This window comes from Ananas comosus, linkage group 12 (genome assembly GCF_001540865.1).
Source record: "Ananas comosus cultivar F153 linkage group 12, ASM154086v1, whole genome shotgun sequence".
NCBI lineage: Eukaryota > Viridiplantae > Streptophyta > Magnoliopsida > Poales > Bromeliaceae > Ananas > Ananas comosus.
This window is the reverse complement of record NC_033632.1, coordinates 8688647-8760735: the sequence shown is the minus strand read 5'-3', so window position 1 is coordinate 8760735 and position 72089 is coordinate 8688647. Positions and strand designations below refer to the sequence as shown.

The window sequence follows — 72089 nt, the reverse complement described above, 5'->3', positions numbered from 1 at the left end:
GATGGTTAAAAGCAAGAAAGTGCATTGCTCTGGCGAAAATTAGAATTTTCTGCATTGTGTACCGGTACAGCCATCATTGTGTACAGGTACACAATGGCAGAAACGTGGCAGCAAGATTAGTTTGGTAATTTCACATTCTAATCCCTATCTACTTGACCCAGCACGACTCCAGGAGCTCTGTAGAAGTTGCTGGAGCTCAGAGCAAGCTTCTTCCCCTTCTCCCTCTCTCTCTCTAGGGTTTCTCTCTCTACGAGTAAAAGTCGCCGTCTTGCGCCGATTTCACGTCTTGTTCGACGCTTCCTGGTTGGGTGGACTTGAGGTCAGCTTTTAAAAGGTAAAGTGAAGTGTTTTTAGCAGTGTTTTTCATGTCTATTGCTGGGAGTTGCTGAAAGAAAGCTTTAGAGAGGATTTTAGCTTAATCACCCTCTAGTTTGTGGTTTCTTATCGGGTTTTCACGTGTTTTTGTTTCCGTTGCTTTCAGCTGAGGTGACAGTGGTTCCAACAGCTAGAAAGGAGTTATCTAGCTGTGAATTATCTATTATAATCTAGGGATAAGCTGCCTTGAGGCTTGATAAAGGTAATTAGGCAACTAATAACGTGATTATGACACTATACGAAGTCTAATTGTGTAATTGATGCAGTTTGGAATGAATTCTTCGCATTAGGTTTTCGAGCCTCTTTGAGCTAAACCTATGCTCTTGGAAGCTGGTTTGGAGGATATTTTAACCAAGGGTAAATAGAAATTTCAGTTCTAAAACTGATTCTGCAGGATTTTGGCGATATTAACTTATGTTTGAATGTTTTAATGCCGTTTTGGAAATTGTTCACAGCAAGTTTCCGACGGACCTTCGGATTATCTCCGGCTGATACGTGAGGGATTTTGGAAGCTTAACATGAGGTATTAAATGGAGCCAAAACAGGGAATTAAGCTTCCACCTTATATTAATTGAGAATTTTGCCGCAATTGGATTCTTAAGTAATCGTCTCGACGCTGTTTTGATGCTTTGTTTTCAATAGGGCTAAGGCTTGATTGAGCTGAATTTCGGGACTCTTGTGGACTGATTTGAACCTAGTAATAGGTAGGTTTGACCTAACCAGAGCAAGTGAAGCTCCCCTATATTCTATATGATACTATAGGAATAGCATATGAATGCATTTTGCGTAACTTGGGAATTGGCATAGATTCAGGACATTATCACCATCATAGTTGCTATATGTATGTATAGTGAATTGAAATCTCTCTTAAGTAGAGAAATTCATGCATAGAAGTAAACATGTTTATGTTTGACTTAGTTGACTGATTCATGGACAATCTAGTATGTTCTTAAAGTAGAGAACAATAACAATCTTATGACTTTATTGATTATAAAGTAGACAGCAATGACATACTTTGTGACTATAACCATAGTGCTATGATAGTGGAAAGTTTCTAATGTTATATGTAAATTAGCATTACTCTTTCATGATTACTAATCTATATTGAAATTTCGATCAAAGGATCGAGAATGAGAACATTGCAAGATAAAATATGAAGATTGAGATGTATTGGATTATGGACTTTGCTTGCTTGCCATCGTGCTCATTTGCACGCGCTTGTGAGGGTAGCTCCCTACAAGCCAGCACTCCGGAGTTGGCCTACGCGACAGTTGCTCGCCCGTGAGGGATTGGGTGCCGAAGTGGATTGTCGTGGGGAGTGTATACTACCACGGGGCCATTAGGCGCGGCGCAAGCTGGACTACCTTGAGAAGGTCCTTATGAATGAAATGAAAGTACTAAATGGCAATGACAGTAATGAGTGATTATCGGTTATAGTGTACAGTATTTACTTACACATCTATGTTTATGTTCATGTTATAGTAGTTGCTATGCTTCTATTTGTCACGCCCCGGGACCCAGCGGAAGCCCGCCCGGCGCGTGCCCAGACCCGCCATATGTCTACAACATATAAGGCGTCTAAAAATAACAATAATAAAAGCAGTAATAAGAGACATCTAGGAGTATCAGAGCATAATAAATGTCTAAATGCTACAACAAGGAATAAGGATAAAACTGTAAATCCACTAAGTAAAACATAAAGTAAATACAATAGGAATCCCATAACAAGTGCTAAAGGTAGATACATAGGTGGTCTCTATACAGGAATACAAAAATCTCTCTCTCTCTCAACTACAAAGGAAAGAGTAAACCACCTAGGCAAAGTACCGCTCCTCGCTAGCTAGCTACGCGATCCCCTTGCCGCGATCCCGTGCCTCCGCCGGTGCCGAAGGCTCTGAAAAGGAAACATAGAAACAGGGGCATGAGAACTATTAAGAATAGTTCCCAGTGGGCAATTACTGACTTCAGTGAATGCACCACAAGGCCCAAAGCTACAATAGATGTCAGTGACTATAACTGTAGGAAAATGAAAGGCAAGTAAAAATGTAACTTACTACAACATGATATCTCTACTTAGCATAAATAGCATAAGTATGAAACAACTATGCATGAAGTAAAAGTCTCCAACTATCATAATGTTCACAATGCGAAATAGTAAAGTTCCGTTGTTTACTATTCTAGTCAATGTCCAAATAATACTCTAAGTCATCATCTGTCCACATGTCATGATGAATACTCAAGTCAAATCTGAAGAGACCCACCCGAAGGCTGTCTATGGCCCTGAGACCCACCCGTAGGCTGTCTGGCCGGTGCCGAGCCTAATGGCCCCGTGGTAGTCAACACCCCCACCCTAGGAGTGAGCCTGGCCCACGGCAATCCACTTCGGCGCCCAATCCCGCACGGCGAATATGTATCGCGATGGCCATCTCCGGAGTGCCGGCTTGTAGGGAGCGACCCTCACAAGCATGTGCGAATGAGCACAATGGCAAGTAATCAAACGATCAGTCGCAAGTACCAAATTCTCATGTTCAGTAACGTGGTATATAGCAAATGTCCTCGTGGCCAAGTCACTATTTCATCATATCTCAAATATGGAATATAGTTGATGTCAATGTGGCCTATTATCAAGTCTCTATGTTGCAGTTTAGTAATTCTCTAGTCCAAGTGCCTCTTTATGACACTATGGCTCATTCTGTCCCAACATGGATAATAAGTTCAAGAACTTATAATGTCTAGTCAAAATCGAAGCATGAAACTTTATTTCCTATCATCTCATAGAGTATTCGTCGCATGCATATTAACAAAGCACATTTGTCTCTCTACTATATAGAGTAACTTTCTTGATGCATAACATATGAGTTCTAAGCATTCAAAATTCCCATAAATGCTACTAAACATGAATATGCATGAATTTGAAGAGAATGAAAGCATTTAACCACTTAGGAAGAATTTCCTCCGATTTCAAGGAAGCCAAACCCACCGAAAGAATCGACTTTTTCGTTTCGCCGAACGAAGATATCCACAAGCTCCCTAGTACCCTAGAAACATCAAAAATAGGGTCACCCAAACAAAACGAAGAGCGAATAGCTCAATCATTAACCAACTCAAGCTAGGGTTGGGCAAAAACTCACCTCAAGTGGAAAACCCTCTCCCAATCCTTAAATGGAAGGTAGAGGTCTCCCAATCTAACCTATTTAAAGGTTCCAAACCATTCAAATGAGATCAAGAAGCCTCAAATCCAAAAACCCCCAAAATAAACCCTAAATCCCAAAATCTAGGGTTTCATCTAGTAAAACCTAGAAATACATGTATTAAATGGGGATTATAAGCTACCAACCTCAAGAAAAGCTCCAATCCAAGCTCAAAACCAAGTAGGGTTGAGGTTTGATCCTTCACAAAGCTCCAACCGCAAGTGCAAAGTCACCAAAGGTGAGAAATGAGGAAGAAGGTGATGCTCCAAGGCCTCTATGCAAGCTCTTCTCCTCTTCTTCTCCTTCTTCTCCTTCCCTTTCTCTCTCTAGAAGCAAAAGAAATGGTGAAGTGAGAAGAGGAGAAGGAGAAGTGGCCATATAAGCCTTCTCTTGTAACAAAATCCAGCTAGGCCCCCGAAAAAGTCAAATTTACATCAGCCCGGACTGGGTAGTTTTCGCCCAGAGGGACCGGTCTCTCCCCAGCAGGGACCGGTCTCTCGCTGCGAACCCGAAAACCAGCGTTCGGGAACCGGTCTCTCCCTGCACGGGACCGGTCTCTCTCTGCGAGAACGCGCTCGGGAACCGGTCTCGCCTGCGAGGGACCGGTTGCCTCAGAGCTGCCGCAGCACTGTTCACTGGGGGAACCGGTCTCTCCTTCCAGGGACCGGTCCCCGAGAGTAAAAACTCTCAGGACTTGTCCAAAACTCTCGAGATCGAACTTTTAGACCGGTATACCATTGACGGCCCTCCACCAAGTGTGGAAAAGTTCGGAATACATCCAAACACTCGAACCTCGCAATTTGCAAAGGTCCAGTGTGTTACACTATTACTCTGTTGATTCATTACTGCAGGAATTTCATGTTGATTACTTGCTCATTACCTGTTAGCATTGCATATATATACTATGCAATTACCGCTTTTACTTACATTTAGTACATCATGAGCCTAGTGGTGTAATTCGCCGAGGCTGGCGGCTTACCCACTGGGAACTATTGTTAATAGTTCTCACGCCCTTTTTATGGTTGTTTTTACAGAGCCATCTACAGGAGAGGCTAGGGATCGTGGCAAGGGAGTCGCGTCTAGCTAGACATTGCTAGGAGCTTGCTAGTCGATCACCTTGCTACTCGGGCTACGGCCGAGTGTGATGTCCAGTGTATAGAGAGACTATCATTGTACAGATATTTTGTGTACCCTGTGATGTGTATGAGTTTTGGAACCTGAGATTATAGTTTTTATATTTCTTCATGATGTAGAATTTTTGGATTTGTTACTCTTTGTTCCTCTGTTGATAGTATTTGGACTTATACTTTGCTCTGATATCAGGATAGAATTTTTCTATGTTTTTCTCCTATCGACTTGCTTTCTTGTAGACGCCTTATATACTGCAGGTGTATGGCGGGTCTGTGTACATACCGGATATGCTTTCGCTGGTACCCGGGCGTGACACTTTCCAAGTATTATGCGGTCATAGACTGTGAGAGTAAGGTGATCACTTTTCGTGAGCCTAGTCAAGAGGAGTTGGTGTATCAGGCTTGTAAAAGTAGACGCTTCACGGCAACCGTGTCGGCGGCGAGAGCGAGGAAAATGATTAAAGGTGGATGTAAAGCCTATTTGGCGACTATCGTGGATGCCCAGAAGGAACACCCCGAACTTAGAAATATCCGATTGCGTGTGAATATCCGGACGTGTTTCCGGTGGAGTTACCGGATTCCCACCGGACAGGGAAGTCGAGTTCGTCATTGATTTGATTCCCGGGGTGGTGCCAATTTCGAAGGCTCCGTATAGAATGGCACCGGTGGAGCTAAGGGAGCTAAAAGCCCAGTTGCAAGACTTGCTCGATAAAGGCTTTGTGAGGCTGAGCATGTCACCATGGGGAGCTCCGGTGCTATTTGTAAAGAAGAAAGATGGCACACTTCGGCTCTGCGTTGATTATCGTGAGATGAACAAAGTGACGGTCAAGAACAAATACTCGTTGCCGAGAATAGTGACCTGTTTGACCAGTTGCAGGGGTCGCAGATATACTCGAAGATAGACCTTCAGTCGGGGTATCACCAGTTGAAGATTCGACTGAAGGATGTGCATAAAACGGCGTACCGCACGCGATATGGCCACTATGAATTTACGGTAATGCCATTTGGGCTTACGAACGCCCCCGGCAGCATTTATGGACTTGATGAATCGAGTCTTTCGACCGTTATTGGACAAGTGCGTCGTGGTGTTTATCGACGACGTATTGGTGTATTTGCGGAGTGAAGAAGAGCACGAGGAATATTTGAGGACCGTGTTGCAAATACTCCGGAACGAGAAGCTTTATGCTAAGCTCAAGAAGTGCGAGTTTTGGCTTTCGGAGGTGACCTTCTGTAACACACTGGACCTGTGCAAATTGCGAGGTTCAAGTGTTTGATTTGAGTTTCGAGCTTTTCCACACCTTGTGGAAGGTCGTAGACGGTGTTCTGACACGTAGTTTGAAATTCTGGATTTTTGGCTAAGTCCTGAGAGTTTCACTATCGGGCGTGCACAACATCTTTCATGTATCGGTCCTTCGGAAGTACGTCTTCGACCCGACTCATGTGTTGTATGCTACACCTGTGGAGTTGCAGGATGATCTGAGCTTCGAGGAGCTACCAGCGAGGATCTTGGCACGCGAGGTGCGGAAGCTGCGGAATCGAAAAATTCCATATATGAAGGTTCTTTGGAACAACCACAAGGAGCGGGAGGCCACGTGGGAGCTGGAGAGTGCTTTGCAGGAGCGCTACCCCCATCTTTTTCTGATGGAGTCTTGAGGTATGTTGTTGCTTTTGAGTTTCGCGGACGAAACTCCTTTTTAGGATGGGTGAATATAACACACTGGACCTGTGCAAATTGCGAGGTTCGAGTGTTTGATTTGAGTTCCGAGCTTTTCCACACCTTGTGGAGGGTCGTAGATGGTGTTCCGACCCGCAGTTCGAAATTCTGGATTTTTTGCTAAGTCCTGAGAGTTTCACTCTCAGGGACGGGTCCTTGGTGGGAGAGAGACCGGTCTCCCTGATGCAACCGGTCCCCCGGGTCCGAGAGATCGGTTCCCGAACGCTTGGCTGCGGGAGAGTCCTGAGGGACCTGTCCCATGTGGGGAGAGACCGGTCCCTCCACCCGAAAACTGCCCAGTCAGGGCAGTGCACAGGTTGTATTGTTGAGGGGCTTTTATGGATTTTGTTACATTAGAGGGCTGTTAGGGCTTTTCCTCTCTCTCTCTTTCCCTCACTTCTCACTCCCTCACACTCTTTAGAAAGTGAATAAGAAGGAGAAGGAAGGAAGGGAAAAAGGAGGAGAAGAGGAAGGAGAGCTTGCTTGGTGAACTTTGGACTTCCCCCACACCCTCTCTTCTCACCATTGGTGGCTTGGAGCTTGGGCTAGGAGCTTGATTGAGGATCAACCTTCAACCCTAGGGCATTTTGAGCTTGGTTTGGAGCTACCAAGGAGGTTAGTATGCTTAATCTACTCCTTGGAGCATGTTTTGATAGGTTTTACCAAATGAAACCCTAGATTTGGATTTTAGGGTTAGAATTGGGGATTTTTGATTTGAGGGCTTTGGAACCTAATTGATTGGTTTAGAACCTTGGTATAGGTTGCTTTGGAAGGAATTTGGCTTCCATTTGGAATTTCTTAGAGGATTTCTACGCTATAGGTGAGTTTTCTCCACCTTAGCTAGAGTTGGTTAATATTTGAGCTTTGGGTTGTTCGTAAGGTTAGTTTAATTCTTGTTCCTACATCTTTAGGGTGCTAGGAGACTAGTGGCCACTTTCGTCGGAGCAAACGAAGGGTCGCAAGAGTTGTGGTGGGTTTGACTTCATGAAATCGGGGCAAAATGGCTCCTATGTATTTTATACTTGTCGTAACGTCAATTTGATTGCATATTCATACCAAATGGGATTTATGTAAATTTTCGAACACTTAAAATACATGTGTTATGTGTAAGATAAATTTCACTCTATATAGTAGAGCATTCTGGGTATTATACATGCATGTGAGAAGTGTTCATGGTGGCGAATTGGCATATTCATACCAAATGGGATTTACTTAAGACTCTCATTTAGTGTTTTGGCTTCTTTCACATTTTCTTGTTGTAGAAATCTAGATGTACTATGCTCTGATACTCCTAGATGTTCTTTTATTATTGCTTTATTTATCGCTTTGTTGTAGACGCCTTGTAAGTTTTAGACATATGGCGGGTCTGGGCATGCGCTATGCGGGCTTCAGCTGGGCCCCTGAGCGTGACACCTTCTTAGGCCATGTGATATCGGAGAGCGGAGTCTCGGTGGATCCGAGAAAGATTGAGGCGATTCGAGATTGGCCCGTCCGACGAGTGTGGCGGAAGTCCGCAGTTTCCTCGGGCTTGCGGGCTACTATCGGCGTTTTGTGGAGGGGTTTGCGAAGTTGACTACTCCTCTCACACGCCTTACACATAAGGGAGTAAGATTTGATTGGAGCGACGGTTGCAACCAAAGCTTCCAAGAGTTAAAAGAGAAGTTGACGACTACCCCGGTACTTGCGTTGCCAACGCCAGGAGAGAGCTTCGTGGTGTATAGTGATGCTTCCTACACTGGTCTTGGTTGTGTTCTTATGCAAAATGGGCGAGTCATTGCATATGCTTCGCGCCAACTGAAGAGCTATGAGAAGAACTACCCGATACATGATCTTGAGTTAGCGGCGGTCATTTTCGCGCTAAAGCTGTGGAGGCACTATCTCTACGGTGAGCATTGTGAGGTGTATACTGATCACAAGAGCCTCAAGTACTTGTTTACCGAGAAAGAGTTGAACATGCGGCAGCGGCGGTGGTTAGAGTTATTGAAGGATTACGACCTTACTATCCTATACCACCCCGGGAAGGCCAATGTCGTAGCCGATGCGCTAAGTAGGAAATCTGTTGAGAACTTGGCGACGGCGGTTACTAGTCAGCCGTTGTTGCACAGAGAAATGCAACGGTTTGGATTGGAAGTGGTGGCGCCAGAGGTTCCGACTATCTTGGCGGCGCTAGTGGTTCGACTGACCTTATTGGAGCGAATCAAAGAGCGGCAGGTTGATGATCCGTATCTCCAAAAGGTGCGGAATGACATTGATGGCGGGTGCGCCGGTGACTTCGGCGTGGGATCCGACGGTGCACTTCAGTTCAGAAACCGATTGTGTGTGCCCAAAGATGATGAAATTCATAAGATGGTGTTGCGAGAGGCGCATCATTCCCCGTATAGTATTCACCCGGGTGGCACTAAGATGTACATAGATCTAAAGTTACATTACTGGTGACCGGGTATGAAAAAGGACATTGGGGAATTTGTGGTGCAGTGTTTGACGTGCCAACAAGTAAAGGCAGAACGCCGATTTCCCGCGGGAAAGTTGTAGAGCTTACCAATCCCCGTGTGGAAATGTGAGGATATTGCGATGGACTTTGTGGTCGGACTACCCCGATCGCAAGCTGGACATGATGCCATTTGGGTGGTTGTGGACCGATTGACGAAGTCAGCTCATTTCTTGCTGATCCACACCATATGGTTAGGAGACAAGTTAGCACAAGTCTACTTTGATGAGGTAGTGAGATTGCATGGGGTCCCATTATTGATTGTATCAGATCGAGATCCCCGGTTCACTTCTCATATCTAGAAGAGCTTGCAGGATGCTCTAGGCACGCGGCTCGATTTCAATACGGCGTTTCATACTCAGAGTGATGGCCAGTCAGAGAGAACAATTCATATACTCGAGGATATGTTGCGAGCGTGTGTACTCGATTACGGTGGAGGGTGGCATGAGCATTTGCCGATGGCGGAGTTCGCTTACAATAACAGTTATCAGAAAAGTATAGCGATGGCGCCGTTTGATAGGATCTCATGTCACAAACCCTAATCCTCATGCATTCTAGATTTAAGTGTCAAGTCCATAATGCTACACAACTAGACATGCATGCAAGGAAATAGAAATGCAACTATACATACATCCTATAATGCATAAGAATAATATATATGATCAACCATTCTAACTCGGACATAGAAAGAAGCTCAGTTGCTTCGGGATGGACAACCCCTACCTTTTAATGCTACCAAGAGGCTAGGGTTCCGATTTCGTGATTTTTGGAAGTTTTCGCCGCAAGCTGCGGCAATTTGTATAGAAACAGGCCTTTTCTCCGATATCTTCGCGTAGCCTCGTCATTTCGCTGAACCGACTTCGCCAACGCGTCAGAATACCTATCAATTTGGTTTATATCCGATTTTGTGATTTTTGGAAGCTTTCGCCGCAAGCTGCGGTAATCCGTACCGAAACAGGCCTTTCCTTCGATATCTTCGCGTAGGCTCGTCGTATCGCCGAACCGACTTCGCCAACGTGTCAGAATACCTATCAATTTGGTTTGTATAGGTTCAATTTAGATCAAAACCCCTCACAAGCTAGCAAAACCCCTCTTTTAATGCCCTAAGATGTAACTATGAAAGAATTTATCAATTGATCTTTAAATTCGAGCATCAATCATCTATTTAGCATCTAGGAGTTTCACTAAATCTATTTCTAGGGCATACGAATCATTCCTTAGCAATTCACCATTAGAGGTTTATGAAGTTTACCTCAAACACAAGCTTCCACTTACATCAAGGAAGGAGAAGATGAAGATGGCTTCAACTCCAAGCTACTCTAATCTCCTCCAAGCTGGCTTCACCACCAAGCAACTCCAATTTTTCTCCTCCAATCCTCTCTTTGGTAGAGAGAAAGAGAGATCATAGAGACAAAGAGAGAAAGAAAGAAACTTACTCTCTCTCTCTCTCTCGGTTTGGGACAAAAAGGCAAAGGGTTCACATATATATATATGTCCCCAAAACACTATTCACTTCAATTTGTAGTTCAGGTACAGATATTTTTCGCCTACCCTTCTGAATGTCCGTTTGAGCTCAAATTTGGCAGTCATGCTCGGTTTTACTTAACTTAACGAAAGAATTTTTAATCTTTCAGTTTCGACCCCGTTTGGTCACCGAAAGCTCTACCGAACTGTAATCTCTAGCAGACAGCAGTTCGATTTTATTTTCCACCTTCCGGGTGTCAAAATAAGGTGAAACTTTAATTCTAGCCTCACAAAAATAATTCTGACATATCCTTTAGTTTTCATAATTTTCTGACACTGTGCATTTTCTGCTAATTTATCTGCCCCGTCTCTCACAGAAAATTCTAAATCTTCTGTTTTCGCTCCGATTTCAGCACAGATCATTTCCAACTTATACTTTACACCCTTAAGTCCAATAAAAATAGTATCTCACACTATTTTTATTTATATTTATTTTTATATTAAAAATCTAGCATACTACATCCGCCGTAACTTCATAATTTTAGAAGTTCGGTACCTTACATCCTCCCCTCCTTAAAAAGAGTTTCGTCCTCGAAACTAACCAAATTTCAACCCCAATCCACATTCCAACTCGATTTATCGAGCAATCGGGGATTCCAATGCACTTTTCCGTCTTGGAGTGGCCTTTCACTCATTGAAGCCCACTACGGAGGATGTGAGACCAAATTCACTCACATTTGCTAAGTGTAACTCCGAAAGTGCATTACCACCGTGGGAAGAACCACTCTTGTAATAACCTCACACGAACTCCCGTTCGTGAATCCAAGCCTAAACTCGTCGACAAGGCTACTCACCTACCGTTTATCTTAATCTCATAGACGAACACAGTTCACCAATCCTACGTAGGTCTACCGCCTAAACCCGTCTCAACACGTAGCGTCTCTCTCTCGCAAGCGCAGACCCAATCATAACCAGGCGAAATTCTCACTTGGAAATTCGCACACACTCCAACCAGGAGCAATCAAGACCCCAAACCACTCTAAATCCTCGGGTTGGGTCACCATTGCACTCTTAGTGCATCCATGATCACACAATCTAACACGTGGCATTCCACGCTTTCGAGTCTAAGCTCGGACTACCGTCTTGACCAAATCTCTGCCCTACCCTGGGCCGCTGCAACCTACAGCTGACTGCACCTGTTCATAGGGACCCAGGTTCCACAGTCCACGAATGGTCCAGGCACGGATCATCCTCAAGCTATACCCACAACCGTCGTCTCCCACGACATGCTCACCCGAGCAACACATATCACTATTGGCTCCTAAGCACCTAATGTGAGCCATCAGCCCCACGAGTGATCCCAGGCGCGCTTCACACTTAGTAATGCTACAGTGCTACTGCCTACACACTCTCCCGGCTGAGTCAACGCCGTACTTCACGACTACCTGTACTCGAGCGCTCTACGCGTCGTACACTAATTCCGACATTAGGCAACCCTGCCTATGCGCACCGGCCACACGAGCACGACTCACCCACCTCACTTCGAGGTACTACTAGGCCCACGTGCTCATGCTCGGACACTAACCGATCGCCCTACCACGAGTCTCACTTCTCGTCCAACAATCATCACCAGTATTTTGCTAGTGCTATCTAGCTCTCTACCTGCTCCAACAGGCACTACACTATCACCACATAAGCATGCCCGGGTATCTACACCAACCCGTCCACTTGGTCCCTACTATCCAATCCATAATAATAGCGAACAACCACAAGTAAATGCATGCAATTTCTTAAGTCTACATCATGCAGAAGCGTATGATTACTTTAATTAAATCATACCTGGCATGGTGTCACGCTCCTCGACCCCAGCAGGTCGCTCCGTTTGAGCGGCAAACACTCGACCACTCGGAGCCGACCGGGTCGCCTCAATCCGTTGCGGAGCCATCGCACGTCCCCCCGATACTGCAGCAGGCGGAACTCCACCCGACTGCCCCGGAGTCACTGGGGCGGATGCAATAAACGGTGTAGGCGATGATCCTTCTGGGCACTGATAGCTAATATGCCCCGCCTGACCACACCTGAAGCATCGTCCCGCTCTATGCTCATAGTTTCCTGCGCGATGCTCCCCACCACAAATCACACATCGCATAGGTCCCTGGCTCTCAAACTGTCCCCTCGGGTACTTCGAGGGCTTCTTGGAACTCGACTGTCCCCCCGAGCTACCGCCAGGCCGTTTCTTCGCCTTATCCTTCTCAGACGCCTCTCGTTCTCCTCGCACGTAGGCATCGCCATGCTCTGCCCACAATGCTTGATCAAAAACCTCAGCAAAGGTGGTGAGCTTGAATATTTGCATGGCCTTATAAATCCCCGGCTGAAGTCCTCGTAAGAACCAGTCGGCCCGGTCCCGATCATCTCTCACCACATTCGGGACATAGTCTATGATGTGGGAAAACTCCTGCTCATACTCTACCACTAAGCGATCCCCTTGCCTCAACTTGCGAAACTTCTCTTGGAGCTTCCGCTTCACTGTATTAGGGAAATAGTTGGCGAACATCGCCCTCTTAAACTTCCCCCACAACATCGGAGGAAGGCCGGAAGGCCTATCCCGTTTCACTCGCTTCCACCACACCTTCGCCGCTTTCTCTAGGCAGTGGGTAGCAAGATACACCTTGTCCTTCTCCGAAGTGCGCAAGTCTTCGAAGAGAGTTTCCATCGAGTCGATCCATGACTCGACCATCGCCGGCTCCACCTTCTCCCCCTCGAAGATGGGCGGACTGAACTTCTTGAACTTGATAAGAGCCACCAACGCGCGCTCCCCTTCCACATCTTCGGGCGTCACATCGGGTGTCGCCGATCCCGACGATACCGGAGGAACATCTGCCGGCGGGGGAAGTGCCGCCACCGAAACAACCGCTACACCCTCACCCTCAGCCACATCAGGCGCGTGCACCGGGGGTGTGGGCGGGTCACGACCTCCAGTCGCCATCGCAGCCACCGCTGCCATTGCCGCTCTAAGAGCTCCTGGAGCCACTCGAATCGGGTCTCCTGGCACTGCCATAGTTAGTAAATTCGCGAATTTTTGCCGAATTATTCGCGAATTTTTGAAAAAACGAATTCAACGGGCGTTTTCGTATTTTTCCAAAAAATTCGAAAAAAAACGCGAATTTTTGGAGAAAAATACTTATTCGTGAATTATTCGAAATTCGCGAATAATTGATTCAAAAAAACTGCCCGTCGGCCCGCGCTCGGGCCCGCGCTCGCGCACGCTAGCGCGTGCGCCTGCGCGGGCGTGAGCGCGCGCTCACTCCCGCTACCGCTTTGGAGTGTCGCGAGCCACGGGCCTCGCGGGCCTCGCGGGCCTTGTGGCTCGCTGAAAACAGAAAAAAAAAAAAAAAAAAAAAAAAAANTTAGCTTATTTTTTTTAGCTCTTTATTCTTATATTCTTAAGAAATATGAGTATTTATACTAATAATATAAATCTTGAGAGAAAAAAAAAATTTAATTTAATAGCCGAATTTTTGATTCCGAATTTTTAATTGAGGAACGTATAATATCCGTATAAATCACGTATCCGAATAATTGGCGAATTCGTTTTTTAGCCGTATTTTTCAACGAATTTAAAAATTAGAAGACGAATTTTATCCGAATTATATCCGTACCGAATTTTTGCCGAATCCGAATTAACTAACTATGGGCACTGCACCACATTGGTCAATGCGGTCACTTGCGCCCGTAACTCCTGCACCTCGCTAGGCCCAGCTAACTCTGGCGCCTCGGGAGGTCCAGCCTGCTCTGACACCTCCGAAGACGGTGCCGGAACAGATCTACGCATGTAGCGTCTTGGGGACATTAGTCCCTGCAACGCAACAATCGGAAAGTGTGAGATACTATTTTTATTGGACTTAAGGGTGTAAAGTATGAGTTGGAAATGACCTATGCTGAAATCGGAGCGAAAACAGAAGATTTAGAATTTTCTGTGAGAAACGGGGCAGATAAATTAGCAGAAAATGCACAGTGTCAGAAAATTATGAAAACTGGAGGATGTGTCAGAATTATTCTTATGAGGCTAGATTTAAAATTTCATGCCATTCTGACACCCGAAAAGTGGAAAATAAAATCCGACTGCCATCTGCGAGAGATTTCAGTTCGGTAGAGCTTTCGATGACCAAACAGGGTCGAAACTGAAAAATTAAAATTTCTTTCGTTAAGTTAAGTAAAACCGAGTATGACTGCCAAATTTGAGCTCAAACGGACATTTAGAAGGGCAGGCGAAAAATATCTGTACCGTGCTGCTAAAGTGAATGTAATAGTGTGAATAGTATTTTTGGAGGTTTATTATAAAAGAAGCTATTTGCTTCTTTTCTCCTTCAACTGAGCATCACCACCAGCACAAGCATCACGCGCATGCATGGATGGAGAGAGAGAAACCCTCCTTTCTCTCTCTAAATATGTAAGGAAGTGAATTCTCGAAATACGAGGATTGTACTTCATCCAGGATCGACTAATTGTCGAAAGTATACCCTTTGTGGGAGTTGAGAATGTCCCAAACACAAAAAGTGCTTTGGAGTTGAGTCCGCGAGAGCAAATGATGCAAACTGCCTCACTGGGCTAAGATTACTCTCGGGGACCGGTCTCTGGAGGTGAGAGACCGGTTCCCCTGGCTGGGTGTAGCGGGGTTGCGTGATGCAACCGGTCCCTGGCAGGGAGGGACCGGTTCCCGAACGTGGTCCCAGCGAGAATTGCCAAAAATTGGCTAAGTCCTAAAAATCGAGCTCTCGGGGACCGGTCTCTCAGGCGAAGACCGGTCTCCCGGGGAGAGACCGGTTCCCGAACGCGTGCGCCCGAGGGAAGCTCTCGGGGACCGGTCCCAAGTCGGGGAGACCGGTCCCTCCGCGCGAAAACTGCCCAGTGAGGGCAGTGCACAGGAGTGAAAGTTGAGGGGCTTTTATGCAAAATGGCTTTTATTTGAGTGGGCTGAGCCCTTTCTCTCCCTCACACTCTCTCATTTCACTCTCTCTCACTGTCTTTCTCTCTTGCTCTGTCTCTCTAGAGATAACAAAGAAGGAGAAGAAGAAAGAGAAGAAGAAGGAGGAGGAGAAGAAGAAGAAGGAAGCTAGGAGCATCTTCCTCTCCCTCTCCTCTTCCCATTGGTGTAGCTCAAGAGGTAAGCTACAAACCCTAGCTCCTAGAACTTAGGGTTTTTGGGGTTTTATGCCTTGGAATGGGTCAAGTGGACCCTAAGCAAACTTCTAAATAGATCAATCACAAGAATCTAGGGATTTATTGGGGTGGTTTGCTATAGGTGCAAACCTAGGGCTCCAAAATGGGGTTTTTGTAAAAGTATGAGATTGATCTCATTTGAAGCCTTGGAAACCCTATTGATAGGTCACAAAACGCGGGAGCGAAGTCGATTTCGGCATTTGGCGAACCGACGTGAAGTTCTCGGCAAAGTCGGGTCGGGATAGTTTGGATTTGGGCGAGAAAGGCTAAAGCCTCTTCGTAAAGCTCGCCGAGAGAGAGATTTCCGAAACCTCTACATTGATTAAAGGTGGGGGGTGTCATCCGGAACTTTCGAACTCCTTTCTATGTCTTAGATTGCATTTAATCTCATCTCTTCATGTTGCATTGTAGGATTGCATAGTAGCTCTATTCCTTATGCTTTCTAATTAATAACCTAGTGTACTTTGGAACGCTTGGTAATTTAGATAGGTGAGGATTGGGTCGATACGTGGATCCTATGGTGCGAAAGAAAAGAGATGAACCCGATGGGGGTGTTGATGACATAGGAAGTAGTGGATAGTGTTAAAGAACACGAGTGGCATCCGAACGATAAATGATGACGAGTGGCATTAATGTAGTGTAAATAACACTAGAGGTCGATGGACCTAGGGATAGGTGGATCCCTTAGAAAATGCCTTGTGAACAATGAATTTAGACAACCTAAATAGCGTTGCATGAATGTCGGGAACAACTGATCCCGCGAGAGATATTGACCCTAGTTGTAGGGTATCCTCACTTGGAGAGGATTGGATTGGGTTGTTGACCCTAGATGTAGGGTATCCTCACTTGGAGAGGATAGATCTAGCTCACAGTCTGCGTTTTGGATGGTATAGCCATCCAATCCCCACATGGAGGGGATTGTCGTCGAGTACTCCGGAGTGTCGCGCGACTAGGACCACTTGGAGGTCCGGACCACATGGAGGTCCGCAGACGGTCCCGGGCTTGGGTGCACTTGGAGCTCCCTCCCCACTTTGGGATTTGAAGGTGAGTCATGGGCGAGCCCTAGGGCCTCGCCACAGATTGGGTAAATGGAAAGGTTATTAATGTCATTGAACATTGCTATTCGAACATGGATCGAATTTGTTAGCATGATAGCAAACCTTTATTATATGATGCATGCATTCATATTCATGATTATGGGCATAGTAGCATAGTTTTCCTACTACTGCATTTACAGCTTTCAGATACATATCTATCTATCTATCTGTTGTTACTTGTGCCCACTTGGACCTAGTGGGGAGATCGGCAGAGTCGGCGGCCGAGCCCACTGGGAACTATGGAAGATAGTTCTCACCCCACTCTATTTCCAGTGGTAGGTTCAGGGCTGCAGAGAGAGGACCGCGGCAAGGGCGTCGCGCCCGACCAGTGAGACCGTGGTAGTATAGTAGCTTTCCTTTTTGCATTAGTCACCTATGTATAGAGAGAGATTTATTGTAGGTGAGGATTTGGAGAGCTATGTATTTTGGATGAAAAATGATGTAAAGAATGCAACTATTGTAATAGTTAGTAAAGTACTCTCTTTATTTCACTCGTATATCTTGTGGATTACTCTCTCTTCTTGTTGTTGGCACTGTTTGTGCCCTTGTTGAATGTGTATGTTTAGAATTTAAAGTCCTGGGTAAATTCTTGTACACATTCCTGTTGTTGAGCCTTGGTCTGGCAGGGGAGGTGCTGTCCGTTCGGCGGTCCGTCGCCGCGGCCGAATCGTGCCAAATTTGGTAGTGGTTTCGGGGCGGGGCATGACAAAATATCTCTCTCATCTCTATAGATCTCTCCCTCGAACTCGCAGAGTTGGCGGAGAGCGTGCTTGCGAACGCGTGCGGAGCGTCGGTTCGAGTTTTCGTGCACCCGGTTTGGCGGCGTACTTTCAACTCGGCGTTCACAATTTGGTATGCTTCTAGGATTTGGTTTAATCCTTGATGTTTAGTGTTCTAATGGTCTCTAAAGTGTTTCTAGCATGTCGCTCCATTTAATTTCGGATTATTTGGGGGTTGTTTTCATGCTATGGTTAGAAATGCTAGTTTTGTAAATGTAGGGGTTTGATCTAAATTGGACCCATGTAAACCTAATTGCTAGATATTCTAACGCGCTGGCGAAGATGGTTCGGCAATTCGTCGAGGCTACGCGAAGATATGGGGAAAAAGGACCGTTGAGCTTCGTTTCCGCCTGGAGGGCCGAGGCAACGTCCAAAAATTACAGGATCGAATCCGGGGCATCGTGGCATCAAGATAAAGACCTATAATTTTCGGATTTCGGATTGGTGGTCGTTTGGTGGCCGAGTCCGAGTTTGAGCCAAACCAAGCAGTGGGTGCCGCGGGAGGCCGATTGCAAGTGACTACGAGCAATCGGAACGCAATAACAGGTGGGTTGTGCTTACCGAAGCGACTAGGTCGCCTCCATGTCAAAGTGGACTATGAAATTCGTGTCGATGCATATGTATAGGCATGATGATGTTGTAGATGGGTTAGAGCATATAAATATTATGTATGCTAGTTGATAGTGCATGTGGATGCATTAGAAGTGCATGCTAGTTGATAATGGCTAATTGATATGTTGAAATATATGCTAGATGATATTTGCATATGGACTTGTTAGCATTATGTAAATGCATGCTAGTTGGTAATTGCATATTAATGCATCGGAACTATATGCTAGATGATGAATACATGATGACATAATATAGAGATGCTAAGTGAAATACTTGATTGCACGTTGATATTCATACATAGTGAAAGATATGCTAGGTGCATTTATCATTATGAGATCATGTTAGATAAGATGCATATTGGCATTGTAAATATGTGCTAGAAAAAAGGCTAAGTATAATATGCATGTTGATAATGTGGATGGTTATGGAAACTCGATGTGAACAATTAGGTGTCGGATAGATCGAGTGGCATCGAACCTAGTGCAATTAACATAGGTCGGATATGAACCTAGAGTCGAGAACCTAGGATGAATAAGAATGACATCTAACCTAGTGTCGTGGACCTAGGGTAGATCGAGTGGCATTAACCTAATGTCGTGAACATAGGTTGAACAGAATGAACCTAGAATCAAGATCTAGGTAGATTAATATCGAACCTAGTGTTGTTAAACATAGGTTGACATCGAACCTAGAGTTGTTGAACCTAGAGTTAATAAGATCTAGGTAGAGAAGCATTAAACCTAGTTTGATAAAGAAACATAGGTTGTGGATTGAACCTAGAATTGAATCAGCCTAGGTTATGTGATAAGGGCATTAAACCTAGAGTCATCTAGACCTAGGGTGGAAAGTGCATGGGACCTAGATAGGTCGATATTATAGGGTTGAGATTACCCTAGAGACTTGAAAAGTAGATTCCGGAATCCTAGATTTTGTGAACTCGATAGTTCTAGAGCAGTGGGTTGAGTGTGGCATGTTCCCCTCCCACTGGACGAACTTCGAGGATGAGCTGTTGATTGATTCGAGGCCGCGGGTTAAGTGTGGCAGGTTCCCCTCCCGCCGGCAGAATCGTGCTTCGCTAGGGTGTGTGGCATGTTCCCCTCCCTATCGGGGGTCTTGGACCGCGGGTCGAGTGTGGCATGTTCCCCCTCCCATCAGGAAGATCCCTGACCACTGGTGTACGCAGCTCTGGGCGATCGACGTGATTGTAGATTAAAGGCTGAGGTGTATGCGAGTGTTCCTTCACCTCGAGCCGGACAGAGCGCGGATTATCCACAGTTGATTGACTTGAGGCCGAGTCGGGTGGCTAGCTTGAATAAGGTAGATGGAACCTTAGGGCTAGTAGTAAGTGACATAGATCTAAGGCAATAGAACCTTAGAGGCTAGTTGGATGTGAGCTTGATAGCGAGGTACAAGTAGAATCAGCAGACCTACTTATGATAGTTGCATTCTTGCATGATTGCATATAGCATAGCATTATTGCATTCGTGAGGCAAAGTATGGTATTGTTAGTTGCATAATTAAGATATATATCTATCTGTTTATTGAACTAACCTATTGTTGCCTCCTTTGGACCTGTTGGTCGAGCTTTTCCCTTGGGTGGCCGTACCCACTGAGAACCATGGAGTTGGTTCTCACCCCACGTTGTTTTGGGGTGTTATAGGTTCGCACGGGAGCGGCGCGGCGGCGCGAGGCAAGGGCGTAGCTCCATAGATAGCGCCCTACTCCACAGACCAGAGATAGCAGTACCCCGAGTCGACATATCCTAGGGGTATAGAGATGAAGAGATCAAATGTATCAAACTGTAATAAGTAAATTGTAATAACTTAGATTGCATTTGGATGAAAAAGAATTTCAATTGGAATGTAAAAGCATGTATGTGAATGCTTGTAATAGCTTAGCTGTTATGTTTTGATACTTCCTTATGCAATCTGTTTGTTAAATATTGTTCTTGGTTGGAACCTCTTGTAATTGTATCGATTGCGACGCCTAGGACGTACAGGGAAAACTCTGTACGTTCGGCGGTCTGTTGGCGTGCCCGAACCCGACCAAATAGGCGGCGCTCGGGGCGTGACAGGCAAACTGGACCCTTTCGAAAGCCCGGTAGTGAACGATCGATCGGCGACGACCAAGTTGGCTTGGACACTTGTGTCGATTTGGACACCCAAATAGGTGTGTTTTGGGTTAGTGGGTGACTCCCAATGTGAGTTGCTGCATTTAGGGATGTTTTCGTGGGCCTTGGGGGTATCGCAGCGCGTTTTTTGGACTATCGACGAGTTCAGGGTTCGGTTTTAGGAAATCAATTCCGCGAGCGATTTTGGATTTGTGAGATATGTGTTTTGAGTCTAGTGGATTAAATCCTGACTTGGTGGACCTATCGTAGGTCCGGTCGGCGTCCCTAGCCTCGCAGGAGCTAGACGCTGCGACAGACATAGGTAGGTACTTCGATCCGAAGTTTGTTCAGTAGTGCACGCTAGCTCGATGATGTTCCCTTCATCCCTACCTTTTACTACTTATATACATATATATATATATATATATATATATATATATATCTTGGTAATTAGAGCTCTTCACTACATGACTTCAATCCTTGCTCTACTTAGTAAACTCTCCCGTTTGCCATGACATAGAAGTAGAGCGGTAGTGATACTTGCATTTATATTCCCGTTGACCTGAGTGGTCGGTTCCTATGTGCTTTTTGTGTCATTGATTTCACGCTTTCTAGTTGACCCGAGTGGTCGGTACTCATACACTTGAGAGGATGCTGAACTTGTCAATCCTAGTTGACCTAAATAGCCGGTCCTTTTGGAAGCGTTGTCGTTGACCTGAGTGATCGATTCTCGTGGATACATCATAGTTGACTAGAGTGGTCGGTTCTCTTATACTCTTGTGGTTGTTGATCTCGTACTTTTTTGTTGACCTGAGTGGTTAGTACTTGCATACACTTGAGAGGATGTTGAGTTGTTCATCCTAGTTGACCTTAGTGGTTGGTACTCGTGTTCCGTTACAGTTCGATGACCTATGGGTCGGTGTGCCCCGAGGGGTGGAGATTGTCGGCTATTTGCTGACGGTTAGCTATTGATCATATTTGCATTGATCGCCACAGCTCGATAGCATTTCACAAACACCAGCAGTCTGAACCACCACAGGAGGGTGTTTTTTTCAAAAAAAGTTGTTGGTTGCCAACCTGTGAGCCGAGCGGCCATTTGTTAAGGTTATATGCCAGATAGAGCGGTCGTGGTTTGCCTAAGGTTCTTATACCGACACGACAGTATAGATTGGGTATACTTACGCTTTCAGTTGCAGTTGACGCATAGTCATTTCTCTATCTCCCTTGCAGTAGCGGTTATTCATACCATTATTACGGTTGTTTCTAATTTAGTTATCATGCTATTGCACTAGTTTGACTATTGATTATAGTTTGTCGTTGCTTTATTATCTCAGTTTACAGTAGTAGCTTCTTTGGTGATTACCGGTGGATATTTTTTCATTGTTATCATACCCGATTACTTGTTACTACTGCTGTTTACCCCTCCTTCTGCCGGTGGGTACAGCTTGCCTTCGTCGGCTTGCAGTACCCACTGGGAGGGGGAGACATATTTACTTGTTCTCACCCCCCACATTTTTAGGTGACGCGGGTAGGATTGTCCAGGACGCAACTTGTAGGCGATCATGGAGGTCTCGACCTACAGTATACGCTCTTAATTACTTCATTCTTAACATAAGATAGATATTAGTGGATAGTATAGATCTTACCCTACACTGGTTATTAGATATCTACTTGTGGTTCAGTTGGTGGTTTACACTTGATGTTTTGTATGATGTATATATGGTTTTGGAACACTCGTGGTTTTAGACACATATGGCTTTGGATTCGAATTTCAAAATGTAATTTTCTACCCCTATGGTAGTGTTCTCAAAACAAAGGTTTTCGTATGAGAAACAATTTTCAAGACCTATTAGGGAATAACCGAAGGTTCGCTACGTGGTCAGAGAATACCATCACTCAAGCTTTCCCACAAGACAATATATAGAGATTGTCTTGTAAGAGAAAACACCGACCCAATCCAAAAGTCCCAAACGGAGAAAGGGTATTTCGTCCCAACTTTTGAAACTATGTTGTCTATAGCCAACGTACTTATCAAAAGAAAAGCGAAATATCCGAAGATCCACTACCAACAACAAGTTGGAAGCGCGACAAATCGAAGTATCAAGCCACCTGATACATCTTTATAGAACCAAAACTGTAGAAACATCGACTTTGCAAATCAACATTCGAAATCAGGTCAACCCCGAGTCGACTCACTAAGTGTCCCATAGCTCTGAATATTCAATAACTGTTAGCGACACTAGGCCACGAACCACACGAGCTAAGGCTTAAGAAAGTAGTTTCTTTAACCGATTTCTGCACCATAGTGTACTGTAATTCTATCGAAACATCAACTTCATAAGCTGATTTTCAAAGCTAGATCAACCTTTAAGCCATCTCTCCACAAAACAGACGATAACCCATGACCTAGAGTCGCCACCCGCACAAGCCAGTGCGATAGCAACACGATTTCGAGCTTCGGCCAACCAGCTACAAACCGTTTGAGATTCCCGATTAATCCCAATGAACAGCTCAAAGCATTCCAAAAGCCTACCGATCCCACAACACACCAACCAAGGTGTTGGACAGTCGCACACGATGTACATAACGCAAGGACTCACACCAGAATTGTGTCTCTTCCAAATTGTATAGCAATGATGCATAAGGGTTACCATGACTATTAACGAGAAGATAATAGGAACGCAGGTATGCATAATGTGTACAACAGTTCAAGAGACTTGTGTAATTAATTAAGGTAACTATGTAAACTGAAATTCATACCTACGCTCCCACATACGGGTGCATTCATCAGTTGAGATGAAACAAAGGCAAGCCCGCTGTAGTGTTTCTGAGCTTTGGATAGGATTGGCTTCAGTGTTAGTGACTGGTCGACAAATCTGGAGAGTGTCGGACTGAGTCGGAGTCGTTTTTGCACGAAATAGATGCAGAAATAGACCCGGCGCACTCAAATAAGCAAAACTGGAGTTTTACCAGATTCGGGCACCCAGAACTGGCTTTGGGTCGCCGAGAAGTTGAGTGCAGAACTGAGCAGAACTACAAGCCAATTCGGGTCCATGTTTCGGGCGCCCGGATGTGGGTCCGAAAATTCACCTCGTGAGTATCGTTTGCGCTGACACGTGGCTTGTAATATACTGAACTTTTGCAAATTGCGGAGTTCGAGTATGTGGAATGGTGTGTGGATCACTCCTACATGTTCTAAAAGGTTAGAACAAGTTTTCGGATAAGTTAGAGGATGATTGAAATGCTTAAAGCAAGAAAGTGCGTTGAACTGGCGAAAATCAGCTTTTTCTGCTTGCTGTACCGGTACAGACATCACCTTGTACCGGTATAAGCTCGCAGATTCGTGGCAGCAAGGCTAGTTTGGTAATTTCACACTTGATCCCTACCTATTTGATCCCAGCACGACTCTGGGACTTCAGTGGAGTGTGCTAGAGTTCTGAGAAGGCTTCTTTTCCCTTCTTCTCTCTCTCTCTCTAGGGTTTTTCTCTCTCTACGTCGACTTCGCCGATTTTGCTCGTTCTCGTCGTCGCGCGCGTTCTTCGCTGGTTGCGAGCGTCGCAGCGCCTTGGCGGACGTGTGAGAGAGTATTTTGGAGGGCTTTTCGCAGCCCTAAACCAGTAGTTCACTGGTTGGAGGCCTGAAGAGGTAATTGACTCGATCTTTCCATTATTAGTGTTCTATTGTTGTTTTGAATGTTGATTTTGAGGTTGTTGCTTTCTTTGGACTTAAGCTGAGAATTCAACTATTAAAGATGAGCTAATTGGATGTTAAGTAACCCTCTTAGACCAGGGATAAGCTACTTGAAAGCTTAATTGGAATCTTTAGCCATTTATGAAGCTAAAGTGGAATGAAATGCCATTGTTGAGCGAATTGATGCAAATTGGAACCTTTTTCTTCGCAGCAGGTCTTTAAGCTTTGTTGAGCTGAATTTGTACTCTTAGAAGTTGGTTTGGAAGGTGTTCTAACCAAGGGTAAGCAGGAATTTCAGCTAGAAATTTACTCTCGCGAGAATTCGACTGTTATAGCTTATAATCGACTTTATTGACGCCGTTTCGGTATTGCTCGCAGCGAGAAGGTAATTGACCCTTGGACCGTCTTCGACTAGCATTGGAGGGCATTTTGGAAGCTTATCGTGAGGTATTTATTGAGCCTAAACAGGGAACTCAACTTCCACATCGTATTAATTGAGAATTTTGCCGAATTGGAGTCTTATGTAATCGCTTCGATGCGACTTTCGTGCTTCGTTTTGCAGCAGGGCTGAGGCCTAGTGGAGTTGATTTCGGAACCCTCGTAAGCTGATTTGAGCTTAGTACGAGGTGGGTCGGACCTAACCAGAGCAAGTGAAACTCCCCTATGTTCTATATGTATTATAGAAAGGGTCTTATTATTGTGCTTATGTGATTGTTAAGGGCTCGGAACTCGTCATCATGACGTTTATCATATGTGAATGAGCGTTCATGCATAAAAGTACTCATGCATTTAAGTATTTTTGTTTTGTTCAGTAGAACAACTAAGAGTTCAGTTTATTATGTTTCTATGATATAGAGAACATATATACATGAGAGTATTTCTATTTACATTCAATTCAGTTGAATGACTTATGAATAAGTGTAGGATGCACTTTAAAGTAGAGAACAATGACATTCTCTTGACTCTAACGTAGAGAACTATGACATGCTCATGACTATATTGATAGTGCCATACTAATGGAAATATTATAATGCCATGTGATTTAGCTTTACCCATACATGTTTACAATCTAGTGGATACTAGCTTATTTGTGTATTGATATTCCGATCAAAGGATCGAGGGTAAGAACTTTGCAATGAAAATATGAAAACTGAGGTATGTGGACAGTGGATTTTGCTTGCTTGCCATCGTGCTCATTCGCACACGCTTGTGAGGGTAGCTCCCTACAAGCCGGCACTCCGGAGTTGGCCTACGCGACAGTTGCTCGCCCGTGCGGGATTGGGTGCCGAAGTGGATTGCCGTGGGGAGTGTATACTACCACGGGGCCATTAGGCGCGGCGCAAGCTGGACTACCTTGAGTAGATCCCTGTGAATGAAAGGAAAATGCTAAAGGAAATTGGACAGTAATGAATAATTACCAGTTACAGTGTACAGTAGTTACTTACACACTTATGCTATGTTTATGCTTATAGTAGTAGCCATGCTTCTATCATTCAGTTGATTCATTACTGTTGATGCTATGATCACATGTTGTTTACATGTTCATTATTTGTTAACATTGGCTTATGAATTGTTAGCATTGAAAATATATCATGCAAATTACTGCTTTTATTTCCATTCTGTACATCTCGAGCCTAGTGGTGTAATTCGCCGAGGCTGGCGGCTTACCCACTGGGAACTATTGTTAATAGTTCTCACGCCCTTTTGGTGGTTGTTTTTACAGAGCCTGTTACAGGAGAGGCTAGGGATCGTGGCAAGGGAGTCGCGCCTAGCTAGGGACTACTAGGAGCGTGCTAGTCGATCACCTTGCTACTCGGGCTACGGCCGAGGGTGATGTCCATATATATATAGAGAGACCACCATTGTATCTATTCTTTTTGTACACCCGTGATGTATATTTACTTTCGGGGTTGAGATTATAGTAGTGTTACTTCTCCTTTTTGTTGAGATCCTGGATTGTATACTCTTTGTATTTTGACTTGGATTTGATACTCGTTGTATATCGACTTGTATTTTGCTCTGATATCAGGATAGGACTTCTTGTTTTACTTCCTATCGACTTGCTTCTTGTAGACGCCTTATATACTGCAGGTGTATGGCGGGTCTGTGCACGTGCCGGATATGCTTCCGCTGGTACCCGGGCGTGACAGATTATAGTGGTATCAGAGCCTAGGGTTGAGTCTTAGTAGACCTTGTAAACCTTAGGCTGGTTGGACTATAAGGATAGGCTCGTGAGAGACGATGTCTAGTCGAGGTTGTTGTTAGCGAAAGTACTTTGATTGGGTACTTATAAACTCCGAATAGTAGGAGTTTGATCGGGATGTGCAAGTACTAACTTTGCAGAGGGTCACGTTGGCGGCCGACAACGTGACATCGGAAGTTAGTAGGCGTTACATTTCATTACTTTCGCTTGATTAGCTGGTTTATATCCTCAATGAGGGTTCAGTAGTATAGGGTTTATTGACCTATGTTTGTTTTTGTGTTGCAGTTCAAGATGCCTACGACTCGTTCTGGAACCGCCGGGGCGGCTGAGGCGGCCGCTGCGGAAGAGGTAGAGACTTCCGTCACGTCGGGGTCCAGTGAGCTCCATGAGTTGCAGGATCAGCTTGCGACGTTGACAGAGTTGGTTACTCAGCAGGCCGCGGCAGCACGACAGCAGATGGACGCTGCGCGTCGGCAGGAGGACAGGATGAAGAGGTTAGAGGATCTGTTACTGCGGCAGACGACCGACAGAGAGATTCCAGATTCTGTACCTATAGCACCAGAGAGGGGCACCACAGTGAGAGCACAGTCACCTGTACTTGACACACCCCCAGTAGCTCCGAGGGCAGAGACCCGACAGGAGACAGTAGTACCACCACCAGTACCTGTAGCAGCAGCTGGGACAGTGTTACCCGAGATGGTGGGGGTTGAGGAGCGAGAGCGGATGATGGAACGACTGAATGAATTCCGTCGCTGCAACCCTCGTGTCTTTGATGGGGAGAAAGCAGATCATTGGGTGGTTGAAAAATGGTTAATGCATATGGAGAAACTATTCTATGACACTTTTGTTGAGGAGCGGTACCGAGTTTGGTTTGCGACACACCACCTTGATGGCGAGGCTTACAGGTGGTGGGTGGACATTCGGGAGGATCCCCGTGCTGATTTGTCTGCTATTACGTGGAACAGGTTCAAGGAACTGTTGTTGACTACTTACTTTCCTCAGAGTGTAAAGAGACAGATGGAAAGGGATCTGAGAAACCTGAGGCAGGGGGACAGGACAGTGGCAGAGTATGAGCGAGAGTTCTCCCGATTACTGCACTGTGTTCCTTTTGTAGTTCGAGATGATGAGGACAAGGCTCGCATTTTTGAGGTGGGTTTGCGACCTGCGATCTTCAGATTGGTCCAGGCGTCAAACCTCTCCACTTACCGGGATGTCGTGAACCGGGCTTTGATTGTTGAGAAGGGGGCAGAAATCATGAAGGAAAGAGATGTTGTGGATCGAAGCAAAGGCAAGAGACCAGCAGCTGAGAGCAGTGGTCAGCAGTCCTTCAGGAGACCGCCAAAGTATCCGAGGGGACAGTCAGGACAGTCGAGGGGTCGAGGTTCTTCAGCACCCCGTGGAGCACCCGAGCGTCGTCGACCGCCGCGTTGTGTTATCTGTGGTGGGCCTCACGTACCGCCACAGTGTCCACAGCGTGGGGGCAGGTGCTTTCTTTGCGGCCAGGAGGGCCACTTTCGTTCAGAGTGCCCGAGAGGTTCTTTGCCTGCACCCTCGTCAGCGACTGCACCTGCATCTTCAGCTCCGAGCCAGGGGACCCCGACAGCGCCCTATCAGTCTAGGCGACCACCAGGACAGCGGCAGTCGGAGAGTTCGCAGCAGGGTTCGAGTGGGCGGATGTATGCCGCCCAGACCGAGGGCGCCGCAGCAGCACAGGAGGTCGTAGCAGGTATTATTATGCTTTATGATATTCGTGTTCGTGCATTATTTGATACTGGTGCTTCGCATTCTTTTATTGATCGGCAGTTCGCCGAGTTGCATAGCATTCCTTTAGCACCTACTTTGCATCTGGGACGAGTGATTGTACCTGACCATACCCTAGATGTTCGTGAGTTTTGCCCTCGCTGCCCAGTTAGGGTAGGCGACTGGATTATGCCAGTGGATTTATTGGCACTACACAAACTAGGTGAGTTTGATGTAGTATTGGGTATGGATTGGTTGACACAGTATTATGCCACCATAGATTGCACGAACAGAACGGTAACCTTTAGGGAACCGGGTCAGCAGGAGTTTGTTTATAAAGGGTGCCAGAGTTCATTGTTCGCAATGACTATTAGCTCGTCGCGAGCACGACAGTTGATCCGGAGGGGTTGTGTAGCCTACCTGGCTAGTATTTCTGTGAGTGGTGGTGAAGCCATCAAGATTGATGATATCCCAGTTGTGCGAGAATTCAAGGATGTGTTCCCAGCTGAATTGCCGGGCATGCCACCTGATAGGGAGGTTGAGTTTGTGATAGATCTTGTCCCTGGGACTACCCCTATTTCTAAAGCGCCCTATAGGATGGCACCCGCTGAATTGAAAGAGCTGAAGGCACAATTACAAGATCTTTTAGATAAAGGATTTATTCGACCGAGTGTTTCGCCCTGGGGAGCACCGGTGTTGTTTGTTAAGAAGAAGGATGGATCTCTGCGATTGTGCGTGGATTATCGAGAAATCAACAAGGTCACAATCAAGAACAAATATCCATTGCCTAGAATTGATGACTTATTCGATCAGCTGCAAGGATCGAAAGTATACTCCAAGATTGATTTGCAATCTGGTTATCATCAGCTTAAGATCAAGCCTGAAGATGTTTCTAAGACCGCTTTTAGAACACGGTATGGGCATTATGAATTTACAGTTATGCCATTTGGACTGACTAATGCCCCAGCAGCGTTTATGGATTTAATGAACCGTGTCTTTAAGCCCTTTTTGGACAGGTTTGTGGTCGTGTTTATTGACGACATCTTGATCTATTCTCGAAGTGATGCGGAGCATGAAAATCATTTGAGAATAGTGTTGCAAGTACTTCGAGAAAAGAAACTGTTTGCAAAGCTAAAGAAATGCGAATTTTGGCTTCGAGAAGTGGCATTTCTGGGCCATGTGATTTCAGAAACTGGGATAGCTGTGGATCCCAAGAAGATTGAAGCGATTAAAGATTGGCCTAGGCCGACTAGTGTCACAGAGATTCGGAGTTTCCTTGGTTTGGCGGGATACTACCGAAGATTTGTAGAGGGATTTGTAAAGATGTCTACTCCTCTCACTCGACTCACACATAAAGGAGCTAAATTCCTATGGAATGAAGCCTGCGAAAGAAGCTTTCAAGAGCTGAAGGAACGGTTGACTACCGCCCCGATTCTGGCTTTACCTGTTACTGGAGTGGATTATGTGATTTACAGTGATGCATCACTGAATGGATTAGGGTGTGTTCTAATGCAGAATGGCAGAGTAATTGCTTATGCTTCTCGCCAATTGAAAGATTATGAAAAGAACTACCCTACACATGATCTTGAGTTAGCAGCTGTGGTATTTGCTTTAAAGCTTTGGCGCCACTACCTCTACGGCGAGCGTTGCGAAGTTTATACAGATCATAAAAGCTTAAAGTATCTGTTCACTCAGAAAGAATTAAACTTGAGACAACGAAGATGGTTAGAGTTGCTCAAGGATTATGATTTGACCATCCTCTATCATCCTGGAAAAGCTAATGTTGTAGCAGATGCTCTAAGTCGAAAATCGACGGAAAATTTGGCGATGTCGATAACAATGCAACCACTGTTGGTAAAGGAAATGGAGCAATTGAATTTGGAAGTTGTAGCTCCTGACACACCTTGGAGACTCATGTCGTTGGTGGTGCAGCCTACCTTGATCGATCGAATTAAAGATAAGCAAACTCAAGATGAATTCCTGCAGAGGATTCGAGATAAGATCACTGGTGATCATGATAGTGATTTTCAAGTAGATGATCAGGGATTGTTGAAATTCGGTGATAGGCTCTGTGTACCGACAGATTCTAGTATTAAAGAAGAGATTCTAGCAGAAGCACATCGTGCGCCGTATACTGTACACCCCGGGAGTACAAAAATGTATAAGGATTTGAAGTTAACCTACTGGTGGCCTGGAATGAAAAAGGAAGTTGCGGACTTCGTGGCTAAGTGCTTAACGTGTCAGCAGGTTAAAGCTGAACATCGACTTCCTGCAGGAAAACTTCAGAGTTTACCCATACCAGTGTGGAAGTGGGAGAGGATTACTATGGATTTCATCGTTGGATTACCTCGCTCACAAGCAGGACACGATGCCATTTGGGTAATTGTGGATAGATTGACTAAATCTGCCCACTTCCTTCCAATTCATACAGTGTGGTCGGGGGAAAGACTCGCACAAGTGTATCTTGATGAAATTGTGCGATTACACGGAGTACCTGCTTCGATTGTTTCTGATCGAGACACCCGCTTCGTTTCACATTTCTGGAAGAGTTTACAGGAGGCCTTGGGTACTCGATTGGATTTTAGTACTGCTTTCCACCCCCAGAGTGATGGACAGTCTGAACGTACCATCCAGACCCTTGAGGATATGTTGCGGGCCTGTGTGATTGACTACCAGGGCAGTTGGCCACAGTTTTTACCGATGGCGGAATTTGCTTATAACAACAGTTATCATGCTAGTATTCAGATGGCACCATTTGAAGCCCTTTACGGTAGAAAGTGCAGATCACCACTGCATTGGAGCGAAGTGGGAGAAAGATTGGTTTTGGGTCCCGACGTATTACAAGAAGCTGAAGCTAAAGTTCGACTGGCACGAGAACGTCTACTGACAGCACAAAATCGACAAAAGAGCTATGCGGATAAACGTCGGCGAGAACTGGAATTTCAGGTTGGCGATCATGTATTCCTAAAGGTTTCACCGACGAAGGGAGTTAAGAGATTTGGCATTCGAGGAAAGTTGAGTCCTCGGTTCATTGGACCCTACGAGGTGTTGGAGCGGATAGGCCCCGTAGCGTATCGGCTTGCTTTGCCGCCAAATCTATCGGGAGTACATAATGTGTTTCATGTATCGACACTTCGAAAATATGTTTTTGATCCAACTCACATATTGGAGAGTACTCCAGTGGATTTACATGAAGATTTGAGCTTTGAGGAGCATCCAGTAAAAATCCTAGCTCGGGAAGTAAAAAGGCTTCGAAATCGCGAAATACCCTACGTGAAGATCCTTTGGAGTAATCACGAGGAACGGGAAGCCACTTGGGAACTGGAGAGTGCAATGCAAGAGCATTATCCCTATCTATTCTCGATGGAATCGTGAGGTAAGTGTTTACAAGTTTCGCGGACGAAACTTCTTTTTAGGAGGGGTGAATGTAATACACTGAACTTTTGCAAATTGCGGAGTTCGAGTATGTGGAAGGGTGTGTGGATCACTCCTACATGTTCTAAAAGGTTAGAACAAGTGTTTGGATAAGTTAGAGGTTGATTGGAATGCTAAAAGTGAGAAAGTGCATTAAATTGGCGAAATTCAGCATTTTCTGCTTGGTGTACCGGTACAGCCACCATGGTGTACCGGTACACAATGGGAAAACGTGGCAGCAGGGCTATTTCGGTCATTTCACACTTGATACCTATCCACTTGACCCCAGCTCGACCAGGGATGCTCAGTGGAGGGTGCTGGGCTCAGAGAAAGGTTCTCCCACCTTCCTCACTCTCTCTCTCTAGGGTTTTTCTCTCTCTACAAAGGATTCGACGATTTCGCTCGTTTTCGTCGCTTCGCGCGTTTTTCGCTGGTGGCAAGCGTCGCAGAGCCTACGTGGGCGTGTGGGGGAGTGTTTTGGAAGAATTTTCGCAGCCCTGGACCAGTGAGGTGCTGGTTGGAAGCTTGAGAAGGTAAACGACTTGATTTTTCCGTTATCGGCGCTTTATTGGTCGATTTGAGTATTGATTTCATGTTTTTGCTTCCAACTGTTTTAACCTGAGATTTCAGCATGTATATATGGGTTAATTAGCTGTGAATTAACCTTCTTAGACCAGGGTTAAGCTACTTTAAAGCTTAATTGGAATAATTAGCCATTTATGAAGCTAATCCGGAACTATACGCGGTTTAATCGCGTAATTGACGTTGTTTTGTATGATCTCTTCGCAGCAGGTCTTTGTGCCTTTTTGAGCTGAACTTACACTCTTAGAAGCTGATTTGGAAGGTATTCTAACCTGAGGTAAGCAGGAATTTCAGTTAGAAAACTGAATTCGCAAGATTCCGACTATATTTGCTATATATGTTGATATTGATGCCGTCTCGATGTTGTTCGCAGCGAGAGTACGAACGAGCCTTGGATCGTCGTGAGCTGACTTGTGAGAGCTCTTGGAGACTTATCTTGAGGTATTACACTAGCCCAAAACAGGGATTTAAGGGGTTACTTTGTATTAAGTGCAAATTAAGCCGAAATCAGACATTTCGGTCGTCTTTTTGACACGGTGTGATGCTTGTTTTTCAGCAGCATTGGGGCTTCGTTGAGACGATTTGGGGACCTCTTTTGGACTGCTTGGAGCTTAGTAATAGGTGGGTCGGACCTAACCAGAGCAAGTGGAGCTCCCCTATGTTCTATATGTGCTATAGAATTGGTGTTGTTGTGCGCTTTTGTGTTTGATATAGGACTTGAGAAGTAAATTGACTTGAAATCTCTATAAAGTAGAGAACACATATACATGAACGTATTTGTCTTTATATTCAATTCAGTTGAATGACTTATGAACAAGTGTAGAATGCACTTATGAAACGTAGAGACAAATGACATTCTCTTTTACTCGCTTGATTACACGTAGAGAACAATGACATTCTCTTGACTCTAAAGTAGAGAACTATGACATGCTTGTGCCTATGTTGATAGTGCCATGATAGTGAAAGATCCTAATGCCATATGTAAATTAGCATTACTCCTGTATGCTTACTAAACTAGTGGATTCTAGTTGTTGTTAATATTTGTTATACTGAAATGTCGATCAAAGGATCGAGAGCGAGAACATTGCAAATGAAAACATGAGAATTGAGACATGTGGACAGTGGAATTTGCTTGCTTGCCATCGTGCTCATTCGCACACGCTTGTGAGGGTCGCTCCCTACAAGCCGGCACTCCGGAGTTGGCCTACGCGACAGTTGCTCGCCCGTGCGGGATTGGGTGCCGAAGTGGATTGCCGTGGGGAGTGTATACTACCACGGGGCCATTAGGCGCGGCGCAAGCTGGACTACCTTGGGTAGGTCCCTGTGAATGAAAGGAAAGTACTAAATGAAAAAGGACAGTAATGAATGTTTATTACTTAAAGTGTACAGTAGTCACTTTTATGTTCGTGCTTATACTCATGTCTATGTTCATGATTACAGAAGTTGCTATATCTCTTTTATGCAAATGGTTCATTACTGTAGAAAGCTATTACATGTTGATTACATGCTTATTACTTATTAGCATCATGCTTATAAATCATGCAATTATTGTTTTTGCTTTCATTTAGTACATCTTGAGCCTAGTGGTGTAATTCGCCGAGGCTGGCGGCTTACCCACTGGGAACTATTGTTAATAGTTCTCACGCCCTTTTGGTGGTTGTTTTTACAGAGCCATCTACAGGAGAGGCTAGGGATCGTGGCAAGGGAGTCGCGCCTAGCTAGGGACTACTAGGAGCGTGCTAGTCGATCACCTTGTTGCTCGGGCTACGGCCGAGGGTGATGTCCCTATGTATAGAGAAACCACCTTTGTATCTATCCTATTTTTGTATCCTCGTGATGTATATGTACTACTTGGACCGTGAACTACAGTTGTGATACTTCTCTTTTGTCGAGATTTTGGGATTGTACACTCTTTGTCTTTTGTTGATATATATCGACTTGTACATTGCTCTCATATCAGGATAGGACTTTCTTTGTTTTACTTTCTATCGACTTGTTGCTTGTAGACGCCTTATATACTGCAGGTGTATGGCGGGTCTGTGCACGTGCCGGATATGCTTCCGCTGGTACCCGGACGTGACAGAAACCCAGTGCTCATGCCAGCCGGCGGCGGGTGGCTGCGGTAGTGGCACGGGGAGAGGCCGAGCATGCACGGCCCAAACTCGATCTCACAACGCTTCTCCGGCCCCTGGCGATGGCCGGAGTGGGCAGAGGAAGGGCGCAGCCTTCACCTGGAGCCCAGGGAAGGTGGCGGAGCTGGCGGCCGACAGCCGAGAAGGCAACGCAGCTAGGCTCGGCCGCACCAGCCTGAGCTGGCTCGAGGCGGCCGCAGGGGGCTGGGAGCGGCGGCGGCTACGGCCCGTAGGGACGACAGCGATCTGCGGGCGGAGTTGCCGGATGTCGAGGAAGGGTGGCACGACCGGTTCCAGGCGGTGGCAGCACGCGGGCCAAGGTCTAGCTTGGGCTCGGCCCGAGTTAACCGAGCTCGGCCGTAGGGAGTTAGCGACGGCGGCGGCGGCTTGTAGGGAAGGCGGCGACGAGCGCAGTGAGTCGCCGGAGGTCGAGGCCGCTGCCAAGGGTGTGCCCGAGGGTGAGAACCACCCTGGCTGGTCCACGGGCAGAGATGGAGGGTGGTTAGGTGGAGAAGGTAAAGGAGGAAAAGCAACACACCCCTTCTCCGGCGGCCGGAGGCGCTCGCCAGCGGCCGGGGTGCGCGCGGAGAGGAACAAGGAGGTGGTGGAGGCTGCTGGGGGCACAACAGAGGGACTTAAAGGGCTAGGGTTAGGGTTAAGCTAAGAAAACCCTAGATTACAACTTATATACCTAGAGCTCCTATTGTGCAAAAGCCCTCCAAAACTCAGTATTTTAATATGAGACCCCCACCGCACGAGTAAAACGCTCGATCATACCTACACATTCAATTTCACGCAAAACGGTATATAAAATATTGAGCTTTTCACAAAATTATCGTTTTGCCACTAATGACCCCTCCTCGATCAACACGGGATATCAGGAGATCCGTCTGTCAGATCTGCGAACAGATCGCACCAGTGCGATCAGCACGACAAAGACAACCAATCCAAGATTTTGTTTCACCTGTTTTGGTCATAGATTTGCGACGAAACCCATCCTCTCCAACTAGCAAAATCACACACAAATACATAAATTATATGTATCTTCAGTTTTCTCAAAAATCGTGCGTCAGATCAAAAATCCATCAGTGCCAATAGTTTCAGAATAGTCGAACCATTAAAAACGAGCTATTGGAGTGCTATAAACGGAGTCCGATACGCAACAGAAGCCATCTCCACTGATCGGCCTCTCTGGAAAATCGGAGTTACTATTCACTTTAAGTGAATAGTAAAGATCGCGTAAGTTCTCCATCTAACTTGTTTTCTCCTGAAACTTGACGAGTGCTTTTGTAATTAAAATACACACAAAAACATCGTCAATAGAGAGTTTAGCTACACTGTCAAAATCTTAGTCCGTATAATTTAGCAATTATCTGTTTGTCTACCAAAATATTCACCACTCCTATTTGATCTGACTAATTTTATCCTTTTCTCGAATTGACTCTCTACTCAGCCTTATATGTCTTAAAGGCATCTAATGCTTCAGATTTTTCTTTAAGAAAGTAGAGATAGCCATATCGAGAGTAGTCATTAGTAAATATGATAAAATATTTATAGCCAGTATTGAGAGAGGAAGAGGTCCGCATATATCGATGTCTACTCATATTCCAAAGTCAGAGAAGTCCAAATCATCTAAAATGTCTTCTCTAATAAATAATTTTCGCCGCTATATGATCAATGCTAGTTGTGGCCATTTTTAAAATTTGTCATAAATTATATGTTACGATTGGGTAAATTGCATTGTTACTCCTTGAACTTTTGGTGAAGTTCACTTTACCCATCGAACTCCTAAAATGAACATCTAACATCCTAGACTCTAATATTTCATTCATGTTACCCCTTTCGTCAGTTTTCGTCAAACTCCGTTATTCCGAAACTGACGGAAGAGGTAAAACGAATGAAATATTAGAGTTTAGGGTGTTAGATGTCTATTTTAGGAGTTTGGGGGGTTAAGTGAAACTAGCCAAAAGTTCAGGAGGTAGCACTGCAATTTGCTCCGTAGGACTCTTAACTATAAATTATTTTATTATAATATGTTATTTATGGATTGACTACTAATCCTCAAATTAGTGATCATGCTTGATTTTGAATTTATATATATTTTTATAAATTCGAATTTATATGATTTTGGATTCAAATTCAAATTCGAATTTAAATTTTGATTTTGGATTTAATTTTTAATTTTAAATTCAAATTCACATTTCGAATTCTAAATTCTAATTTAATTTCAAACTTCGATTTGAAATTTTAAATTCAAGATGTGAATTTGAATTTGAAGTTTAAATTCAAATTCAGAATTGAAATCAAATCTTAAATTCAAATTTAATTTTGAATTCAAATTTAAAATTTAAAATCAAAATTTTGAATATGATTTTAAATTTAAAATAAGATTTTAAATTTAAATTTTAGTTTCAAAACTTTTATTTTAAATGAAATTGAAATATCAAAATCAAAATCAAAATTTTAAGTTTGAATTCAAAATTTAGATTCAATTTAAAATTCAACCATATTAGCAAGATCACTAACTTAAGGGTTAGTAGTCAATCCATAAGTAACATATTAGGGTAAATTGCACTGCTACCTTGTAAGGACTGAGATTTTGGCAGTGTAGCTAAACCCTATGTTAACGATATTTTTGTGTGATTTTAATTACAAAAGCACTCGTCAAGTTTTGGGAGAAAACGAATTAGAATGGAGATTTTACGCAATCTTCAGTTTTCGCTTAAAGTGAATAGTAACCCGGATTTTCGGAGAAGCCAATAAGGAGAGATGGCTTCCGGCGCGTATCGGACTCCGTACATAGCGATCCAATAGCTCATTTTCATTGGTTCGACTATTCTGGAACCATTGGCACTGACGGATTTCAAGTTTGATGCACAGATTTTGAGAAACTGATGATACATATATTATATGTATTTGTGAGTCGTTTTGCCATTTGGAGAGAGGACGGGTTTCGTTGCGAATCTACAACCAAACCAGGCAAAACAAAATTGTGGTTTTGTTGTCTCTGTCGTTCTGATTGCACTGGTGTGATCTGTTCGCAAATCTGATGGATGGATCTCCTGATATCGTGCGTTGATCGAGGAGGGGTCTTAGATGGCAAAATGGTATTTTTGCAAAAAAAAACTCTCCATTTTATGTACTGTTTAGCGTGAAATTGAATATGGAGGTGTATTCGCGCGTTTTACTCGTGCTATGAGGGTGTAACACACTGGACCTTTGCAAATTGCGAGGTTCGAGTGTTTGGATGTATTTCGAGCTTTTCCACACTTGGTGGAGGGTTGTAGAATGTTTTCCGACCTAAAAGTTCGAAAACTGAAATTTTGGACAAGTCCTGAGAGTTTTTACTCTCGGGGACGGGTCCTGAACGTAGAGCACCGGCTCCCTATGTGAGCAGTGTATAGGCAGCCTGAGGCACGGTCACCTGGCAGAGCATTTAGACGGTCCCCGAACGATGTGCTCCGCAGTGCACATGGACCGGTCCCGCGCAGGAGAGACCGGTTCACCGAACGCTGGTTTTTCGGGTTCGCAGCGAGAGACCGCGTCCGCTGCTGTGGGGAGACGGTCCCTCTGGGTTGGCGAAAAATGCCAGTCCGCGGCGCTGACTACCGTATTTTGGGTTTTTGAGGGGCTACTGATTTTGTTACCTTAGAGGCTATAGGCAGCCTCTCCTCCCCTCTCACTCTTATTTTCTCTCAACCCTTTGCATTCTAGAGAGAGAAGAAGAGAGGGAGAAGGAGAAGAAGGAGAAGAAGAGGAGAAGAGCTTGCTTGGAGCACCATCTTCTTCCTCATTTCCCACCTTTGGAGGCTTGGAGCTTGCTTTTGGAGCTTTGTGGTGGATCAATCTTCAACCCTAGAAGATTTTGAGCTTGGATTGGAGCATCCTAGAGGTATGTGGCAAGGTTCCTCCCTCTAGATCTTAGTTTTGGAGCTTTTTGCTTGTTTAAACCCTAGAAATGAGAATTAGGGTTGGTTTTGGGGCTTTTTGATCTAGGGCTTTTGGGGCTAAATTGATCGGTCTAGAACCTTCCTAGGGCTTGGATTGGAAGGGTTCTAGCTCTCTTTTAGAGCTTTGGAAGAGATTTTCACTCTTGAGGTGAGTTTTAGCCTTTTTGCTTCTAGGTTAAAACTTGATCTTATATGATGATCGTAATGCCCTCGTATCTCTTCGCTGATCACTTTTAGGGTATTTTGAGACTCGGGGACAACTTCGTTCGACGAATCGAAGGAGCACGCGACGGTTCGGTGGGTTTGGCCTAGCATACAATATGAGAAATGCTCATATTTGGTGTTAAATGTTTCGTAAAGTTGAAATTCTTGCATTTTCATGTTAAATGTATTTATTATGAATTTTAGAATGCTTAACATGCATAGATTATGTGTAGTAAATTTTGGGACCTCTACATAGTAGAGAGCATGCATGTGTGGCCTAGCATTCTAGTTGAGACTTGAAATTATAATCCCTATTATGAAAACGAATCTTGCTTTCATGCATTCAAACTATATACCAGATGTGACATTAGGGATTTTTGGAAGCCTAGAGAGGCTTAGGGACTTAGATGATATGTGAGATTGGGCCAATGTCATGAAGAGGCATTGGGGCCCGGGGCATAGTGAGTATTAATGTTAATGTCTTAATTGGAACATGATTAGTTGTGGAGCTTAAGTGTCATAAAGAGGCACTAAGCAAGTGTGTGTTGGGACTTCACATTATTACTTTGAACTAGACCTTCGGGATGCTAGCGACTATACCATGTTAGAGACATGAGGATTGGGTACTTGAGACAGTGACCTTGCTTGTTTGCCATTTGTGCTCATTCGCACATGCTTGTGAGGGTCGCTCCCCACAAGCCGGCACTCCGGAGTTGACCTATGCGACTTTTGTTCGCTCGTGCGGTATGGAGACGCCTACGGGGTCGAGTGGGACAGACACATTCCATGGGTAGGAATGTCGGGCTACCACAGGCACTTAGGCGGCACAAGCCGGACTACCTTGGGTAGATCCTTAATTGGAAATGAAAATCGACACGGTTTGAGAATGAATAATCACTACTAGATAGGCTTAGTAGACGGATTACATTTACATGCTTTTGGCATAGTGTGAGACATGTAGTATACTTGGTTGTCATGATAGAACTTCTACATCATGCATTGACAAAGGTTAACAACATTAAACTAGTGCTATTGGACTTAATTGTAATGATAGATAGATGTACATTTTGGTTGACATCATGCTTACTTGAGACACAGTAGACTAGCATTTCAATTATGCTTTCTTTCAGCAGTTTATTTACATGCTCCTTATTGCTTATTATTATTATCGTTGCTTACCCTTATTTTTGGGGCCTAGTGGAGCATGAGCTGAGGTCAGTAATTGCCCACTGGGAACTATAAATTATAGTTCTCACGCCCTCTTTCTCTCGATGTTTTTCAGAGCCTTCCACGCAGGGAGAGGCCAGGGATCGCGGAAAGGGTATCGCCTCGGGCTAGCGTGCTTACCGAGGGATCGTTCGATAGGTGGTCTACCTCTCGTGTTTTCTTTTTGTGAGAGGTTGAGAGTTGTACCCGTATATGTATAGAGACCACCATTTTTGTACTAGAAGCAGTTATTGTACTACTTATTGTTCCTTTTATTGTCTAGCTTTATTTCTATACTTTAGTGTAGATGATAGAACTTTACTCGCTCTGATATCATTAGTCGCTCGTTATTTCACTTCTTTTATTTGTTCTATCTCTTGCTTTACTTCCGCTTTTGATTGTAGACGCCTTATATGTGTTGACATATGGCGGGTCTGGGCGCGCTACCGGGGGGGCCTCCACCGATCCCGGGGCGTGACAGAGGGACTTAGTAAGGAAGCCTGAGTTTTCGGGGACTTTCGCTCAAAATTACACCATGTATATATGTATGCACAAGGGTTTCTTCATGCTAACCCTAACCCTAGCCCTAGCTACGACCCTAGCTTCCTCGCTTGCTTCCCCTTGCCCTATCCGCGTGCACCTTGGCCGCCGGCGCACGCCTCCGGCCGCCGGAACAGCCACATTATCATCTTTGTCCTCTTTTTTCTCCACCAACCCTACCACCTTTGTCGTGGACCAATAGAGGGGGATCTATACCCTCGGGCCCTCTCTGGCAGTAACCCCCGATCCCCGACAACCATCCCCGCCGGTCGCAGCCGTCACCGCCTCCACGCACCGCCGCTGCCGCCCAGGCAGCTTGCGGCCAGACTGGGCTAGCTCGGGCTGAGGGAGCTTCAGCTCCCTCCCCTTCCACCACCGCTGCCTAAGGTCGCCCCTGCCACCTCCCCCGGAGCCTCGACGACCTCCCCGGCAGGCCGCAGCCCTCCCCGTGCGCCGCCGTCGCCGCCTGGGCACCCCCCGGCCAACCTCGGTCAGCTCAGGCCGAGCTCAAGTTAGCTCGTGGCCTGCGAGTTGTCGCCGCCCTAGATCGGCCGCGCTGTCCTCCCTTGGTCTCCGGCGACCCACGCGCGTCGTCGCCGCCGTTCTCGTTGGCCGCTACCGCCACCCTAGCTCCTTGCGGCTATCCCGCGCTAGCTCGGGCCGAAGCCGAGCTATTCTCCAACCCGCGCGCCGCCGCCGCCTGGGATCGGCCGCGCCGCTTCTCTCCGGTCTCCGGCAGTCCTCCGTCATCGCCCCTAAGATCCCCGCCGGCCGCCGTGGCCGCCGTTGCTCCTAGACCCGAGCCCTAACCGTGCGGGCTTAGGTTGCTCTGCCGTCGCCACCGCCGCCAGCCGGCGTGAGCCCCGGCCTCCCCATGTTGACCGCACCCGTTAGCCGCTGGCGCCCCCGCCGCAGAGCAGCCGCCGGCCGTGCCCCAGTCCCCTCTGCCTGGTGAGCCTTATTTAATGCTGTTTGTGGATAGTTCTTGTCACGCCCAGGTATTAGCAGAAGCATATCCGGTACGTGCACAGACCCGCCATACACCTGCAGTATATGAGGCATCTACAAAAAAGCAAATCGATAGGAAGAAAACATAGAAAATCCTATCCTGATATCAGAGCAATGTACAAGTTGATAGTATCATCAACAGAAGAACAAGGAGTATACAACCCAAAATCTCAACATCAAAGAGAAGTAAGAAAGCTATAATCTCTGGTTCTAAAAACTCATATACATCAAAGGCTACACAAAAACATATACAATGGCAATCTCTCTATACACAGGGACATCACCCTTGGCCGTAGCCCGAGTGGCAAGGTGATCAACTAGTAAGCCCCTAGCAGTGTCTAACTAGACGCGACTCCCTTGCCACGATCCCTAACCTCTCCTGTTGATGGCTCTGTAAAAACAACCATAAAAAAAAGGGCGTGAGAACTATTAACAATAGTTCCCAGTGGGTAAGCTGCCAGCCTCGGCGAATTACACCACTAGGCTCATGATGTACTGAATGAAAGTAAAAGCAGTAATTGCATAATATATAACCAATGCTAACAAATAATGAACATGTAAGCAACCTGTAATTATAATTTCTACAGTAATGAATCAACCGAATAATAAAAGCATAGCAACTCCTGTAAGCCTGAACGTAACATGAACATAAGTATGAACGTGTAAGTAAATACCGTACACTATAACCGGTAATCATTCATTACTGTCATTTAGAATTTACATTTCATTCATAAGGACCTACCCAAGGTAGTCCGGCTTGCGCCGCGCCTAATGGCCCTGTGATAGTATGCACTCCCCACGGCAATCCACTTCGGCACCCAATCCCGCACGGGCGAGCAGCTGTCGCGTAGGCCAACTCCGGAGTGTCGGCTTGTAGGGAGCTACCCTCACAAGCGTGTGAGAATGAGCACGATGGCAAGCAAGCAAAGTCCATAGTCCAATATATCTCAATCATCATGTTTTAACTTGCAATGTTCTCACTCTCGATCCTTTGATCGGAATTTCAATATAACGAATATTGACAATAGTTAGTATCCACTAGATCAGTAAACATATGAGAGTAATGTTAATTTACATATGGCATTAGAACTTTCCACTATCATGGCACTATCATTATAGTCACAAGGCATATCATTGTTCTCTATTTTATAATCAATAAAGTCAAAAGAATGTCATTCACTACAACAAAACTATGTTTTAGCGGCGATTATTTTTTAAATTAGCGGCAATTACAATTGCTGCTAAAATGTTTTGTGGCAATTTTAACAATTGCCGCTATTGGCAGGGTCGCTAAAAATTTTAGCGGCATTTTTTCCGGCGGTTGGTAAAAATCCAAATAAATGCCGCTAAATATTATACAATAACGACTATTATAAATGCCGCTAAATAGTATGCAATAACAACTATTATAAATGCCGCTAAATAATATACAATAACAACTATTATAAATGCCGCTACAATTAATTATAATTGCCGCAAAAAACATACTAAATGATTGATTAATAAAGCTTATAGTGGCAATTAAATTAATATTAAAATACTTGATTAACAACTAAATACTACAATAAATTGAAATATTAAAAAATATTAGTAACCAAAAAGTATTAATAATTTGTATAACAAATAGTCTCAACTCTCAAATTACAATCTCAGAATTCAAATTAAATTTCAAACATAAGTTCTAACAAAAAATACTTGTTCAAAATGTAGCAAAAAAATAACAAACACCGCATGTCTTGCTTCCCACTTCAATTTCCGCAGCTCCAGCTGATCTGGATCAACCAAAAAGAAGTCATAAAATCAGTGTCTGAAATTACCAAATAAAAATCATCATATCAAATTTCTGAAAAATATGAAAATTAGGTTGTACTGATTTGGTCTAGCTTTTCTTTTTATTTTGTAACAATAGCACTCAAATTAAGTAGACAAGCACGTCTGAAAATGAACATGAGAACAACGAAAAGGATTTCAGATAGTGAATAGAAGATCAGAATCCAACTATTATTTAATAGATCTCAGAAAATACAGATTAGAACAAATACACATTTACAGACCAACAAGCAATTTGTGCGAATATCAGACCGATGTTATTTGACATTCTTAAATGAGTTTGAAGTTGAAATTGTACAACCTTACAGAACTATATTACCTGGCTTAAACAAACATTCTCGACTGACGTAACATAGTATCCACCAAAGATTTATTAAGTATGAGGTTCAACAGATTCTAATTGCAAAAAAGATGATATACAGAACAATAAGTAAAAACAAATAACTTAACTTTTGCTTGCAAATGCACTTGATTTTGTCTCTTACAAAGAGGTTGGTCAATGTTGTCAGGTAAATTTCGTATGCAGTGTAAGAAGAGGCTACAAAGCATTGGTTGGATTGGAGTGGAGATAGGTGGAATTGGAGCACTTTATGAGGAAAATTTACAACTTACCCCTCGACTTGATGACTAGTTGATTAGTTTCTAGGACATATAGCTACACTTTCCCTTAAATTCAGTGTACTTAACTCTACTCAAGCCCTTTTCTTTTTCCCCCTCTCCAGAAAATAATTATCCTCAAACCCTCAAACACTGAATTATTCCATCCGAACAACAAAGATTGTCATTTTGAAGATGCAAAAGTGGAAGAAAATTCAATTAGTAACATGTACAGTAAAATTACATTAGTACTTATCTGAGGTACAAAACTCAAAGCAGATAAGAGCATTAACTTAAGCATTTGCCTTTGTTACAATAATTTACTCACTTAATGGTTTCTAAGAACAGTGTAGATCCAACAAGTAAGCTGCGCAAATCGCTTGACAGAACGAGAAACAAAAGCACTTATAATCTTGATGTAGTAGCTTCTAAAGCAGATCATTCATAAACAACATAAAAACAAATCAAAATCTTGAAAATTTTCAAGAGCAATTTGAAGCTACTTGGAAATGCTTACCTCAGAAACCAGGATGTTATCCTCCTCAAAATTGATTACTCTAGTATGTTTTCGAAATTACTAGAAAATGTTATCAGGAACTGCTGAATACCTGCAGAGGAATGGAGCAAATTCAAATTGATTCAAAAGATAACTGGAGCTTTTACATAATTTACTGTACTGATAGAGAAGCATACCCCTGCTAAAATATTTTTTGATAGCTTTGGTTTACTTTTGCCACTATCTGAAACAGGACGGTTTTGAGGGACCTGGCGAATGACTTTCGGTTCCAGAGCTTTATCAGATTCCTCTCCAGTTTTCTGCTTCTGTAGCAGGCACCCAAATTTTGAAATGGGTTCAGCTCAAAAGGGAAAATAATAAAAAAAGCGAACTTCAAGCTAGACATTTACCGCTATCAAATAAACTGTCTTAGATACGCTGAATCCGAAAATAATGAACGAAAGCAGATGCGGGGCTTTTCCACTAAACACTAGCAATGCACTTTTGATTGAGATTTGTATATTTGCGTTTGCAGCAAATTTAAGATATATACATTGAATAGACAATTTACCGAGATGCCTTTGATGGATAAAAATGTCCCATTATATGGAAAACTAAAGCAGAATAGGTAAGAAGAAACAGCGAAATTCTGAACATCAGGAAGCAATTAAAATGATTGGTATCACGAGTTGTGCAAATATTTAAGCTTAAAGTTATTCCACCAGCAAGCATACTGTACAATTTCTTTGTTGGAAAGACTAGTAGTAGACTCTAGATAGATATGGTATATACCACTCAGAAAACTAAGGTGTTCGTACCATGGCTGTTGAAGAAAAGTTGTATAGGAGGACGGAGCTTGAGCTTCCATAGCACCAAGAGTATCGCCATGATAAGATCCATTGAGAGCCAGAACCTGACAAGAAAGAGATAAGTCAGTCACTAGTACAATTACTATCTGAAGAACTATATCATGTTGAGGAAGAAGACTATCTCACAGTATAGTTATTTATCACTAAGCATAAATTTATCCTGCATATTCTGTTTACACATTACCATCTTCAACGAATAATTTTAAGAATGTAAAGATTGACTTCTTGGGTGGAGGTTGACTTGAGGAAATCTTAGCATGTTACTATGTTAGATGCACAAATGAAGAAAGAAAAAGGAGAGTGAAATGCCTGATAATTGACTCTTATGACGCACAGAACAGTTAATTTTAAGAAGCAGGGATCGTCAAATTACCTGGAACTTGAAGCTCCTTAAGATAGAGCTTGTTAGATTCTCATGAATATCAGGGCAAGGTTCATTTATGTGCTCCAATCCCAGTCCTCTAAGTCTTTCTTTTCTGAGCAAGCTATGTCGCTAACATAGCTTGCTGAAGATTTAGAAAGATGCTCGATTATACTCTTCGGTTCTTATTATTGTGTACCTAAGTAAAAGGTTACCGAGGCACACAAGGAGCTACCTTTTGAAGCATTCTAACTAGATTTACAGGACAATAAAGAATACTATGCAAAGGAATCGAAAAATTGCCAGACAAAAAAAAGAAAGGCGCAAATTGCTCTGAATTCATAAATTCAAACAAAAACAAGCAGATCCTGTCAACATTGCTAATAATTGCTGAAACCCGGAATCAGATTCTCTAGAGGCGGTGAGGGAGAGAAGGGGTCGACGCAGGGGAGAGGTGCAAACAACTTTAAAGAAAAATAAAATAAAATATTGCCATGACATCAACTCAAGAATTCATATAGCTGCTCCAAGGCGCAGTTTAAACTTCCCATGAGCTAAGTGATGGCAAGTTAGAATAGCAACTAAATCTACAACAGTAACAAAGGATGTTTCAATTCCAGTAGATAAGAAGAGAATCAAACACTCTTTGCATTAATTAAATTAAGTCACTTTTAATCACTTTTTAGCAAATTAAATTGCAATAATTATTAATCACTAACTTTAAAATTATTAACGCACTACCATTGCGCCACGGATCCACTGTTTGTAATTAAAATTAATAATGTATGTAAACCGAGTAATAATTTAAATTGTTCATTGAATTTAGTCCCGTTGGAGATCATGTTTTAAAATTTTTGTATTCTTGCAAAGATAACTCTTTGCAAGGAAAATTATAAATTTGTATTTATTGAATTAGATACTTACTATTTAAGGTATCCCCATTTGATTAGCTCTGAGATTAGAAATAATTAGACTATAAGACCTATAGGAAAAATAGACTGAACATGGCATTCTCATCTTCAAACTTGCCCCCATCATTGTCTTACTATAGTATTCGAATTCACAGCTAAGCGACTATATCATGAAAATATACCACTACTGAACGGTGGCTAAGCCCGTTGAGAATAACTTACTATGATATTGACCTATCAAAATATTTCAAGCCCAGATGTTAAAAAAAATATATTGAATATAAATACTAAAACAGTTTAAGTTTTTGAAGAATAACAATTGTTTCATATAAACCGACAAAGCCTATTGAGAACAGCTCTTTAGCCATGGCCGTGGAAGCAGTGTAGGGCTCCATTAGTAACCATTTTTCTCTCATAATACATTTGTTTTCTTTTTGACTCAATACTGCAGAAAACCTGATATTTAAGAGAATTTAGAAACTATTTGCTTGTGTGCAAGGCATTTATGTAGCAATTGCCTTATGGAAAAGAACAATTGTGTTTACAACTGCATAATATATATGCTCTATTTTTTCCTTTTCCCCCAGATATAATGAATCACCTCGAAACATGCTTTCATGGAAACTCAAAATTACTAACATTATACTTAATCTATTTATGAAACAAAGTGTTGGGGGAGGTAAAATTTAGATCAAAAAATTAATTAAATTAGAGGGGTTAAGAGGGGAAAGGAGGGATGCATACCTAATGCGATGGATCTCCTCGAAGAACTGGAGATCGTAGACCTCGTCAGCGACGGCGAAGTGGTCGACGGCGATGTTGCACCGGTGCACACGGGGCCGAGAAGATCGGGGCGAATGCGAGGGCGATTTGGGACTGGGATCGGAGCTTGGAGAGGACGCGGAGGAAGAGGGAGGAGGGGATGAGTAGAGGTGAAGGAGAGAGCGAGAGCTCGAGCTCACGCGGAGGGGGAGAGCTCGAGCTCGGAGATAAGGGGGTGAGGGAGAGAAGGGGTCGATCGACGCAGGGGAGGGGTGCGGGGGAGTGGGATCGGCTTCGGGGACAAAGAGTATCAAAATATCTAAATTAAACGCACACTATAAAAGCCCTCGGAGCTACATGTATTAATTGCTCAAATTAAATATTAGCATTGTATTATAGGGAATAAATTCATGAGAGAGACAGTAATCTCCTAAAACAAGCACGGGACTCTCAAAATCTACAAAAGTGAAACATTCTTTTGCATGCAAAAAATGTGAATGGGAGAATCAATTATTTTTTTCTCTATTTTTTTTATTTTGGGAGATATTAGAGGGATTGTACCTATGATGATGTCCACAGGCAGTGCAGAAACAAGAGAAACAGAAATTAGTACGTCCAACAAGAACCCTCCGATCAGAATTGCAAATGCAACCCAAAGTGGGCTAAAGCAACTCTGTCAACACAAAAAGAAAAGAACATATAAGACAATCAGCTGTAGGAACATAGTATTGTTTACATTGATCCATTCATCATATCCTCATTTATGTCTCATTTGAGTCGCTTCTAGAAAATGCTAAGGAATCAGCCAATGAATAATGTTGACAAAAGTTTAACATATAGAAGTATCAAAAATTTTCATCTTCATTCTCTCTAGGTTATATATATATATATATATATATATATAGCACCTATCTACACTGCATATAGTAGCAATGTTTCTACAAGCCATTATTAATAATCAGGTTTGTTTAAAAAAAAAAAAAAATTAGGTACTACCTTTTCATATCAGATCCATATTTCTAAGAAACTAGCTCATATCTAAAACATAGGCTATAAGAGCATAATAACATGCATATATCCATATCTATGAAACAATAGATCAGTGTGCTCAATTTCACTTGCGTAGAAAGAGAGAAAACCAAAAAGAAAATTACACACTATTCTAAATGAAAAACACTATTCTAACTCACTCATTCAATTCTATGAGCAAAACAAAAAGGAAATAAAATTTCGCATTTATCCAACTCCTTTTGCTTGTGCATCATTGAAAATTTGTCTCGACAAATCTAGCCTTAATTCTACCCAAAAAAAACAAACTAATGAGAACTCCATGAATAAATCCAAACTATTTTTAACAGAGAATACAACTAAGGATGTACTCTTCAAAGACTATTAACTAAAACGTGAATATAAATGCTACTAAAATCAGAAATCATCTGTCCGGGATTATTCAAGTAATCAAGATTCTCTATACTGTCCCAGTTGGCCCATTCAAAATTTTCCAAAATCACATTAAGAAAGAAAGATAAAGTAGAGACTATGAGATGGTTTTGTGTTCTGAATGTGGTCTCTACCAGCATTTGTATGTTGCTACTTGCTACGCAAGCCTATGCGGCATCCCGACTACTTGTAACAGATTACAACTGAAGCAATTATTTTCCTAGCTAATAGAGCTAAGAGTTGGGTATTCCAGTATGTCATGGGTATTCTAGTATGTCATGAATCCTATAGCAAACATGTAAACTATTTCCCAAACATTCGACATGCTCACGAAGGGAGCACACAAATGTAATTCAATAGCACTGTTTTTTTCATTCAAGTATCCCAAATCGTCAGGAAGTTGTTTACCCATTATTCTACTGCTCAAATAATAGGGCAATTGCATTTTTTCCATCCAACTACACCGTGACATCACTTCCTAATGTAATGTAGCTATCCTTAGCAATTTGGTCCTGAAAACATCCGAAAAATGTGGGCTCTGATCAAAACTACGATATGTACGATGCATTTCACTAATCAAATGAGGAACACACTGAATCTAAATAGATCACAAATCAAGCATCAAAACCCACCAAAAAAATCCTGGGAAAGATCAAACAGGTAAAAATCGATGAGTAACGGCGCGGTCGTCGTGGCTCCGCCGGAACCCTAGATGCCGCCGCCGAGAGCTTCCTCAGCCACTCCTCTGCCGCCGAGAGCTCCTCCACCGGAGACGACGACGCCGCCGCCGCCGCTGCCGATAGGGATCCGAGCTTAGAGAACTCGCAATGAGGGTGACACAGCTTGGATCGAGAGAGGAGGGAGAGGGGGAGGGGGAGCTTGGATCGAGAGAGGAGGGGGAGGGGGAGCTTCGATCGACACAGGGTGGTTCGGGTGGGTTGGGTTTGGGTTGAGGTTGAGTTAGGATTATTATATTTATATTTATTTAATATATAAATATTAGTAGGTTGAAATTATATATTTAAAAATAATTGTCGCTAAAGGTGTAATAAAATAATAATAATAGCGGCCGTTTGATAATCACCGCTAAATAATTGCCACAAAAAGTCTCTTTTGGTGTAGTGATTGTTCTCTTCTTTATAGGAACATATTAACTTGTCCCTTAGTTATTCAACTGAATTAAACATAAACATAAATACTTTATGCATGAGTGTTCTCTACTTCATAGAGATTTCATTTCAATTATGTATCAAACATTATAGTATAGTGACGAGTTTCAAGTCCTATATCAACCACAAAAGCACACAACTAGACCACTTCTATAATAACATATAGAACATAGGGGAGCTTCACTTGCTCTGGTTAGGTCAAACCCACCTATTACTAGACTCAAATTCAGTACACAAGAGTCCCGAAATCAGCTCCGCTAGTCCTCAACCCTGCTAGAAACAAAGCACGAAAATCGCATCAATACTACAACCGAAATGTCCAATTCTGGCATAATTCGCACTTAGTACAAAGTAATAGCTTGAATCCCGGTTTTGGGCTAGTTTAATACTTCAAGTTAAGCCTCCAAGAGCCCTCACAAGTCAGCTAAAGATGATCCAAGGCTTGATCTCACTCTCGCTGCGAACAACATCAAAACGGCGTCAATATACTTGTATAAAAGCTATTATGGCTGAATTCTTGCGAAAGTAGTTTTCCAACTGAAATTCCTGCTTACCTCAGGTTAGAACACTTTCTAAACCAGTCCCCAAGGTCACCAATTAAGCTCAATTTAATTCGGAAACCTGCTGCGAACAACGATCCCAAAATCAGCCCTTTTATCGTCGAATTTGTGCCCAAACAATGAAGAAAAGAAGTAGGTTACCTTCTTAGAACATAAACTTAGTCCCAACTAAGCTAAGCTATAATATCCGACCCTGTTACAGTAGCAAAACCTCTTTTCTCTCAGCTGGAACAACAAAAATCCAAAATCAACAAACTAATCGACTAATAGAACCTCGATTACGGAATAATTGAGTCGATTACCTTCTCAAGCTTCCAACCAGTAAACTACTGGTTCAGAGCTGCGAAAAGCCTTCCAAAACACTCTCTTATACGTCCACGTAAGGTCTGCGACACTCGTAAACAGCGAAGAACAAGCGCGGCGACGAAAACGAGCGAAATCGGCGATTTCGACGTAGAGAGAGAAAAACCCTAGAGAGAGAAAGTGGAGAAGGTGGAAGCAGCATGCTCTGAGCTCCAGCAACCTCCACTAAGCACCTGAGTCGAGCTGGGGTCAAGAAGATAAGCATAAGGCGTGAAATTACCAAATTAACCCCGCTGCCACGTTTCTGCCACTGTGTACCGGTACACAATGATGGCTGTACCGGTACACCATGCAGAAAAATACTGATTTCGCCAAATCAATGCACTTTCTTACTTTTGGCCATCCAATCACTCTCTAACTTGTACAAAAACTTGTCCAAGCCCTTTAGAATATGTAGGGTAGATCCACATACCATTCCTCATTCCTCACACTCGAACTTCACAATTTGCTCAAGTTCAGTGTATTACAGTTCTAGTTTGTGCTTGCTTTTTCGGTGATCCGAGGCTCTCCCGATGCCTCCGGAGGTGAGCACGGTGATCGTTGGTCAGTGCCGATCACAGTGCTCACCTCACTTAGGATCAACGGTTGCCGAAACTATATTTTCGGTGCAGTTTTTCCTGAGTGCGCGCTGTTCGCTGAATGTTCGGCTCGGTCCTACGCCTCCCACAGTGAGCCGTTGTACTCCGGATCATGAGCACGGACTCCGACACATCGAGACCTGTCAGTACGTGTCTCGGCGGACCTTGAAAGTTCTCGGTTTGCGTTAACGAGCCACAAAATCAGCTGATTTACATAAAATAATAGGATTTTATGTAAATGTAGGGATTTTTATGCAATTGTGCATCTTGTGGCTACTATGGGCAGTACGTATGTGTGTGTGGTGACCTTCTGACTTATTGTCCTAGGTCCGATAGCTGTCGCGGAAATCGAATAGCGATTTCGGTGCGTTTTTTAGTGAAATTAGCTGGCGGAACGTGGTTTCGTTTCGGATTTCATCCGACAGTGTTTGTTTGCCCTTAATTATGTCGTTGAGCCTTGTCGGCTTGTCATCATCGTCATATTGTGGGTTCGGATATGACGGGTGAGCGACGCTAGATTCCGGTGTCGAAATTGACACTTCCGGGAACCCAAATTTGAACAATTATCCGGCGATAATTGTTTAGTTGTGTAATCTTGCGTTTGCTGCCAAGACATCCAAATCAATGTGTTTTGTGGCAGCGGGTGACTCGTGGCATGAGTAGGTGAGTTTCGGGACACTTAATGGGTCCCGACGGTGTCCCGGTGTGATTTTCGGGACTTCCGGCGAGTTACGGTGATCGGTTTTGGAAAACCGATTTCGGGGATTTGTGTTGGGTTCGTGAATCGTGTATTTTGGATTTGTGGGTTGGATACTGACCCGGTGGACCTTTGTAGGTCCGGTTGACGATTATGTACAGTTTGGAGACAAGCGCGACATTAGTACAGGTGGGTGCTTCGAGCTGGTAGTCGGTGAGATCGTTTCGCTTTCCTCTTCCTTGCTCTTGTATATCAGTACTTTGGTCTCTACATGTTAGTTGCTTTTGTTCATTCATCTATACTTGTTGCTTGCATAATGATAGTTGTTAGTAGACATGTAGAGTAGGCTTGCATTTATGGTATATCTGTGGACCTTGGGTCCAGGCAACATATCGACTCCTTTGTCGTGTGTTTCGATCTAGTTGATCGTGGTTCGGCGTTGTACGCCCTTGTATCTGGCTTCGGCCAAGGCACCAGTTCTCCACCGATTTTCGTATTGAGCATATCAGCATGATTTAGTCACAGCACTATATATTCTAGACACCGGTTGGTTTGGCCACCAACCAGGGGGTGTACGTATCCGGATAGGTCGTCGGTGGACGCATGAATCAAAGTCAATGTCTGCTCTATGACAGGCAATGCTTGAGGTTTGCGTACCAATATGGCAGCACCAAATTGGGTTTGATTTGCTTGTAGTAGTTTGGTTCAATTGAGTATCAACAACAACGCATGAATTGCTTTGTAATATGCCGAACTTCTAATTCATGAAGTTACGATGTATGTTAGCTTAGAAAGCCATTGGAATCATTCCGGCGAAGTTCGGGAGCATTCGGGTGCTTCGGTGCACATAGGGTGCGGAAACGGAACCTGAAAAGCTATGTTGGACCGTGGACTAAATTCGGCATTAGCGTGGATGAAAAGATGATAAAAACATGTTCGAAAATATGTTTGGAGAGTCTCGGTTTGATTTGAAATGATCGGAGGTAAAACGAGCGAAAACGGAGTGAAAACGGACGAATGCTGAAAATGCTGAAAAATTGGCTAAGTCTGGAACTTTGGTCCTTCGAGGACCGGTCTGTCACTGCCTGGGACCGGTCCCAGAGACCCGAAAATGCCCAGTTCGGGCTATTGCAAGAAGAGACTTGTTGAGGGACTTATTGGCATTTTGTGCATGGGTTATGAGTATACAGAGGATTAGAACCTCTCTCTCTCCCTTTCCCTCACCATATCACCCCAAAGACCCTCCCTCTCTCTCTCTCTCTAAGAAGGAAAGGAGAAGAAAAGAAGGAGAAAAAGAAGAAGGAGAAGGAGAAGAAAAAGGAGGAGAAGGAAGCTAAGAAGAAGGAGCTTCTTTTTCTCATCTTCTTCCTCACCATTGGAGGAGTTTGTTGAGGTAAGCTTTGATGCTTAACAATGATATATTTCTAGAACTTGGTTTATATGTTCTAGAATTAGATTTTATGTACTCCTAGCATGCCAAATAGATGATATATGCTGGAATCATGAGATGAAATAGGGCATTTTGCAATAGTTGAATGCTAGGGCTCCAAAAAGGGGGTTTTTGTAAATGTTTGGTTTTGATCTAAATTGACCCTATACAAACCTAATTGGGAGTATAACAAATGCGTTGGTGCACTCGGTTCGACGATACGAAGAGTTTACGCGAAGTTATCGACGAAAACGTTATTTTTCATATAGATAGCCGCAGCACACGGAATAAACGTCTAAAAATCACGAAAACGGATCCGGAGCATCTTGGCATCAAGATAAGTATAGAGCAATTCCCGGATTTTGGATTGGTGGCCGTTCGGATGGTCGCGCAAGAGTTCGGGCCAAACTGGGCAACGGGTGCCGCGGGAGGCCGATTGCAAGTGTCGACAAGCAATCGGAACGCGTTAAGAGGTGAGTTGTGTTTACCGAAGTGACTAGGTCGCCTCTATGTCTAAGAATAGTGTGGTTTCATATTGATGCATGCTAATGACATAAAGTAGAAATGCTAATGAGAATGCATGTTACATGTTATAGAAATGCTTAATGAACGCATATGATTTGATATAGAAATACTAAATGGAATGCGTGTTGACCTACTGAAAGAATGCTAAGTAAATGCATGAGTTGATCTTAATTTACATGAGCTAGATGTCAAATGAATGCATAGAGTATATGCTAGTCAAGAATGCATATGTTAAATGCTAGAAGAATACGTATTAACATAATGTAGGAATGTTAAGAAAATGCATGTTGGCATGTTATGGAAATGCTAATGATGAATGCATAAGATATATGCCTAGATATGAATGTGAACTAAGATTAATGAACTCTAAGTAGAGTAAAGAACTTGACATTGTAAAGTAAGAACATCGAGTGACATGTCAATTGAGAATCCTAAGTATAAATAACTAGGATGATGAGTGGCAAAGAAACCTAGTGTCATTGAAATAGGTTAAGAATTGAACCTAGCGTCAAGGACATAGGTTGAACAAGAGTGATAATGAACCTAGTGTTAATGAACATAGGTTAACGAGAAAGGCATTAAACCTAATGTTAGAGAACATAGGTTGTGAAATAAAGGTAAAGAACCTAGAGTCAAGTGAACCTAGGTAGAAAAGAATAATGGACCTAGTGTTAACAACCTAGACTATGAGTATGAAAGCAACGAACCTAAAGTATTAACTTAGGTTGAGTAAAGGCTTGGACCTAGATAGGTCAATTCCATAGGTTTAAGACCAATCCTTGGGAAATGAGAAATGGATTCTGGAATCCCTAAGAATGAAGGCTGCTAGTGCAGCGGATAAGGCTTGCGACAGAGCGCAAGTGAATCGAGACTGTGGGTATGTTGGTTCTCCTCGCCCGACAATGATTCAACGGGTATGTTGGTTCTCCTCGCCCGGTAAAAGAGATGGCTAATGAGAATCATAACTGTGGGTATGTTGGTTCTCCTCGCCCGACAGTGATTCAACGGGTATGTTGGTTCTCCTCGCCCGGTAAAAGAGATGGCTAATGAGAATCATTACTGTGGGTATGTTGGTTCTCCTCGCGCGACAGTGATTCAACGGGTATGTTGGTTCTCCTTGCCCGGTATGCCATGAGCTAGAGCTCGAGAGATTTGTGGTCCGGGGTTCGATGGCATTCCTCACCCCGTGGCAGACCTACAGTCGAGAGGATTTAAGGCTCAGGTGCATGTGATAGTTCCTTCACCTCGAGCCTGATTGAGCGCGGACTATCCGCAATTGATTGACTCAAGACCGAGTCGAGTGGTATAATTGGCTAAGGTAAAGTAACCTTAGGAAAAGATGAAAAATGAGCTAAATATGGCTAAGGTGTGAGTACCCTTAGTAAAGAGTAAAGAACAGCTAATGAGTAAAATATGATTATGCTAAGGAATAGCAATCAATAAAGCATGGCTAAGAACTAAGAATAGCTAATAAGTGAGGAATGATTAGCAATAAAGATTCGCTAAGAGTAAAGAATGGTTAAGAATAAAGAGTAGAATCAATAAATCTACTTTCATGAGTTGTATGATTTGCATATTGCATATTTGTGAGGCATGTTATCTGTTAGTTGCATAATTACATGATGATATATATATCTGTAGATATTTTTGGACTAACATGATTGCAATGCCTCCTCGGACCTATTGGTCGAGCTTTTCCCTTGGGTGGCCGTACCCACTGGGAACCATGAAGTTGGTTCTCACCCCACGTTATTTTGGGCTGTTACAGGTTCGCATGTGAGCGGCGCGGCTACGCGAGGCAAGGGCGTAGCTCCGTAGTTAGCACCCTACCACCGAGACCAGATAGCAGTATCCCGAGTCGGCTACTTAGGGGTATAAAAATGAAAAGAACCAAGAATGTAATAATTGCAAGAACTTGATTGTATCTGGATGTATGAATCAAAGAATGTATAATATGATGTAAAATGTAATATGTGAGATGAATGCTTGTAATAGCAAGTAGATTTATGTTTTTGATATTTCCTTATGCAATCTTTGGTTGAAATGTGTTCCTAGTTGGAACTTCATACATTGTATTGATTGCGACGCCTTGAACGTACAGGGGAGACTCTGTCCGCGATACAGGGAAAACCCTGTCCGTTCGGCGGTCTGTTGGCGTGCTCGAAACCGACCAAAGAGGCGGGCTCGGGGCGTGACATGCTTGTAGATTGGTAAATGTAGGTTGTTGTTGTAATCCTGATGTTATTGTTGGTACGCCATGCAAATACAAAGAAGACTCTGTCCGAGCGGCTAGAGGAACTTTGTATTTGTAGCGGGTATGTACGTCACGTGGGCCAGGTTGAATAAAAAAAAATGGCACGTTTTTCCACAACTCTGATTTCAAAGATTGTCTTCATTATAAAAAGTCTTTTAAAATCGGGACGTGACATACCTCCTGAACTTTTGGCTAGTTTTACTTAAACCCCCAAACTCCTAAAATAGACATCTAACACCCTAAACTCTAATATTTCATTCGTTTTACCCATTCCGTCAGTTTTCGGTTAACGGAGTTTGACGAAAAATTGACGGAAGGGGTAACATGAATGAAATATTAGAGTTTAGGGTATTAGATGTGTAGCGTTCCTGAGGTTTGGATAGGATTGGCTACAGTATTAGTGACTGGTCGACACATCTGGAGAGTGTCGGACTGAGTCGAAGTCATTTCTGCACGAAATGGATGCAGAAATGGACTAGGCGCACTCAAATAAGCAAAATTGGAGTTTTGCAAGATTTGGGCGCCCAGAACAGGGTTTGGGTCGCCCAGAAGTTGAGGGCAGAACTGAACAGAACTGGAAGCCAATTCGGATCCATGTTTCGGGCGCCCGGTTGTGGGTCCGAAAATTTCACCTCGTGAGTATCGTTTGCACTGGCGTGTGGCTGGTGGTAGGTGAGGTCCGCCGGAGCCGGATATGGGCGCAGCACACCATGGGCGGAGGATCCGAAGTGGAACAATTGTGTAGCCTGGAGGTTTCGGACGCCCAAAACATGCTTTCGGGCGCCCGTAAGTGCCCGTTTTTGCAGAACTATAGGTTTGCAGCTGTTGTTCCTGAGATTTTTTGGACCACTCTAACACCCTATAAATAGATATTGTTCAACCACAGTGAGCTCTTTTCACTTGTTCTTCACAGAGAAGCCTCAAATTGCATCATAGTCCCTCAAATTGCTCCAATTCCACAATTCCAAGCTTGAGGATTGCTGATTCTGCAGATTTCTAGCAGCGACCTTCGGCGTTTTGACTCGTGTGCAACGTAGGAAGGTCGGATTGCGGTGAAACTTGATTTGATGGATTCTAGACTTCAAGAGGAATCCGTGGAACCCAATTTGGCAGAATTTGATTGAGGTTAGCCTGGTCATTTTCGTGTTTCTCTTTGCTGCTGGTGGATTGGACCTGATTTTGAGTTTTTCTTGGAATTATGATGCAATCTTTAAAGGGAACTGGAAGTGTGACCTGAGCCTTGTGTGCTATCACTCTCCATTGGATTTGGATCATTACTTTACCAGATTTGACAATTGGAAGGTGAAGTTGACATTGGAGTTGAGAGATTTTAAAGCTTAAGTGCTGAATTATTGGTTTATTGATGGATTGTTGGTGTTTGATGTTCAGATCTTTGAGAAGGATTGCTACTGGTCTTGTGGTGATTTCGGCAGATAGTCCCTGTGTTTTCGTGACCTCCTCACTGCCGTGGATTAGCGCTTGAGGTGGGTAAATCATCGATTTTGTCTCCTAAGCATATGCATAGTCGACATGTATAAATTCAGCATTGGTATATCTTGTTTTAGCTCGAATTCATTGATTAGCATGTTGAATGAAATCTGAATTTGGAGTATACTGTAGTAAGTTAGATAAATAATACATGTTGGACTTGGGCTTGACTTAGGAGAAAACCAGCGAGTTTAACCCATCATATGTTTAAACTACCTGATTTAGCTCTAGGAGACGTGGTTTGTTGTACCACCGCAGTTTCAGAGCGGTGGATACCCATGGTAGCTTAGAATGCATTTACGCTCGTGCTGGGATGCCGAGCTTATTTTTACAGCAGAGTCTAGGCTATTTCAGACTGTCGGGTGCCGTCGGGGTTGACGGTGGACCCAGATTGCTGTCTTGGCATCAGATTGTGCCGAGAGCACGTGAGTTGGGCTGTTTGACCTGTTAGACCCTGTTTACTAGACTTTGGCTTGTGAGAGCCTGATTGAGCTCGACAGAGATACGCTTGCATACTCGGTTGGGTAGCTCCCACGAGTGCCACTCCGGAGACGGGCGCTGTGTGTTTGCGTTGGTGTCGTTCGTGCAGGTTGGACTTGCTCTCCACGGACTGCTTAGTGTGGAGGTAGCTGTATAGTTGCAACCGGTCGGGACGAGTGTGTTCACAGTCCCTGGGACGGGTATGTTTATAGCATAGTTAGTTAATTCGGATTTGGCAAAAATTCGGTACGGGTATAATTCGCATAAAGTTCGCCTTCTAATTTTTAAATTCGTTAAAAAAATCGGCTAAAAAACGGGTTCACCAATTATTCGGATACGTGATTTATATGGATATTATACGTTCACCAATTAAAAATTCGAGATAAAAGATTCGGCTATTAAATTAAATTTTTTTCCTCTCAAGATTTATGCTATTAGTATAAATACTCATATTTTTTAAGAATATAAGAACAAAAGAACTACAAAATTATGTAAAAAAAAAAATAAACAGAGAATGGACACATTCATGAAATAGATTAGGTATAATACAAGAGTTCCTGGTTCCTAAGTTAATTAAGATTATTTAGCTCTATTTTTGGGTCTTCTTTGTGCATAACAGAGAATGGACACATTCAATTTAAGCATTCGAGCCATTTGTGTATAAAAATGTATCCATCAGATGGACTAAAAGCTTCCAACTTTTGCTTTGTAAAGAACCACCTGATTACTGATCGATCGTTGGATAGCAGAAGCGGAAGAGGAAGAGGCGACGAGGAGGGCTTCGATCTTCGATATCTGAAGAGGAGGGCTTTCGAGGGCGTTCGGCAAGCGGCCGGAAGGGAAAAGGGGGAGGGGAAGGGACCACGACCGCCGCAGGGGTCGGTGGCAGGGCTGCACCGCCGTAGGGGTCGGTGGCAAGGCCGCACCGCCGCAGGGGTGAGAAGTTAGGGCAAACCCTTTTTTTGGGAAGGGTGGGGGTGGTGAGACTCATGGGAAGGGCCGATCTTTTCAGAAAGGTTTTTTTTTTTTTTTGTTTTTTTTGGCCTTTTGGGCGACAAGGCGAAGAGGCGAACCGTGAAGGTTCTCGGAAAGTCCGCATCCGCGTCCGCGAAGGTTCCTGTTTTGGGCCACCCGCGAGGCCCGCAAGTCCGCGTCGCAGGCCCGCAGCAACCGGGCCGTTTTTTTGGGGCGAATTATTCACGAATCGCGTTTAATTCGCGAATAAATATTTTTACCCAAAAATACGCGAATTTTTTCGAATTTTTGGGAAAAATTCGAAAACGGGCATTTTATTCGGTTTTTCAAAAATTCGCAAATAATTCGCGAATTAACTAAGTATGGTTTATAGTCCTTAGTGAGATTGGGTCTGAGATGACATCGTTCTACAGATAGTAGTGTTGGATTATGATAGAATAGTAGCTTATATCTGTAGATTTATTCCAGCTTTCTTTGCTATCTTTGAGCTTTTATCCGTAGACTTGGTGGGTGAACCAATGAGTTTGAGGGCGGTACCCACTAAGAACTACTTCTTTTGCAGTAGTTCTCATGCCTAGTTGTTACCCCTGTTTTTGCAGAGCCTGCTGTTTCGGCTGCTGCTTCTACCGAGACTGATCGTGGCAAGGGCGTTGCGAGTTAGAGCCCTTCCAGACGAGTCGCAGAGCTAGAGGAGTACCAGCTACAGGTAGTTGTAGTTTTTAGTCCTTTACATACAGATGTTGTATCTCGCTAGAGCGAGTATTTGTGTATCCAAGATGATATGTATGTATTGAACCACTATTTTTATATATGGTTTAGTTTTCTAGCAGCTCTATACTACTGTTTGTAGTATTGTATGATTACAGGTACTGTTACTGTTTCGCTTCGTATACAGAAAAAATTTCTATGTATACGGCGGGTCTGTTAGCGTGCCCGAGGAAACGAGTAATCCGGGGCGTGACAAGATGTCCATTTTAGGAGTTCGAGGGGTAAAGTGAAACTTCGCCAAAAGTTTAGGGGTAACAATGCAATTTACCCTGTTACTATTTGTGGCCGAAACTATTTTGCTTTCAAAATATCATATATTTTCTTATTATTACTCTACATATTTATGGTCATCTAATTCTTTACTGCGGAGAATTGGGAAACAATTGTGTCCAATAAAATTGCCACAAAAAGTATGTGTTTTATGTAGTGAAATTGTTTTGGCCACCGTAACCTTTTGTAGCTGTCCTACTGTGGCGACCCTATAGCGAAATTAGTTTCGCCACAAAATTAATTTTGTGGCGAATTATTATATTTTTATGGCGATTTTGTTCGCCACAAAAAATCAATTTTCTTGTAGTGAAATTTCATTATCCTAATCATGTCATTCGACTGTATCCTGAGTAAATCATATGTGGAATCGCCGGTTTCATCTTGGCAATAGGTAGTGGAATCGCTGCATGTATGTCACACCCTAATAATCCCACATCTGATATGAATGGGGATGTGATTTGGTATATAAGAGACTTAGACACTACTAATAATAACTGAGCTTAAGCATTTTGGGCCGATGGTTGGGCCCAACGAGTTATTGTTGCTAGTGGGCTGGGTCGTTACAATGTAGCCATAAGTCGACAAGTCATGGAATTGACACTTTCATTAGGTGTCAGGGAATGGAATCGCTGCTAGAAAATTTGCGTTTGATAAAATCGTAGCAGAAAAAAATCAAACAAATTTGATTTTAAAATTCAAGATCCGATCTAAAAAACCACGTAATTAGGATTCCTTATATTCTTTAATATATGCATGCAATAATTTCTCGAAGGACGGAGGTCACGTGGTACATGTATAGCGCAGTGGCGAAACCGCCATAGATAGTACTAGCGATGTACCTACGTTTTATTGCGGGTATGATGGATATATTCTTAATTATATTTGTAAAATATAATATATATTATGGGAAAGTCTACCTGGACACCCCCTTGGGGGTGTACATCCTACAACTTTCGATCCAACGGCTGAAATTAAATCTTGACTAAAGTAGGGTATAAGCTCACCCTTCTTTTCCTAAATCGAACCCTCCTACTCTCTCTTTCTCTGTCTCTCGCACCGAAGTATCACTCTCGCTCTCTCTCGCGCCCTCGCCTCTCTCTCGCGTCCTCGCCTCTCTCTCGCTCTCGCGCTCTCCTCTCTCTCTCTCTCTCTCTCACTCGCAGCTCCGTCTATCGGGCAGAAGGTCAGCAGGGAGGGCCCTCGTTCCACACTTTGTTGCGCTCGATAGAAGCTCCTGTTCCAAGCCGTCTCGAAGCTGTCTATCGCCCTCGCCTCTCTCCAATGGTAGGAGGTCCCCTCTCAATCGCTTATACGACGCTCCACACCGCTCCCCTGTCCATCCTAGTACCTGTCACTCGTTCATTCGCTCGTGGGCGCCCTAAATTGGGAATGATTTCGGAGCTATCGACCACAACCCAAACAGAGGACTCAATCAAATAGGGGATTATTTTAATTCCTATAATCTTTTTTTCTCAAATTTTTATTTAATATAAAATTTATATTTTGAGGGTTTAGGGTTTCAGCTTCGGTTTGTCTTTGTGTGCTGCGGACTTCATCACCGACTAGCTGATTCATTCTGTTTTAGAACACTGCTGGTATATTTTATTTTTAGTTGCATTTATAAAAATAAAGGGTTTACGGTTAGGATTAGGATTTAGGGTTTAGAAGTTTGTCACGCCTCGGGGGTCCCTCTTTGGATTTAAATGCCAATACGGAAGTGCTCAAATTTTTTCGTTTTTCTAAACCTTGGCCCCAGAGTGTGTTAGATCCACCACAAATACAGGAAATCCACTGTTCACACGGACAGAGTCTCCCCTGTATTTGCACGGCGTTGCACAAGTACAAGATACAAACACAACAGTATGAACATCCACATACATTTACCACATCACAATTTCGATTCATTCCAACACAGATAATCATAGATCCACATCTATCAGTTTAAAACACTTCCTACCCGGAAACTCATTTTGAAACACTTAGAGTCATGGAAACTAAGAAAACCCTTTTTAAAATCGTTTCCCATACGGAAACCTTTTCTTTAAAAAAACACGCTACCACGAGGGGTAGAAAACCATTTTCATAATCTCATATGAAAACCATAATTGCTTTATTAATTTCAGAAAACTACGTGAATCCAAATAAAGTAAATCCAACTGAACCATAACATGTCTATGTCATTTAATTATTTTGGGAAAGTAAGGTTAGAAACTAAACCAAACCAACTGGGTCGGAAGCTCTATCGACAACTAAATACGCGCCTCACGCAGTGTCCCAACTCGGACCAGCAATGTCACATGAAAGGAGGTGGGGGGTGAGAACATGTACACATGTCTCCCCTCCCAGTGTGTACCGCAAGCCGACGAAGGCGAGGAGTACTCACCGGCAGAAAGAGAGCATCAAAGTCATAAGTAGATATTACAAATACAGTAGCTATAACACCGGAAGAAAAGAGAACAGTAATAGAACATATAACTCCCGCTACTGTAAAGTATAACAGAATGCATACATGAATATCATAACTACAGCAGCAATGATGCAGGGGTAAACAACAGTATAGAGGAATATAACCAGCCGCTACTGTAATACAAAACAGAGTGTAAGTATGCATCAACTAGACATACGAGAAGTCCAAGATATACCAAATCCTTGTGGCCTGTCATGAAGACTTGGCCTAAGCTCGCCCATAGGTCTCAAGGATGGCAAATCAAGTACCACTCCGGAGGGAAACATCAACCCGCACCCAAAGTCGCTAACTCTGTCTAAGCGCGGCGTATATTAAGTCTAGGGGTGAAAACTCAGGGTGGCATATCCTGTCTATGACACCTCACCTCCCACTGAGCTGGCAACTGAAGTACCCGGGTTAGTAATCCTGTCTAAGACTCCTTCAGTGCCGTACAAGCTATAGTCAACTAATGCCAAAGCATATCAGGTATGAATATGAGTGTCACTAACTATAAAGTCGCCATTATTAAGGTTATCTACTAAAACATGTCATGGATGACTCAATCATCAGGAATGTCACTCTACTACTAGATAATGACCATATGAAATGGGGGTAACTGTTGAGTGACTAACTACAAAGTCAAGTTATGTAAGAATGCTCAATAGCCAACCTTCGACAACTAGCCAATAATCCTACCCCTCAGGGTATGTCGACCGTATAGGTCGTCAAGTAGTCGAACCGACCAAGTAGATCACAATAGCAGATACAATGAACCGACCGAATAGGTTGTAGAACGAGATACAAGAATCGACCGTCCAGGTCACCTCTAATACCCGTATCTAATTAATTTAAATTAGAATTTAAATATGTGGCCATGATTGTAGTTTTGTGATAAACCCGTTATTAAATATTTTTGATTTATTTGTACCGTCGGATTAAGTAGATTTGGTTGGATTTGATTTTCGGATTAATTATACTCTAATACTAGTTAGAGTAGGATTGAGATTTAGCCCTAATTAATCACCTATAAATAGGTAATTTAGGGAGGGTGTACGGCCAAAAATATTATAATAATAAATATTGTTGCCGGATTCTTTGTGCAAGCGTGGCCGCCGGTGGGAGCAAGATCCGACAATCGTGGGGGAGAGAAAAAGAACGAGAGCGAGGTGAGTCTCCAATAATTAGTTTTCTCATTTTTTTCTCTCTTCTCTTTCTTCTTCTATCTCCCAATCTTATCCTCTCTCCTCGTTGTACCACCGCCGCCGTCGCCGGAGTGGTCGTCGGCCACCTACGGGTGGGTTGGGGTGAACCCCCTATGGGGTAACCATGGTTGGCCATGAGAGGGGTATGAGAGAGCTTCTTTCTTTGAGTTGGGAAGAAGAAGAGAGGTGATGGGATTATTTTAGATCTGGCTAGACCCGGTTCACGGTGGACCACGTTAATTTTTGCATGATTTATTTTTATATTTAGGTTTCAATTTATCGTAACGATATTAGACGTAATTAAGTTGTTAATTAGAGTGTTTTGCCTCTATCGGTTGAATTATATTTAATCAGAAAAGCTTCTGGTGCACGTTGCTGATGCTGGATCGGGTGCAGCGAAATTTTGGTGCTTATAATGGCTTAAAAGATCAGCCAGGGACCAATCTGTAAATAGCAGTTTTGGTTTTGGGGGCTGATCTGTAAAAGAGGCATAACTTTTGTCCGTAAGGCGGAATTTTGCGATTCAAGCGCTATAAGACTCGTCTTGAAAATACGGATAAGATCGTGTGGTCTAATTATCCTGATTTAATGTATAATTTTTGCAGAATTTTTAATAGTTAAAGGGCTTGTTTGAAAATATATTTTATTTGGGTCTTTTCATCGTTGTAGGTGCTGAGACAACCATAAAACCTCAATCTTAGAACTTGACGAATTTGTGAGCACTAATAGCGGAAAGTAAATAGCTACTTTCTGCAAACGGTAGAAAATATGCGGATCCCAGTGGGTTCGGGACATAATTATTATCTGTTCTGTTTACTAATTGTTGATACATCCGAGTGGATTTTATAATTATTATTAACACACATGGTTTATTTATTTTGCACATTATTATTATCATGTTCTATTATTGGATATGATTGTTGCGGTCGGATTCCTCGGAGGAGAGGGATTTATCCGGTATGCGGTTTCCGAGGAGAAACAGCGCGTAATTGTAGCTCTCGCGGTTAGAGCGACGGAGTGGAGATGCTCTAAATTATGACCTTTGTGGTTTCAAATTTAAATTATCGTTATTCTTGAAGTAGATTTCTTGTTAAGCATTGCGCTTACTTTTGTTGTCTACTGTTTCAGGTACCGAGAGTCGGGGTGTGTGAGATAATTGGCCGGCGAGAACTCGTTAGATAGATTTTAAATTTTGGACATATGATTTATTTTGACATGAGATTGATTATATGGACATTTAGAAGTTATTGTTTAGTTTCGTTTTAATTAATAAATTATTTAGTTTTTAACTGAGATGGTGGCTTTGGATCAATTTAAGGTCTTCCGTTTTCGGAGGTTCTTTCTCTAAATTCATGGCCGGTTGTTGCGGTTCAGATCCAAGCAGTCGGATCTGGGGCGTGACATCACCGATCTCACATGGAATCATAAGCCTGCTCTACTCCTACTCATGATGCTAGAGATGTAAACAACCAAGTAGAGCATAAAAGGGATGACAAAGGTGCTAAGCTCAACAAAATACATATGCTGGGTAATAACAGGAAAAGAGAAGAAGATGTCACCGAGCGTGCACCACTGTACTGACTTCGGGTCGAAGTACCCACCTGTACGTACGTGGCACCTGTCTCCCGTCTGCGGAAGAACGTTAACTGGACCTACGAAGGGTCCACTGGGTTAGAATCCAAACCACGAATGAGAACCACTAGCTCACAATCCCCACTAGTAAACCCACAGGAATCGGTTTCCCAAAACCGATTGCCGTTACTCGCCGAAAGTCCCGAAAATTGCGTCGGGACTCCGCCAGGACCCACGAACTACCTCGGAACTCACCGACTCGTGCCACGAGTCACTCGCTGCCACAAAACACGATAATTGGTGCAACCTAGCAGCAAACATATATCCTCACATCGAAATGATTATCGTCATATTATCGTTCCGATCCGGGTTCCCAGAAGTGTCAATTTCGATACCAGAACCCACCGTCGGAAGAATTCCGAATTAAAACTGCGTTTCGTCGGCAGATTTCGCCGAAAAATGCACCGAAAATCGACATTCAATTTCCGAAAAGGCCTGGGGCATTGGACAACCAGTCTAGAGGTCACCCGATGCTCGCACACACTACCAACAGTAACCACGAAAAGTAAAATTGCATATAAGCCCCTGTGACTACATAAAATCATATCATTTTATGTGATTTTCAGGGTTTTACGGCCCGACAGCTCAAACCGAGGAATTTTGAGCATAGCCGAGACTCCCGCTGACATGTATCGACGTGTTGGAGGCCGTGCTCATGCTTCGGAGCATGGCCCACCACTGTGGAAAGTGTGGGAGCGACGTGAACATTCAGCGAACAGCGCGCACTCGGGAAAAATTGCGCAGAAAACGCAACTTCGGGAACCATTGATCCATAGTGAGGTGAGCACTATGATCAGCATTGACCAGCGATCACCGTGCTCACCTCCGGAGGCATCGGGACAGCCTTGGATCGCCGAAAAGGCATGCATAACCCAGAATAGCAACCAAAAGTGTCATGCCCCGAGCCCGCCAATTTGGTCGGTTCGGGCCCGTACACAGACGCCGAACGAACAGAACCTCCTCTATTCGCCCAAGGCTCAACAACAACAACAACAAACATGTATAAAGAAATGCCCAGAAAAAATTTCAATATACATGGCTTGCACGAGGGCAAGCAACACAAGCACAAGTGAAAGTAAACTAACTAAACCATTCATATATTGTATCTTGATTACTTTAAATCAAATACAAAGCTTACATAATTATTACATTCATTCTTCCAATATATACATTGCCATCTCTCAAATGAATAATTTAAATTTGCTTTCATCAACTATAAACAGATGAAATAAATAAGATACAACTATACTCAATGGATATCCACTATCTATGGAACACTGTCCATACCATGATCCTCGATCACCCCGCGCGAGCTAGAACCTGCATGGTTAGTGGGGTGAGAACTACTGAAAGTTTCCAGTGGGTTCGGCTGCCGATCTCGCTGACTCACCCACTAGGTTTATTCAGGCATATGTAGGTAAAGAAAGGAACAGATAGTAACCAACTATAACCTGTTACTACTACAATGCTTGTACAAAACTGAAAGGAACAGTATACAACACATGAATGCATGCTACTAATAACCATTACCCAATCAATCTGGTTAACCATTTGGTTAACAATAACTCACCAACCAAATCCCTAATATCGGGGAGACGCAAGCTATCGCCCGACGGGATCGTCTACTGGGGAGAATTCCACTGCCAACCCAGTTGATGACCACTCCGGAGCTCATTGCCGAAGGAGGAGTGACCTTCCTCGAGCATTAGACTAATGTGAGTATGATCTGATCCTCCTTTAGAGGATACACTGACAATGCCACACTTTAACTAGCTCTTTATGCTAGATTGACATATCCAACTCTAGATGTTAATTAGTTCATCTAGTCCTAATGCCACACATTTTACCAGTTCATTGACTTTGTTTAACATTCACAAGGGACTCAGCCCAAACCCCGCGCTCACGTGTCTATACACCGTAGGTCTTCCTATATGTCAACCTAGCCAATGGTTCAGTTCATTTATTTTCAAAACAACCTGTGAATGGTGTCGTGGTTGTAACTTTGCTCTGATACCACTTTAATCTGTCACGCCCCGGGGTCCTTTTTAGTTCCAAATCACAGCGGAAAGGTTTAGAATTTTTTTTAAAAAAAATCTGATCTCCAGGGTATGCCAGATCCGCCACAAATACAGGGAGTCCATTGTGCACACGAACAGAGTCTCCACTGTATTTGCACGGCGTCGCACAAGTACAAGAGTACAAACAGGATACAACCACTACCACTGAACATACAAATAACCATACATTCATATATCCATACACCATTCACCACAGGTTCATATACAGAGATTTGAATATAAATCCACAACTATCAGTTGAAATGTTTCCTACCCGAAAACTTATTTTGAAATACTAAGTTATGAAAGCCACGAGAAAACCTTTTCAAAATCATTTTCCACACGGAAACCCTTTTCATTAAAAACACGCTACCACGAGGGGTAGAAACCATTTCCAGTTTACAAAACCATAAATCTTTTATTACGAAATCCCGATTATTCAAAAGTAATAACAAAACTGAACCATATAGACGTCTATGTTATAACAACAGAAATAACGAAGGTAACAACTAAACAAAACAAACCGGGTCGGAAGCTCTATTGACCGGTACGAACGTGTCTCACGTCTCGTCTCACCCCTCATCGCCCGCAATACCTGAAAAATGATGGGGGAGGTGAGAACATGTAAACATGTCTCCCCTCCCAGTGGGTACCGCAAGCCGACGAAGGCGAGGAGTACTCACCGGATCAGGAAGAGATAAATAGCAGTATGGGTAAGTGAAATAGAGTAGCAACGATAATGAACAACTGAGATATATATATATAAAAGAACAACTACCGCTACTGTAACGAAGAACTGAAAGCATACAAGGATATCAAAACTATAGTAGCAAAACAACTATAAAGAAAGAACTGTAAATATACATGCAACAACCGCTACTATAGCTATATGCGTCAACCAGACGAGAAGTCCAAATATACCGAATCTGAAACCAAAGTTCTGTTGGTCTGCACCGCAAACCTCAAGCCTGTGCCCTGGAGGTCCGCACCACAAACCTCCTGACAGTACCACTGCTACTTTACCATGCATATAACCCCTCTTGGGCTCACGGGTTGACACCTGCAACTACTTTTTCGAAAAAGAACAGCCTCTTGCAGTGGTCAAACCGCTGGTGTTCGTGAAATGCGTACGAGTCTAGGGCGATCAATGCTGATATGCTCAAAGGCCAACCGTCGGCAACCAACCGACAATCCTGCCCTACAGGGCTCACCGACCATATAGGTCATCAACTGTAAGGAAGCACAAGAACCGACCACCCCAGGTCAATTAGGATGGAGCAACTCAACATCCTCCCAAAAGTACGCAAGTACTGATCAATAGGTCAACTAAAATATATATGCAAGAATCGATCAACAAGTCACCTGAGTGTATAGTCCAGAACTATCGCCAGTCACTAGCCGACAATCCTACCCCTCAGGGTACACCGACCTCAAAGGTCATCAAATAACAAGAAACGACAAGAGTCACGAACTGGCTGACTAGGTCACAAACTTGTCAAATAGTGGATATGAGCAAACTATAATCATCCATCGGCAACTATCCGACAATCCCACCCCTCAAAGTATACCGACCTCAAAGGTCATCGAACGATAGGAGCCATGGAACTGACCGAATAAGTCACAGATACGAGATACAAGAACCGACCAACCAGGTCACTGATACAAAGTACGAGAACCGACCAACTAGGGCATCAGATACTGAATGCAACAACCGACCAACTAGGTCAACATCTATCACAAGTAGATAGAACTACTCTACTACTACTCAGGATACTAATCGTGCAAACAGCGAGTAGAGTAAAGGTGCAAGGCTCAATATACTATACTACGCAATAGTAATAATAGGAGAATAGGGATAGAAGGATATCATCGAGCGTGCACCACTGTACCGACTTCGGACCGAAGTACCCACCTGTACGAATGTCGTGCCTGTCTCCTGACTGCGAAAGAACGTCAACTGGACCTAAGTAGGGTCCACCGGGTTAGTGTCTAACCAACAAATAATCAACACTGAAATCACAACCCCACAAACAATCTCACGGAGATCGGTTTTCCAAAACCGACTACCGTAACTCGCTGGAAGTCCCGAAAATCGCACCGGGACTCCGTCGGGACCCACTAACTATCCCGGAATGCACCGACTCATGCTACGAGTCACCCGCTGCCACAAAACGCATCAAATTGGATGTCTTGGCAGCAAACACAAGAATACACAACCAAACAACTATCGTCGGATAATTGTTTGGATCCGGGTTCCCGGAAGTGTCAATTTCCACACCGAAATCCACCGTCGCTCACCCGTCATTTCCAAACCCTCGAAATGACGCGAGTGACCAGCCAACAAGGCTCAGCGACTACACAATTCATCACGAAGCACCGTAGGAAGAATTCCGAACCAAACCCGCGTTCCGTCGGCGGATTTTGCCGACAAACGCACCAGAAAAGCATTTTCGATCTCCGCAAAGGCCTGGGACCTTGGACAATCAGTCCAGAGGTTACTCGCTGTCCTCACACGCTGCCAACAGCAACCACACTTAGCACAAATGCACAAAAACCCTCCCGATTACACGAATTCGCATTATTTCATGCGATTTTCGGGATTTTATGGCCCGACAGTGCAAACCGATGCTCATTCAATCAAACCGGGACACCCGCTGACAGGTCTCGGCATGCCGGAGGCGGTGCTCACCTTTCGAAGCAGTTTCGGCCACTGTGGGAAGTGTGGGAGCGACTCAAAGTTCAGCAAACATTACGCACTGAAACTAAAACGCCTCTAACTCACTCATCCGGAGCTGGTTGACCCTAATTGAGGTGAGCACTGTGATCAGCAACAACATCATTCTTATTTAGATATCAATGTCACTTCATCTCAGATTTTATCCCCAACTACTACTCATAATATATATATACATATATATACATATATATACATATATATATATACATACATATAAGAAGCGATAATGCGGTCGACCGCTTTCCCCCTACACGACGTTCCGCTAATTCAACCCATTGCGGTCCCAAAAGGGTCAGTGCTGCAACATTTTGCTGCCGGTCACTTAACATTATGCTGAGTGATATCCCGCTTAAGCTCGAGCCATGGGCCCCTAGGAGATCTCAGCTGGACGTCCGTACGTTCGAAGTTTTCTCTCGATCTAAGGAAGGTTAGGCTAGATTACCTTCTAAGATTAGGTTAGTTAAATCGAGTTTTCCGGGATTTTAGTTTTACGGGTTCTAGTTGGGATTTTAGTGTAAGATCCCAAAGTAGAGTTTCTTTGGAAGTTTTTAGTTTAGATCTCCTTTTCTAGAACGATGATTGGAAAATCTCCGAAGTTAGGTTCGAGTTTTAGGAGTTTGAAGTTCCTAGAAGGGGGTTAGTTCGAAGTTTAGGTTCCAGGTTCGAAGTAAGTACCACCTCTTACGTGATTTTCGTGTTTCTTCCCTAATTTGGAGATTTTGGGTTCATCTTTCCTCTAGTTTAGTTTCACCCTACCCTTTCTTCCCAAGGGATGGAGAGGGGGACGAGCTAGTCGAGTTTTCTTCGGGATCTCCCGCACCCCACGATTATATATCTCGGTGTTAACGTTTTTGTGAGGATGTCAAGTTTGACGAGCTTTAGACAGTGACGCATGGCCATGTGCCCGGGCGCATGGTCATGTGGAGGGTGCTTTTGCGGTTTGGGCTCGGAGCCCAACCGAGTTTTGACGGACACATGGCCATGTGGTAGCCGGGGCATGGCCATGTCGGTAGTTGGGACATGGCCATGTCGATAGTTGGGACATGGCCATGTGCCGGACGACTTCCGATGGGCTCTCGACTGTTTTTTAAGCTGAAAAGCCCAAAAACACGATTCGAAATTTGGAGTGAAGAGCCCTAAGCTTGGTATCCAGCCTTGTGACAGATACTGGGAGGTATTTCACACCTTTTCGAGTCTTGTGGTTAGTTTGTGAGCATGGAGCGTTAAACGTTTCCAGATGACACAATGTAAGTGGGGAGGATTTTTCCTCAAAGCAGGCACTTTGAGTTTTTCATTTCATGGAGTTCGGAGGTAGACTTTTTCTACCCCTATCGTGAGGGCATCACGCGAGAGGTTGAGGGTTCACCGGAGCGCGAGCAGCACCAACGAGGTTTCGTGGAAGTGCATCCTTTAGAGTGCCAAGGCGTTAGAGAAGTGGAGCGCTCGGTTTTATGAGTTTCCAACGAGGAGTTTCGAGTTTAGTAGGGAGTCGAGGTTTCCATACCGCAGGTTGTGCACTCGGCCTAGTACCTACATGAAGGCTTCCTGGTTATGTACTTTCTGTAACATATGCGGGCTATCCAAGCCCCCATTGCGTTCAGCTATACGATGGCCCGGATGTGCGAGGTTTTAGAGTATGCCAGGTTACTTTGTCCCCGAGTAGAATGGGGCTTAAAGCTTAGAGAACTAGGGAGATCAGCCGTTCTGGAAGTTCTTTTGTAACAGTGGTTGAACCTTGAGGTTCAGAGCGGCAGCAGCCAGCCGCATCGAGGAGACAGATGAGACACGGCAGTTTTCAGCGAGGGCTCGTTAAGCTTGAAACAGGAGTCGAAGGACCTCGTGTAGTTCCGGGTTTCGGTTAGAGAGCAGATGAAGTGAGGTTATTTCACCGCTAGATGTGAAGGCAGGTATTTCACGGAGCTTACCACGGTAGAACTACGAACGAACTATTGATAACAATATTCGTTTGAGGCGGTATCCATCTACGACGCTGGTAGGAGGGACTTTCAGATAGTGTGTATGAGCCTCGTATAGGAGATTTCAGACATACCACGCGAGGCTGACGGGTCGTGAGACTCGCACCTTTCGTCACGATTTTAGGTCAGCTCACGGATCCCGCAGGACATCTGAGGAGGTTTTCACTCTGTGTTTAGCCCACAGAGCTAGACTATGTTAGCTGCACCCGTGAGGCACTTCAGCGTGTTAGAGTAGTTCCATATGAACACGCTCGAAGAGGGGTCAGGTTCATCATACTTATCCATACTTCACGCGGCTGAAGCAGTTGGATAGGTGCTAGTGGGTTTATCGTAGTACGGGCCGGACTCTCACCCCGTTAGGTCAGTGC

The 72089-nt window shown here is 43.7% G+C and overlaps 1 protein-coding gene and 1 long non-coding RNA gene across 2 annotated transcripts; one reads left to right on the top strand and one right to left on the bottom strand.

The window, feature by feature from the left end:
- LOC109718882 lies at nt 31889-33711 on the top strand. Its single transcript, XR_002218536.1, has 4 exons — nt 31889-32086; nt 32183-32250; nt 32366-32430; nt 33479-33711. It is a non-coding gene; the product is annotated as an uncharacterized LOC109718882 (long non-coding RNA).
- LOC109717972 lies at nt 42458-70773 on the bottom strand. The gene is made up of 9 exons (XM_020243939.1): nt 70630-70773; nt 69446-69523; nt 48748-48957; nt 47237-47348; nt 46658-46967; nt 44591-44685; nt 43970-44098; nt 43794-43884; nt 42458-42621 (listed from the first exon to the last, which is right to left on the bottom strand). Exons 1-7 carry the CDS (start codon nt 70771-70773, stop codon nt 44073-44075), a joined length of 975 nt encoding a protein of 324 aa, XP_020099528.1. The 3' UTR covers nt 42458-42621; nt 43794-43884; nt 43970-44072.

What these genes read in the sequence shown, in the direction of transcription:
- LOC109717972 (XM_020243939.1), bottom strand. Translation starts at nt 70,773, where the DNA reads ATGGCCATGTCCCAACTACCGACATGGCCATGCCCCGGCTACCACATG. An exon ending in GCCTGTGGACATCATCATAG is followed by an intron (nt 46,968 to 47,236) that starts GTACAATCCCTC and finishes TTGTCCCCGAAG; the next exon opens with CCGATCCCACTCCCCCGCAC. An exon ending in GAGGAGATCCATCGCATTAG is followed by an intron (nt 44,686 to 46,657) that starts GTATGCATCCCT and finishes CTTTCTTGTCAG; the next exon opens with GTTCTGGCTCTCAATGGATC.